The 68,065-nt window shown below is 44.5% G+C and overlaps 2 protein-coding genes and 1 non-coding gene across 8 annotated transcripts; 1 reads left to right on the plus strand and 2 right to left on the minus strand.

Annotated features, from left to right (window-relative positions):
* Positions 1-10,471: 10,471 nt before the first annotated feature.
* ZNF41 (zinc finger protein 41) lies at positions 10,472-59,949 on the minus strand. 4 transcript variants are annotated; one of them, XM_059680421.1, is made up of 5 exons: positions 59,415-59,949; positions 28,183-28,426; positions 20,867-20,993; positions 20,507-20,602; positions 10,472-12,610 (listed from the first exon to the last, which is right to left on the minus strand). In XM_059680421.1, the coding sequence occupies exons 2-5, from the start codon at positions 28,252-28,254 to the stop codon at positions 10,557-10,559; spliced, it is 2,349 nt and encodes a 782-aa protein (XP_059536404.1). In that variant the 5' UTR covers positions 28,255-28,426; positions 59,415-59,949; the 3' UTR covers positions 10,472-10,556. The 4 variants fall into 4 exon arrangements, with proteins under 4 accessions (XP_059536404.1, XP_059536403.1, XP_059536405.1 ...); XM_059680420.1 differs by lacking the exon at positions 59,415-59,949 and adding an exon at positions 33,918-34,005; XM_059680422.1 differs by lacking the exon at positions 59,415-59,949 and adding an exon at positions 33,938-33,998.
* On the plus strand, positions 23,503-25,272 carry LOC132223937 (Na(+)/citrate cotransporter-like). Of its 3 annotated transcripts, none has more exons than XM_059678966.1 (2): positions 23,503-24,945; positions 25,084-25,272. In XM_059678966.1, exons 1-2 carry the CDS (start codon positions 23,503-23,505, stop codon positions 25,216-25,218), a joined length of 1,578 nt encoding a protein of 525 aa, XP_059534949.1. In that variant the 3' UTR covers positions 25,219-25,272. The 3 variants fall into 3 exon arrangements, with proteins under 3 accessions (XP_059534949.1, XP_059534948.1, XP_059534947.1); XM_059678965.1 differs by having other exon boundaries at positions 23,503-23,870; positions 23,922-25,272; XM_059678964.1 differs by having other exon boundaries at positions 23,503-25,272.
* On the minus strand, positions 39,010-39,129 carry LOC132225394 (small nucleolar RNA SNORA28). The gene has a single exon (XR_009450907.1). It is a non-coding gene; the product is annotated as a small nucleolar RNA SNORA28 (small nucleolar RNA).
* Positions 59,950-68,065: the final 8,116 nt, after the last annotated feature.

Below are 68,065 nucleotides of genomic sequence, written 5' to 3' on the forward strand. Positions count from 1 at the left end.
GCCAGCATTCCTGTGGTTCTGGGTGATGTCCCTTCCGTCTTTTAGTTTCACTTTTGAAGTAGTTGTTCAAAGCAGCAAACTCCGGCGTTAACCTATGCCGCCATCTTGGTTCTCCCAAGATCGTTGTTTTTTAAATTTTTAAACACATCTTTCTTGACCTTCAATAGTATTTTATGGCTTTCTCCAAAAAAAAATTTCCTTCAAAAGCTAATCCTTTAATAGAAACTTTGCTCATATACATTTAGATACATATATATTTCAAAATATAATGATGTATTATGGGGTTTATATATATAATTATATGTAATATATGTGTGTATATAAACACACACACATACACATCTCCCTAGAAAACATTTTTGCTTTATACATTAATTTTGTTTAACCTCCATATTCACCACCTTGGTTGCTCTTTATTCCTTTGTGCATTCCTTCCAGGATTGTTTTCTTCTTTTTTTTAAAAAAAAATACTTTTACTGATTTCAGACAGAGAAAGGGAGAGGAAGAGAGAGATAGAAACAACAATGATGAGAGAGAATCATTGATCAGCTGCTTCCTGCACACCCCACAATGGGGATCGAGCCCACAACCTAGGCATGTGCCCTGACCAGGAATTGAACCCTGACCTCCTGGTTCATAAGTCAATACTCAAGCACTGAATCACGCCGGTCAAGCTCGTTTTATTCTTTGCCTGAAAAATATCCTTTAGAGTTGTATTTAGTGGAGGTCTGTTAGGGCAAACCTCAACTTCGAGAATGTTTTCTATTTTACCTTATTTGCTAAAGAAAAGTAATTCTTTTGCCTTTAATATTTGGTGACACTAGACCAGGGTAAATTGATGCTAAATTAAAAACCCTTTTTGCTATTCACCCCTGAACGATCCATAATGATTATGATGACCCAAGATATTTGAATTAATCATCAGATTTTCCCAAATACAGCATACACTTGAATATACAGATTACACTTTCTGCATTTTGTATACAGCATGCCCACACCCCCATCAGCTAAGTATTAAATTTATCAAGATGCCATCTTATCAGTTCTTTCAATCTCCATTCCATCCATTTAAAACATTAAATTTGATGGTGGTTTTTTTTGTAGAACTCAGAGAAACATTTTATTTAACAGTCAGATGGAAGAGATGCATAGGGCAAGGTATGGGGTAAGGATGTGGTACATCATGCCCCTGAGTGCATCGCTCTTCCCAGATCTTTGTATATTCACCGACTTTGATGTTCTCCAAAACCCATCCTTTTGGGTGTTTATGGAGGTTTCATTACATACACATGGCTGGTTAAATCAGTGGCCATTGGTGATTAAACTTAATCTCCAGCCCCACTCCCATCCCAGGATTTCCTCTTTTTAATTTATTGGGGTGATATCTACACTAATAAAAGAGAAACATGGTAATTGGCGTACGACCACTACCCTTCCCATTGGCTAATCAGTGAGATATGCAAATTAACTGACAGCCAAGATGGCGACCGGCAGCCAGGCAGCTTAAACTGAACATGAGGCTTGCTTGCTTCAGTGATGGCGGACTCCAACGTTCCCCACCTGCCGCTGCAGGCCTCTGAGCGGGCAGTTTGAAACATAGTAACATATAGAAGCTAAAAAAAACTCCAGAAACCAGCTTTCAGCGAGCCGGCATCTCAGAGCTGGAGTTGATACAGAATTTCGATTGTAGAACACAAACAAGTCTGGGCCCGAGGGTTTCCGCTTTCCCAGCAGCAGAGGCCGCAGAGCTGGAGCCACAGCTAAAGCTGGCCCAGAATAAAAAAAAGAAAAAGAAAAAAAGGAGCGGTTGGGAGCTTCAGTCACCCGACAGCCTGAAAACAGCCCTCAGCCCTCATCCAGGCTGGCCAGGCACCCCAGTGGGGACCCCCCACCCTGATCCAGGACACCCTTCAGGGCAAACCAGCTGGCACCCACCCATGCACCAGGCCTCTATGCTATATAGTAAAAGGGTAATATGCCTCCCAGCACCAGGATCAGCGGAGCCGCGAGGCCTCCCGGCACAGGGATCAGCGTGACAGGGGGCAGCACCCAAACCCCCTGATCGCCCTGTGGCTCTGTGTGTGACGGGGGGGGGGGGGGAGGGGCACAACCTCCCTATCTGCCCTGCTCTGTTTGTGACAGGGGAAGGCGCCCCAACCCCCTGATCAGCCCTGCTCTGTGCCTGATATGGGGGAGCTCCCCAACCCCCTGATCACCCTGCAGCTCTGTGTGTGACAGGGTGCGGCGCCCCAACCCTCCCCCCCCCACGGGCCCTGCCCTGTGTGTGGCGGGGTAGAGCCATAACCTCCCCATCGGCCCTGCCCTGAGTGTGAGAGTGGCGGTGCCCCAACCCCCTGATTGGCCCTGCTCTGTGGGTGATAGAGGGCGGTGCCCCAACCCGCTGATCTGCCCTGCTCTGTGTGTGACAGGGGACGGTGCCACAACTCCCCTATCGGCCCTACTCTCTGAGTGACAGGGGGGAGCTCCCCAACCCCCTGATGGACCCTGCTCTGTGTGTGACAGGGGGGAGCTCCCCAACCCCCTGATGGGCCCTGCTCTGTGCATGACAGGGTACGGAGCCCCAACCCCCCTGATGGGCCCTGCTTTGTGTGTGACAGGGGACAGCGCCAAAACCCCCTGATCGACCCTGCTCTGTGCGTGACAAGGGTGGCACCGCAACCTCCCCATCGACCCTGTCTTGAGTGTGACAGGGGGCAGTGCCCCAACCCCCCAATCGGCCCTACCCTGAGCATGACTGAGTGTGGCATCGCAACCTCCCGATCCACCCTGCTCTGTGCATGACAGGGGGCAGCGCCCCAACTCCCCAATCGGCCCTGCTCTGAGCCCGACCAGGGGCTGCACCTAGGGATTGGGCCTGCCCTCTGCCACCCGGGAGCAGGCCTAAGTCAGCATGTCGTTATCTCCCGAGGGGTCCCAGACTTCGAGAGGGTACAGGCCAGGCTGAGGGACACCCCCTCCCCCCCGAGTGCACAAATTTTTGTGCACCGGGCCTCTAGTTGGTTAATAAAATTATATAGGTTTCAAGTACATAATTCTATAATACACCATCTGTATATTTATTGTGTGTTCATCACCCCAAGTCAAGTCTCCTCCTGTCATCATTTATCTCCCCTATACCCTTCTCTACCTCCCTCTAGCCCCCTTTCCTCTGTTAATCACCATACTGTTGTCTATGAGTGTTCCCCCTGTAACTTAATTCTTTCACCTTTTTCATCTAGCCTCCTAATCACACTTCTGTTGACAGCTGTCAATCTGTTCTCTATGACTCAGTTTCTATTTTGTTTTAGTTTATTTTGTTCATTAGATTCCACATATGAGTGTGTGGGACACGGCTATAGGGTTAAGCCTTGGACTGACCTGTTGGCAAAGTCACAAACAAGTCCCAGCTTAGAGGGCACAGCCCTCTTAGCATAATTAGGCTTGACCTTATAACACTCCCTAGATCTTATCTGGGAAGCTAATGGGCTGTGGGAGGTGTAACAAGTGCTGCCAAAACAAGTGAAACTCACAAGAACAGTGTAACTATGGTAACCACCTCCTTGTTTACCTCTGACTATAAAATAAAGGCTCAGCTTGCCTCTGGATCTTTCTCTGTGGCCTCAGCCAGGCACTGGAAGATCCATGGAGACTAAAGAGAGCTATGCTGATCATCTGAACGCTGTCTCCATGTAAATCATTCTTCTCGGACTCTGTCCACACCTTTGGGAACCCCTGGCCTGCTGGGGCTGGACCCCAGCATGAGTGGAATCATATGGTATTTGTCTTTCACTTAGCAGAATAATCTCCATCTAGGCTGTTGCAAAGAGTAAGATTTCCTTCCGTTTTTATGGCCAAATTTGATGTTTTAAAATTATTGTTATGGCCGAAACCGGTTTGGCTCAGTGGATAGAGCGTCGGCCTGCGGACTGAAAGGTCCCAGGTTCGATTCCGGTCAAGGGCATGTACCTGGGTTGCGGGCATATCCCCAGTGGGAGATGTGCAGGAGGCAGCTGATCGATGTTTCTCTCTCATCGATGTTTCTAACTCTCTATCTCTCTCCCTTCCTCTCTGTAAAAAATCAATAAAATATATTTAAAAAAAAAATTATTGTTATGGAAATTGCAAGCATAAATAAAAGTAATCTGTAATGATAGAAAGCAGATTAGTGGTTGCCTCTGAGTTGGGAATTAACTCCTAAGTGGTAGGTGGGAACTTTCTGGAGTGGTGGAACTATTCTGTATCTTGATTGGAGTGTTTGTTAATGGGCATATATAATAGTCATCCAATGAGTAAACTTCAGATCTGTGCATTTTATTGTATGTAAATTATGTCTCAATTAAAATTTTAAAACAATAATAGTCCAAGTGGCTCAGTGGTTGAGCATCGACCCATGCACCAGGAGGCCTTGGTTCAATTCTCAGCCAGAGCACCTGCCCGGGTTGTGGGTTCGATCCCCAGCAGGGGGTGTTCAGGAGGCAGCCGATTGATGTTGATGTTTATATCGCTTTCTCCCTCTCCCTTCCTCTCTCTCTACAATCAATCCTATCTAATAAAAGAGAAAAATGGTAATTGGCGTACGACGATACCCTTTTCATTGGCTAATCAGGGCTATATGCAAATTAACTGCCAACTAAGATTGGCAGTTAACTGCCAACAAGATGGCGGCTAATTTGCATATGTAGGCACAATGCAGGGAGGCGAAAGGGAAAGCAGGAAGAAGCCCCCTGCCACTGACAGTGATCGGAAACCCAGGGGGGAGCTAAGAGCTGGGGGGCAGGGCAAAGGTGGCCCTGGGGCCGCCTTTGCCCTGCCCCCCAGCCATGATCGGAGAATCAGGCGCCTTTGCCGCCCTGGCCAGTGATAGCAGGAAGTAGGGGTGGAGCCAGCGATGGGAGCTGGGCACGGTCGAAGCTGGCAGTCCCGGGAGCTAGGGGTCCTTGCCTGGGCCTAAAGTGGAGCCCACGATCGCGGGGCCGCTGCAGCTGCGGGTCCCTGCTGCCCGGGCCGGATGCCTCAGCCAGAGGCCTCAGGCCTGGTCAAGGGGCCAATCCGGTGATTGGTGATCGGAGGGTGATGAGGGTCAACTCCTCTGGCCGAGGCATCAGGCCTGGGTGGGGGGGCTGAGCCGGGGATTGGGGGGATATGATGGTCCCCTTGCCCAGGCCTGAAGCCTGGGTCAGAGGCGTCAGGCTTGGGCAGGGGGTGGAGCAAGCGATCAGGGGGAGATGGGAGTCCCCTGCCCAGGCATGATTCCTGGGCCAGAGGCTTCAGGCCTGGGCGGGGGCCTGAGCCAGTGATTGGGGGGAGATGGGGGTCCCCTGTCCAAGCCTGACACCTCTGGCAGAGGCGTCAGGCCTGGGCAAGGGGCCGAGCAGGCGATCGGAGGGTGTTGGGTGTCTACGCCTCTGGCCGAGACATCAGGCCTGGGCTGGGGGCAGAACCAGTGATGGGGGGTAATGAGGGTCCCCTGCCCAGGCCTGACGCCTCTGTCAGAGGCGTCAGGCCTGGGCAAGGGGCTGATCCTGCGATTGGAGGGTGATGGGGGTCAACGCCTGAGGGCTCCCAGTATGTGAGAGGGGGCAGGCTGGGCTGAGGGACACTCCCCACACACACACACACACACACACACACACACACACACACACATACACATATACACCCAGTGCACGAATTTCGTGCACCGGGCCCCTAGTAAAAACATATTAAACAACAATAAAAAGTTTCCTCTCCCCACACCAGGAGCTGTCTGGAAGAAAACCAGGAATCTTGAACACTAGATCAGATGAAAGACATTGGCAATGGGAGACTTAGTCCTCCCTAGGCTTTAGAAGTGGTCTTACTCGCCACTTAGCCACAAGAGCAGGTACTAACCTATGTGAGATTCCAGCACAGTATATGCTGATACCACACTAGCTTCACCTTGCTAACCACCCACTGGCCATGAGTACAGTGTCTTTGACTTTTAAAAGGCCCAGTCACAATGTTGCTGACTCTGCATCAACTGTCATCACTGTGCCTGTTGATCCCCATTAGCCACTAATAGTGTCTGGATGCAATGATGCCTCAGTACAGTGCATACTGGCTGTGGAAACGACCCAAATGTCCATCAGCTGATGAGTGGATAATCAAAATGTGGTATAACCATACAATGGTATATTATTCAGTAATAGAAATAAATGATGTACTGATCCACACTGCAACATGTATGAACTTTGAAAACATTACTTCAGAGAAGCCAGTCACAAAAGACCACATATTGTATGATTCCATTTATATGAAATGTCTCGATTAGTGAATACTATGGAGACAGAAAGTAGATTAGCAGTTGTCTAGGGCTGAGGTCGGGGGAGGTGGGAGAAATGCAGAGTGACTGCTAATGGGTATGGGGTTTCTTTTGGGGATGATGAAAATATTTGAAAATACTATTGTGATGGTTGCACAGCTCTGTAATATGCTAAAATTAATTTAATTGCCACATTAAATGGATAAATTTTACTGTATGTGAATTGCAACTCAATAAAGTTTAAAAAAGAAAAAAAATTGTAACTAGGTCATAAAAAAATTTAATTAGTGCTTGCTTGTATTTAAAAAAAAATACTGCCTTTTCCTTGTCCTAGCTATGTGTCCTGGGGAAATCATATTACCTATCTATACCTCAGTTTGTACATCTATAAAATGGGGATAAAATAATGCAATTTACACAAAAGTACTCTTAATATTCATATAGAAAATGAATGTATCTGCCTGGCCGGCATAGCTCAGTGGTTGTGCATTGACCTATGAACCAGGAGGTCTCAGTTTGATTCTCGGTCAGAACTCATACCTGGGTTGCAGGCTCAGTCTCCAGTGTGGGGTGTGCAGGAGGCAGCCAATCAATGATTTTTCTCTCATCATTGATGTTTCTATCTCTCTCCCTCTCTCTTCCTCTCTTAAATCAATAAAATATATATATATATTTTAAAAAGTATATATCTTAACCAAGTTGGAAGACAAACAAAATCAAAACTTTATGTATTGAAACCCAATTTCTCACTCATTGTTTTTCAAACAAGAATCTCAAAGAAAGCAAAGGCTTCGGTGGGCGAGACTGAAAATCCAGAGTCCTGGGACTCAGAGGCAGTCACTAAAGGGATAAGAAGACTGGGGTCTTGCCCTAACAAGTTTGGCTCAGTGGATAGAGCATCAGCCTGCGGACTGAAGGGTCCCAGGATCGATTCCGGTCAAGAGCATGTACCTGGGTTGCGGGCACATCCCCAGTGGGATGTGTGCAGGAGGCGGCTGATCGATGTTTCTCTCTCATCGATGTTTCTGACTCTCTATCTCTCTCCCTTCCTTTCTGTAAAAAATCAATAAAAATATGTTTAAAAAAAAAAGACTGAGGTTTGCAGCTTGCATAAATGATAGCTTTGGGGATACAGGTTAGAAGATATGCATAGTTTCTTTGGGTGTGAATAATCACTTGCTGCCATAGCATGGAATTAATGAGGGGGAAATTGCCACCTTTAGATGTGTGTAATGTTTAATAACTATAGTCCTGTAACATCAGCTAGAGCTTTGCCTAATGCATAAAGTCAGACTTAATTTTTATAATTCTACTAGAGGCCCGGTGCACAAAAATTTGTGCACTCGGGGGGGGAAGGAGGGTCCCTCAGCCTGGCCTGTGCCCTCTCACAGTCTGGGACCCCTCGGGAGATAACGCCCTGCTGGCTTAGGCCTGCTCCCGGGTGGCAGAGGGCAGGCCCAATCCCTAGGTGCAGCACCTGGTTGGGCTCAGAGCAGGGCCGATTGGGGTGTTGGGGCGCCGCCCCCTGTCATGCACAGAGCAGGGCGGATTGGGAGGTTGTGATGCCACCCCCAGTCACGCTCAGGGTAGGGCCGATTGGGGGGTTGGGGAACCGCCCCCTCTCACACTCAAGGCAGGGTCGATGGGGAGGTTGCGGCGCCACCCCCTATCACGCACAGAGCAGGGCCAATCCGGGGGTTGGGGCGCTGCCCCCTGTCACACACAGAGCAGGGCCCAGCAGGGGGGTTGGGGCTCCTTACCCTGTCACACACGGAGCAGGGTCAATCAGGGGGTTGGGGAGCTCCCCCCTGTCACGCACAGAGCAGGGTCAATCAGGGGGTTGGGGAGCTCCCCCCTGTCATGCACAGAGCAGGGCCCATCAGGGGGTTGGGGAGCTCCCTCTGTCATGCACAGAGCAGGGCCCATCAGGGGGTTGAGGAGCTCCCCCCTGTCACTCAGAGAGTAGGGCCGATAGGGGAGTTGGGGTGCCGCCCCCTGTCACACACAGAGCAGGGTGGATCAGGGGGTTGGGACGCCACCACTGTCACACTCAGGGCAGGGCCGATGGGGAGGTTATGGCTCTACCTCATCACACACAGAGCAGGGCCCGTGGGGGGGGGAGGGGGGGTTGGGGCGCCGCAGCATGTCACACACAGAGCAGGGCCGATCAGGGGATTGGGGCGCCGCACCCTGTCACACACCGAGCCGCAGGGGGATCAGAGGTTGGGGAGCTCCCCCGTATCAGGCACAGAGCAGGGCTGATCAGGAGGTTGGGGCGCCTTCCCCTGTCACAAACAGAGCAGGGCAGATAGGGAGGTTGTGGCCCCGCCCCCTGTCACACACAGAGCCACAGGGTGATCAGGGGGTTTGGGCACTGCCCCCTGTCACGCTGATCCCTGTGCCGGGAGGCCTCTCGGCTCCGCTGATCCTGGTGCTGGGAGGCATATTACCCTTTTACTATATAGCATAGAGGCCTGGTGCATGGGTGGGTGCCAGCTGGTTTGCCCTGAAGGGTGTCCTGGATCAGGGTGGGGGTCCCCACTGGGGTGCCTGGCCAGCCTGGATGAAGGGATGATGGCTGTTTGCAGCTGGTCACACACCCTTCAGGGTGGGGGTCCCCACTGGGGTGCCTGGCCAGCCTGGGTGAGGGGATGATGGCTGTTTGCAGCTGGTCACACACCCTTCAGGGTAGGGGTCCCCACTGGGGTGCCTGGCCAGCCTGGGTGAGGGGCTGAGGACTGTTTTCAGACTGGTGGGTGACAGAAGCTCCCAACTGCTCCTTTTTTTCTTTTTATTCTGGGCCAGCTTTAGCTCTGAGGCTCCAGCTCTTAGGCCTCCGCTGCTGAAAGTAGGTATCTGGTTTGTTTTGGTTTGAAACAATGTATAACTCCAGCTCTGAGATATATTTGTTAAAATGTTCAAACTGCAGGCTCAGAGGCCGGCAAGGCAGGCGGGGAACGTTGCAGTCCTCCATCACTGAGGCAAGCAAGCCTCATGTTAGTTTCAAGCTGCCTGGCTACCGGCCGCCATCTTGGCTGACAGTTAATTTGCATATCGCCCTGATTAGCCAATGGGAAGGGTAGTGGTCGTACGCCAATTACCATGTTTCTCTTTTATTAGATAGGATTTAATTTTTAAAAAATATACCATGGTGACTTAGCAAAGGGAAGAGAAAGAAGTGTTCCTCATGGCAGTCTTTTCTGTGTCTTAAATGTCAATAATCACAAAAACTTCTGTCTTCTCACAGATCTGCATTCCCAAGTAGGTTTTTGCCTGGACTTCAGTGCCCTGCAGGTATGTAAACAATGAAAATGTTTCTCCCACCTTAGAAATTTGAAAAAATTTTGGCCAGTATTGAGTCCCTTTACATTCCAGGGTATGAAGAACTAACCAGTGCTAAATGTATAAAGCCTTTTATCCATAAAGTGAAACATTAGAAATTACAAATAATCTCCTGAGGTCTCTATTCCTACCATTTGTAGGAGTTTGAGGGTACCTGTATAAAAGCAAAAAGTCTATTGCCCAAAGACTTTATCGAAGAGTCTCCCTACACATATACTTGTGTATCAACTATGGCGATGCAGTTACTTGGATTTGGGGGATTCTTGGCTTTGTTTGCTTCCTGTTCACTTCACCTGTAGTCTGTCATATCTACTTCGCCCTGCACAATTATTTCAGCATCAGGCACTCCTCTTCCCCACTGAGACATATGATGTACACGCAGATGAAAGCTTTTTAAATCACTGCCTTTTTCGAGTTTTTCTCAACTATGAGTTTTCTGGTGTTTAATGAGATTTCATCTATTAGGACCAATCATTGTTCTCTGATCTCTGTACATTGGTTTGTTGGCTGTCCTTTTAATACCTGCAATTGTTAAACAGAGTTACCATATGATTTTAAAATATATATATATATATATATATATATATATATATATATATATATATATATATATATATATATTTTATTGATTTCAGAGAGGATGGGAGAAGGAGAGAGAGATAGAATCATCAACGATGAGAAAGAATCATTGATCGGCTGCCTCCTGCATGCCCCACACTGGGGATCGAGCCCACAACCCAGGCATGTGCCCTTGGTTGGAATCGAACTTGGGACTCTTCAGTCCACAGGCTGATGCTCTATCCACTGAGCCAATCTGGCTAGGATACCTTATGATATATATATATATTGATTTCAGAGAGGAAGGGAGAGGGGGGAGAGAGAGAGAAACACATCAATGATGAGAGAGAATAATTCCCAGATGAAGGCTTTTTCAGTCACTGCCTTTATAGACTTTTTCTCTACTATGAGTTTTCTGGTGTTTAATGAGATTTGATCTGTTAGTGAAGGCCTTCTGACATTCTGTACAAGCATAGGGTTTCTTTCCTGTATGAATTATTTGATGCATATTTAGTGTTGCTTTCTGGATGAAAGCTTTCCCACACTTGCTGCATTCGTATTGTCTCTCTCCAGTATGAGATTTCTGATGGATAGTGAGGCGAGACTTCCAGGTGAAGGTTTTTCCACAGTCACTGCATTTATAGGGTTTCTCTCTAGTATGGATTTTCTGGTGTGTTATGAGATTTGACCTATCAGTGAATGCTTTTCCACATTCAGCACATATATTGGGTTTCTCTCCTGTGTGAATTTTCTGATGCACACGGAGTTGTGACTTCTTAGTGAAGCATCTTCCACAGTCACTGCATTTATAAGGCTTCTCTCCAGTATGAATTCTGTGATGGGCAATGAAGTGTGATTTCTGGATGAAGGCCTTCCCACAGTCAGGACAAACATAGGGTTTCTCTCCTGTATGGATTCTCTGATGCACACTTAGTGTTGATTTCTGGATAAAGGCTTTCCCGCACTCATTGCATTCATAGTGTCTCTCTCCAATATGAGATTTCTGATGGATAGTGAGGCGTGACTTCCATATGAAGGCTTTTCCACAGCCATTGCATTTATAGGGTTTCTCTCCAGTATGAGTTTTCTGGTGTTTAATGAGATTTGATTGATCACTGAAAGCTTTCCCACATTCAGCACATGTATAGGGTTTCTCTCCAGTATGAGTTTTTTGATGTGTAGTGAGATTTGTCCTATGAGTAAAGACCTTTCCACATTCTGCACAGATATAGGGTTTCTCTCCTGTGTGAATTCTTCGATGCACATGGAGTTGTGACTTCTTAGTGAATGATTTTCCACAGTCACCGCATTCGTAAGGCTTCTCTCCAGTATGAATCTTCCGGTGTGTATTGAAATGTGATTTCTGGATGAAGGCCTTCCCACATTCAGTGCATACATAGGGTTTCTCTCCTGTGTGAATTCTTTGATGCATCCTGAGTGCTGATTTTCTTGTGAAGGCTTTTCCACACTCACTGCATGCATAGAGTTTCTCTCCAGTATGAGTTTTCTGATGCATATTGAGGTCTGAATTCTGGGAGAAGCCTCTTCCACATTCGCTGCATTCATAAGGTTTTTCTCCTGTATGAATTCTCATATGTCTAAAGAGATATGATCTGTGGAAAAAGGCCTTTCCACACTCACTGCATTTGTAGTGTTTCTGCCCAGTATGAATTTTCTGATGTGTAATGAGATTTGACTTGAGAGTAAAAGCCTTCCCACATTGAGTGCATATATACGGTTTTGCTCTTGTATAAACACACTGAGCTACATCAATTTGGGGTTTCTGAGTGAAGACTTTCTCACTGTTGTTGCATTCATGGGGTTTTTCTCCAGCATGAATTTTCTGATGCTCAAAGAGGTCTGACTTCTGGGTGAAGTTCTTTACATACTCAGTACATACATAAAGTTTCCCCCCAGTATGAATTTTTTGATGGTCGACGAGAACTTGTTTGTGGCCAAGATGTTTTCGACATTGATTATGTTCACAAGCATTTGCTCCTGTATTATTAGCATTCTCATTCTTAGTACAGGAAGGGTTATGGGCAAAATCATTGCCATTTCCAAAAATCTTGCTAAGATTCAATGTTGAATTGCTTTTATTATGATTATGCAAATTTAAAGTATTCTTCAAACTCTTTCCAAATATGTCACAGTTATGGAGTCTTTTAATTGAAGGAACAAGCCTGGTACTCACATGAATTATTTTTTCAATATTTTTACATTCATAGCCCCTCTCTTTAATGAACACTTTCACATGACTTACAGGGTTATTTTGGTTTTCCTGAAATCTCTCTAGCTGGTCATTATCTTGCCATAATTCTTCTAAAATGGAACACAGTGAATCATCTATGATTTGACCAAATTTCTCACAGTGGAATGAAACGTCTCCAGAAATTCTCTGTTGTTGGGTTTTCCCAATATCCTTATCTAAAAAGAAAAAGAAAAAATGAAAATAACTCAAAGAACAAGTAGCAGAGGATAGCGGGTATGTGTAGTTCAGATAGGATGAACACAAAGTTCATATGACAATATTGAAAATAGTAATAATGTAGTGATATAAAATTCTTCTAGAACACTCACTATATGCAAAACTATATCTAATATTTGTGGTGAACTGGGTACCACTGTTGCAAGTGCTTTACTCAAAATAGCTCATTTAATCCTCACTGAACTCTAAAGAGGTAGCTATCATTATCGATCATGTTTCACAGATAAGACAATAGAAGCACACAGAAGTTTATAACTTGCTGAAGATAAAATAGCTTAATAAGTGAAAGAGATGGTATTTGAAACCTGGGAATCCATATTCACTAGTAGGAGGTCTGGATAGTGAGTAGAGAAACCAGAAGAATAAACTAAAGTCTTTTAAAAGAAAGCCTGACATACAAGAAATATTTCGGATTATATGTTCTTATTACATATCAGCTTTAAAAACTTACTAATCTCTCTGATTCTTCTTGCTTTTTCTTTCTGAACCATTATGAGCATCAACATTAAACTGTTATTGCATTCATGGGATTTATAATTTATAGATATACATTCCTTTATATCTATAGGAAAAACTCTTACAATACCAGCCATCTTGACATAGACAAAAAATAAGTAGGTATCTGTGCTCCAACTCTGTAGCCAGTTGCAAGTTTTCATTGGTCCCAGGTGCCGGAAGCCGGTCCATCCTTGCTGCTTGACACAGTCGCTGCAGGATAGAAACATCTGCACAGCTCTAGAAGAAGCCCGGCGGTCTCATGCCATTCACCATCAAAATGCTTCTGCTCTCCGTCTACATTATCGCATATCTAGAGAAGCTGCTCAAGTATTGTGCGTGACTGTGGCCATTGTCCTACTCATTTTCCTAGCCCTGCTACTGGAGTTAATCCAAGAGGACTTAGACCCTGTGACTTATGGCAGATGGATATTACTCAGGTCCCATCTTTTGGCAAACTTTGCTATGTGCATGTTTGTATTGATACCTTTTCTCATGTTATCCTTGCTTCTGCACGTACAGGAGAAGCCTTTAGAGATGTAAGTCAACATCTATTCCAATGCTTTTCCTACCTAGGAATACCAAGGGCACTTAAAACAGACAATGGGCCTGCCTATACCTCTAGAGCTTTTAAAAACTTATGCTCTACATTTGGCATCACACATACTACAGGAATACCCTACAATCCTCAAGGCCAAGCAATAGTAGAAAGGGCTCACCAAACTTTAAAAACACAAATTAAAAAATTACAAGAAAATGAGTTTAAATATTCCTCTCCTCATCATGTTCTACAACATGCTCAATTTGTAATTAATATACTAAATGTAGATTCTGAGGGAAATTCCCCGATGTACAGGCATTGGAACCCTGATCTAACTAAACCTAAAGCCCTCGTCAAATGGAGAGACTTGCTTACAGGAGCCTGGAAGGGACCTGATGTACTTTTAACCTGGGGGAGAGGATATGCTTGTATATTTCCACAGGACGCAGACTCACCTGTGTGGATTCCAGACTGTCTAGTCCGACCTTATGTCTCACCGCCCGCCATCTCTGCCTCATCATAGCACACCTGACCAGTGCCCGTCTGCAGCAGATGTGCAGCCCTGAGCTGGAACAATCTGTCCATTGGGAGGATCACATGTGCCTCCTTTTTGTCTTTCCACATGTCCCAGCTTTGCCCCACATCTCCTTTCCTTTTTCCTTTTTTTTAAAATCTAACTACTTGTTTGCTGGTTCTTTGGCCTTTCTCCTTCTTTCCTGAACACAGCCTCTTCTAGAATCTCCCTACCCTACTGTTCCAGGAAGGGCACCTCCCTTTTATGCCGTGACTAGGGATGCTTGGTATATGCCCCATACATGGAGTTGTCTTGTGCCAAGAGCCTGACATCCTGGGCTGAGAAAGCCCTGTTCCGGGACTCTCCTTTGTCCTGTATTGGCCCCTCTTACCCTTGTGCCAAGAGGGACCCTCTTCTTACAATCCAATTGCCCATAGCTATTGCCTGAGCTCTCTGTTCATGCTGAGGTTGAAGCCTCATGGTGGCTGGTACCATGGATCTGTCTCTCACCCAATAGCGTGAGCTGGGCCCTCCCTGGAGAAGAAACCTGGGTTCCCCAAGATATGTGATCAGTGCCGGGGCCCCACCAGCAGGCAAGGGGATCCCAAGGCAGTTGTTGGGCATGGAGGCCAGAGGGACATAGGCTACCAAGGAGACAGAACCTCACCTCACATCACCCTACTTGGCCCAGAGATGGCTGGTAGTCAAAGATGGGTAAGACCCCACAAGGTGGGGCAACCTAAGACAGGCACAGTCGGGGACCAGTAGGAGAGAACTTGGGGTTCAACAGAGGTGGGGCACAGATCCTCACCCCCCCCAATGGTTCAGGGGCTTGAACACTCGCCCCTTCTGAGGAAGGTCTCCTGTCCCCATGGCTGCTTCCTGCTTCCCACGCCCAGCTCAGATCAGGACCCAGGTAAAGACAGAGACTGGCTGAGAGCAGCTGCCCTCTCACTGCAACAGGACTTGTTTCCCATTTCTACCTTGGACCACGGGGAAAGGGTCAGCTGGAGGAAAGGGCTGTGTCAGGATGCTGCCTTCTTCCCTTTCTTCTCCCTCTTTTTTCTAAACACTTCCATGCCTTGTAGTTCTTTTGCTTTCTCTTCTTTTTCTCTCTACTACCCCCATCTTCCATATCAGCTGACCCAGAGGTCACAGCTTACTCCTCCTCGGACACCGACACCACCATCAACCACGGCCCTGATGGACCCTTTGATGCAGCCCTTCAACTCGCTGACACTTCGGGAAGCCCGTCGCCAGTGATGCCGCCCGCTAGCCAGACCAACAAAGACAATCAAACCAACAACTTGAGGACAGCTGTAATCCCTTGACTGAAGAGGCCGGCAACCTTCTACAGGAATGGGGCTCCTTGTGCACTCCATCCACTATGTTTATAGTTATGCTCACTGTCATTGCTTGCCAGTCTTCTTCCGAGTTTTAAACGGCCCAATCTGAGAGGTGGCCACTGATTTGCATGCGCTATCATTTAAAAAATAAAAAAGGGGGAATTTGCCGGAAGCCGGTCCATCCTTGCTGCTTGACACAGTTGCTGCAGGATAGAAACATCTGCACAGCATATGTTTCAAGGGACCTGGCGTATATAGCATACTGTTCTTAATATGTTTGCTCCCCTTAGCGCTGTGTGTTTTAACCAAGGTCACCTCTCCAAGAAAGGTTGTTTCCACAGGCAGGGATTTTTCCCTGAAGTTAGGGAGGGGATGAAACTCCTTAACTAAGTGCCAGGCGGGTAGTTAATCACTTTAACTACAAACAATCATGCTTAAGCTATATAATCTTTACTCCCTGGAATGGAGATAAGAAATGCCCTAACCTTTGCAATAGAAATTGACAGGATTAAAATCAACTGGTATAAATACGGATGTAACAAGACAATAAACAGCAGAACCTCTCTGGAGATCCAGACCAGAACTTGGCTGGAGATCCTAGCTGGAGATCCTGACTAGGCTGCTGATCAACTGAACACTGTCTCCTTGTCCTTCCTTCTTCGCCGACTCCGTCTACACCTTTGGGGACCCCTGGACCCGCTGGGGTTGGACCCCAGCACCCAGGAATGAATGAATATATATATATATTGATTTCAGAGAGGAAGGGAGAGGGAGAGAGAGGTAGAAACATCAATGATGAGAATCATTGATCAGCTGCCTCCTGCACACCACACTGAGGATCGTGCCCCCACAACCTGGGCATGTGCCCTGACCAGGAATCTAACTGTGACCTCCTTCCTGATTCATAGGTCGATGCTCAACCACTGAGCCACGCCAGGCTGGGCGGAATATATGCTTTTAACAAGTATAAAATAAGAGGGAAAGCCATCTATGGCAGAAACTTCAAGCCATCCACCAAAATCTATTTACCACTCCTTTTATAGGAACAGAATATAGGTTAGCATTATATTGGCCAGCTTCACTTTGTTCTCACCAGTGGAGTATGAGCAGAAGTGATAAGGTCTGAGCAGGTCAGATCTTAAGATAGTGGGTAAATCTTCTCTATTTCTCCTTTCCCTTCCCACTGGACACTGTGGCTCACGAGCTGCGGTTTGCTGACCACTGCATGGCAGAACAATGATTTGGAACATGGTACCTGAGTGATGCGCCAGGGTTAGAGTTGTCTTGTTAAATGAACCCATTCACCTCAGAATTCTTATATGAGAGGATATACATTTATATTAAACTTATTTTATTCCTCTGTGTGTATTCAAAATGGATTGTCCTTGATACTAGTTCTCATTTCAGCACACCTCTAGGGAGGTTGTTTCTGCTATGAATATATAAAGAAATATGGTACCATACACATTGATACTCAAAGTGGCACAGTTTTGTGTTATAGCAGAAAGAATTAATACACAAAGACTGAAATTATTAACAGTGCATGCAGTTGTCTTCCCTTTCCAAATATATTCTATGGTCTTAGCAGACACTTGAAAAATCCTTCTGAAAGACAGCAAAATATCCTCCTCTATCTCCCCAAATTCAATAAATGTAAGTTAAAATTTACCAAATAAGCTCCATGTTTCATTTCGGAAAGTGGAAGACTAAGTGTGCCAGTTATCAATTTTTAAAAAAATACATTTCTTTATTGATTTCAGAGAGGAAGGGAGAAGGAGAGAGAGAAACATCAATGATGAGAGAGAATCATTGATCGGCTGCCTCCTGCACACCCAGTACTGGGGATTGAGCCCGCAACCCAGGCATGTGCCCTTGGCTGGAATCGAACCTGGGACCCTTCAGTCCACAGGCTGACGCTCTATCCACTGAGCCAAGCTGGCTAGGGCGCCAGTTATCAATTTATTGCTTCTCAACTTCAAATTTATGCTTTCTTGTCCACTCTACAAAAATGGATCTGGGTCTCTTTAAGTGTGTTTTTCCTTTGCCAGCTGGTACAATGATGAGCTTGGTCATTAGAGGGTAATGGAGATACATTTCAGGAGGAAGGGGGTTTGCTTCCTGGTTCTAGTGGGCTCACTCAGCACACTTTCAACAAGGGCAGCTTGTCCAGCACCAGGCTCCTGCGGCGTGGGTGACTTTGCTAACATCTGGCTTCTGATGCACATGCAGCTTCCCCAGCAACCAGGTCTTGCAGTGTGGGACACTTCTCTAGAGCTCAGCTCCTGGCTGTAATGGGTGACTTCAGCACCCAGCTCCTGCAGCACCGAGTGATTTACCTTTGCCCCCCTCTCAGATGATTGGGAGTGAAATACCTCCAGAAAGGCACTTCCCCATGGTCAGTTTTCTCTGGAACCACAGAAGGCAGATTTTTAGCAAGTTCTGTCAACATGGCACCACAGCAACTCTTCTGCCATGCCATGAACCATGCAGTGCCTCCCAACGAAGTCTGGATTGCATCCCTTGGAAGCAGGGGAGGCATTTGCTTGGGTGCTCCGTCACAATAGTAGAGGTACTGGCTGTACCTTATTCCCACTATTCTTTTATTCTTTAGAGTTCTCTTTACTTTTACTAACCATCCCTTGTTACTCCAGCCCCACTATAGCTAATAATTCTTTTTCTCTGAGGATATTTTTCCATTGACTTTTAGAGAGAGTAGGAGGGAGGAAGGAGGGGCGGGGGAGAGAAATATAGATGTGAGAGAGACATATCCATTGGTTGCCTCCTGCATGCACTTTATGAACAGGAATGAACCTGGAACTGAGGTTTGTGCCCTTGACTGAGAATCCAACCTAGGACCCTTTGATCAGTGGGTCAACACTATAACCACTTAGCAACACCGGCCAGGGCACTAATAATTCTTTATGTTCAACTCCCCCAGTTTCTCTCTCCCAATAACACCTTGAATTATACAACAGAAACAGGGTCTTAATTCTGGGAACATTCTAAAAACAGAGGTTAAAGCCTCAGTTACCACAAAGTCTAAAATCCTGTGTTTTTCTCTAAGTTCCTGTGAGATGGAGGAGGAGAAAAAGGAAAGAGCTGTGTATGCTGAAGTAATTAAGAGCTATTTCATGGAACAGGGAAATCTGATCACAGGGTGAAAATGCATCATCTGAACAAACAGAGCACAGAATAGAGTCAGATTCAGGGAAGACAATGCACTAGACATGAAGAAAATGCACAGCAAAAGAAGCAATCTACAAAATGTAGGGCAACCTATGAAACGAGAGAAAATATTTGCAAGTCATACATATGATAAAAGGTTAATATCCAAAATATACAAAGAACTCACATAATGCAATAGAAAAACAAACCAACAAACACTAACCCCCAAACCCAACTTGATTTGAAAATGGCCAAGGAACTGAATAGAAAGTTTTCCAAGAAGACATACCGATGAACAACAGGTCCACGAAAAGGTTCTTAACACCACTAATCATCAGGGAAATAAAAACCGCCATGATATCACCTCACACTGTTAGAATGGTTATCATCAAAAAGACAAGATAAAACAAGTGAAAAAAATAAAAAGAATACAATTAAGATACATAGCACAGTGTAAAACTACATACTCACAAACCCATACTTTAGACTGTAAGAGAATACCATGCAAACACAAAGATCAAATACATTAGACCAGTTGCCCATGGGAGGAGACATACGTAATGGATATGTGGAATTGAAATAAAAGGGAAGAAATTTAAAAATACCTGAATGGGCGCTCCTCCTCCAGGGAGCACACCTGTGCCTTTCTCTTTCCCTTCCCTCTCCCGCTCCCTGCACTAGGCACATTACCATTAGTTTCTTGTTTTTTTAAAAAATTTAATTTTTTTCCTTTATTCATTAAGGTATTACAAATGTGTCCTTATCCCCCCATTACCCCCCCATACCCTCACGCATGCCCTCACCCCGCCCCCTGTATCTGTATCCATTGGTTATGCTTATATGCATGCATACAAGTCCTTTGGTTGATCTCTCCCCCTTAGCCCCACCCTCCCCTGCCTTCCCTCTGAGGTTTGAGCATCTGATCGATGCTTCTCTGTCTCTAGATCCATTTTTATTCATCGGTTTATGTTGTTAATTTTTTAATTAAAGTATTAAGGTATTACATATGTGTCCTTATCCCCCTATTGCCCTCCCACTCCCCCATTCATGCCCTCACTCCCCTGGTGTCTGTGTTCATTAGCTTCTTCACTCCCAAGCCCCAAATGGCCCTTTCTTTACCTCAATAACTCATTTCCTAAGCCCATTTCTTCTAGGAATTACTTCTTCTACTTCTGGAATTTACCAAATGTTCTCTTACCAAAAAATACCTAAATGTACAAGGACAGAATCTAAGATAAGGGGGGTGGAGGTGGAGTAGGAAGTATAAAAAGGTTCTAGATAAAATAACATGGTATGTATATGATCCAGGGTACAAAATTAGAGACAGCTTTCTTGTCGAAAAGCCAAGAGAAACCCTAGCTAGTTTGGCTCAGTGTATACAGCATTGGCCTGTGGACTGAAGAGTCCCAGGTTTGATTCCAGTCAAGTGCACATGCCCGGGCTTGTGGGCTCGATCCCCAGTAGGGGATGTGTAGGAGGCAGCTGATCCATGATTCTCTCTCATCATTGATGTTTCTATCTCTCTCTCCCTCTCTCTTCCTTTCTGAAATCAATAAAAATATATTTAAAGAAAAAAGCCAAGAGAAAAAGGGTCATAGATGGAGATGGCATTTAGGTATCAGAGAAGCTTCTGTCAACTATCCCTCAAGCAAGTCCAAAAGTTTAGAATTTCCAAGACAGGTTATCTTCACAGCCTTTGAAAGGTACCAACCTCTCCTACAAAAGTGAGATTTACTTCCATGTTCCCCCATCTGTATGGATCACACTTACTCACCTGAACAGCTCTGATGTGGGGTTTCCCCTTCCAACGTCCATGGTCCTTCGCCTTGCTCCAACTTGAAGATGACCTCTGGTTTGGGAACTTGGTATCCTGTTAATAGATATAATAAAGATTGGGTCCAGCTAAATGGGTTTCAGGGACCTTTCAATGGTACTTCCATTTGTTCTTCAGAAAAGTAATCACATTTCCCTGGGAATAGAGTAATAATAATAATGCTCAAAACAGACTGAAGAATCTAGACAAATAAAAAAATGACATCATTGCACACTTGAGATGCCCCAGAGCACTCAGCAGCTGAGAATGGAAATAGCCTCACTGAGGCCCCTGGCAGACACATAGGTTGGCTGTACTTACCCACTGAGAGCAGGTGGCTGTAGTTCTCCAGTGTCACATCCCAGTACAGGCATCTCTGAGCAGGGTCCAAGTGCTGCCATTCGTCTCTGCTGAAGTCCACGGTCACATCCTCGAATGACAATGAGATCTGTAACAACACAATCCTGTTCAAAACATGGTCAGCATGGGGGTGTGGGGGGGGATAGAGGGAAGATAGATAGGAAGTTGTTTTTCATGACTTTTACCATAATTATCATGTAGGATTTTCACTCAGTACCTAGTTTTGCATTTTATTTTGTGAGAGAAAAAGCTTATTGAAGTAGCTTGACATTCATTGTGTGCTACATTCATTCATTTATTCGAATATTAATTCATTTTTTTCAAAAATGATGGTCAAGACAGATTCTCTTTAAGTCCTCTAATTAATGTAGAAACTAGAAACAATACATTTACTGATCAATTCTGTGCTAGGCAATGTCAATAGAGTTGAATAAAATAGAACAAATTAAAGACTTAGACACCAACATAGGACACAAAGGGTGCTACAAGGCATTTGGAAGAAATGCATGGCCCTAGCTGGTTTGGCTCAGTGGACAGAGTATTGGTCTGTGGACTGAAGGGCCCTGGGTTCAATTCTGGCCAAGGGCATATGCCTGGGTTGTGGGCTAAATCCCCAGTGTGGGGGCATGCAGGAGGCAGCAGATCAATGATTCTCTCTCATCATTGATGTTTCTATCTCTCTCTTCCTCTCTGAAATCAATGAAAAATATTTTTTAAAAAGAAATGTATGGAGCAAAGGCAAACAATAAAGCCTTTAAAAGATTATATAGACAAATATCTTCATGATCCTGGATTAAGAAAATAATTCACAAAAAATGCAAAAAACCCCATTAACTATAAAGAAAAAATTGATAAGCTTATGTACAATGAAGTTTAAAACTTCTATTCATTTAAAAGACATTATAAGACAGAAAAGGAAAGCTGCAGAATAGAAGAAGATATCTGCAACACATATTACTGACAAAGGCTCATATTTAGAGGATGTAAACAACTCTCACAAACCAATAGGAAGAAAAGACCCCGCCCAGTAGAATAGTGGGCAAAGGATTTCAACAGGCATTTTACAAAAGAGGAAATCCAAAGCATCAACAGGCACATAAAAGGGCTTAACCTCCCTAGATAACCAGGGAGTGCAAATCCAAACCACTACACAACCCCTAGACCAGTGGCTCTCAACCTTCTGGCCCTTTAAATACAGTTCTTCATGTTGTGGTGACCCCCAACCATAAAATTATTTTCGTTGCTACTTCATAACTGTAATGTTGCTACTGTTAGGAATCGTCATGTAAATATGTGAGATGCAGGATGGTCTTAGGCGACCCCTGTGAAAGGGTCGTTCGACCGCCAAAGGGGTTGCGACCCACAGGTTAAGAACCGCTTCCCTAGAATGTCTTCAGTGAAAAGGACTGAATATGAAGTGATGAAGACAAGATGGTGCTATGAGAACTCTCACATAACTAACGGATGGCAGTAAATTGGTACAACCATACTGGAAGCATTTTGGCTTCATCTGGTAATGTTGAAGATATGCATAGACTAGGACACAGTGATTCCACTCATGGAAATATGCCCAATTGGAATATGTGCACATATGCAGTGGGAGGCATGTTCAAAAATATTTACAGCAGCACTATTCATGATAAAAAAAGTACAAATTAATAGTAAATTTTAAAAAAATCAGTGTTTAATATACCAATAACAGTATCAACCATCTTTATGGAAAAATGTTAAGGAAATTTTCTTTGTTGTTTTTCTTTGCATCATCTCTAAGCATATACCCCACTAGACTCACACACAAACTAATCGGGAATGGTTTTCTGTGCTAGGGAGACCTGGGGTGTTGAGAAGAGAACCAAATTAATGTATTAACTGTTCAAAAAAATTAACTTAAAAATTACCAATGGGCCCTAGCTGGTTTGGCTCAGTGGATAGAGCATTGGTCTGCAGACTGAAAGGTTCTGGGTTCGATTCTGGTCAAGGGCACATGCCCAGGTTATGGGCTCAGATCCCCTGTGGGGTGCCGGAAGCCGGTCCATCCTTGCTGCTTGACACAGTCGCTGCAGGAAAGAAACATCTGCACAGCATATGTTTCAAGGGACCTGGCGTATATAGCATACTGTTCTTAATATGTTTGCTCCCCTTAGCGCTGTGTGTTTTAACCAAGGTCACCTCTCCGAGAAAGGTTGTTTCCCCAGGTAGGGATTTTTCCCTGAAGTCAGGGAAGGGATAAAACTCCTTAACTAAGTGCCAGGCGGGTAGTTAATCACTTTAACTACAAACAATCACGCTTAAACTACATAATATTTACTCCCTGGAATGGAGATAAGAAACGCCCTAACCTTTGCAATAGAAATTGACAGGATTAAAATCAACTGGTATAAATACGGATGTAACAAGACAATAAACAGCAGAACCTCTCTGGAGATCCAGACCAGAACTTGGCTGGAGATCCTGGCTAGGCTGCTGATCAACTGAACACTGTCTCCCTGTCCTTCCTTCTTCGCCGACTCTGTCTATGCCTTTGGGAACCCTGGACCTGCTGGGGTTGGACCCCAACACTAAGGAGCACGCTGTGGTTAAACCTCAAGCAGAGCATGATGGCTTCGGCACTGAGGTATGTCTCCAAGTTCAAGTCCTTTGTGATCTTGTGCTTCACCCCGATACTGCTGCTGCCACTCATCATTCTGGTGCCCACCAAGTTTGCCAGGTGTGCCTACGTCGTCATCCTCATGGCCACTTACTGGTGCACGGAAGTCATCCCTCTGGCCGTCACCGCCCTCTTGCCTGCCTTGCTTTTCCCACTCCTCAAGGTTCTGGACTCCAATCAGGTGTGTGTCCAGTACATGAAGGACACTAACATGCTGTTCCTGGGAGGCCTCCTCGTGGCAGTGGCCGTGGACCGCTGGAACCTGCACAAGAGAATCGCCCTGCGCACACTCCTCTGGGTGGGGACCAACCCTGCACAGCTGATGCTGGGCTTCATGGGCGCCACCGCCTTCCTCTCCATGTGGATCAGCAACGCAGCCGCCACAGCCATGATGGTGCCCATAGTGGAGGCCGTGCTGCAGCAGATGCAGGCCACGACCACAGCCAGCGAGGCCGGCCTAGGTGAACTGGAGCTGGTGGACATTGGCAAGACTGGTGAGCTGCCAGGGAGCCAAGTGATTTTTGCAGGCCCTGCTATGAGACCACAGAAGAATTGTGACAGGAAGAACATTTGCAAGGCCATGACACTGTGCGTGTGCTATGCGGCCAGCATGGGAGGGACTGCCACCCTGACCGGGACAGGACCCAATGTGGTGCTCTTGGGCCAGATGCACGAGCTGTTTCCTGAGAGCAAAGACACCGTCAACTTCGTCTCCTGGTTTGGATTTGCCTTCCCCAACATGCTGATCATGCTGCTGCTCTCCTGGTTTTGGCTCCAGTGTATTTTTATGGGATTCAATTTTAAAAAGGTTTGGGGCTGCGGTCTGGAGGAAAAGAGTAGCGAGAACGCTGCCTATGAGCTGTTGCAGGAGGAATACAGGAAGCTGGGACCCTTCTCCTTCGCCGAGGGCAACGTCCTGCTCTGTTTCCTCCTGCTGGTCACCCTTTGGTTCTCCCGGGACCCAGGCTTCATGCCTGGCTGGATGTCAGTCGCCTGGATGGAGGGCGAGACAAAATATGTCACCGACGCCACCGTGGCCATCTTCGTGGCCATATTACTATTCATTGTGCCTTCGCAGAAGCCCAAGTTCAACTTCTGCAGCCAGGCTGAGGAAGAAAGAAAGACTTCGTTTTATCCGCCTGCACTGCTGGATTGGAAGGTGGCCCAGGAGAAAGTCCCCTGGGGCATTGTGCTGCTGCTGGGGGGCGGGCTCGCTCTGGCGAAAGGATGCGAGGCCTCGGGGCTGTCTGAATGGATGGGGAAGCAGATGGAGCTCTTGCACGTTCTGCCCCCAGCAGCCATCTCCTTGGTCGTGTCCTTGCTCATTGCTGTATTCACCGAGTGTACAAGCAACGTGGCCATCACCACCCTGTTCCTGCCCATCTTTGCCTCCATGTCAAGTTCCATTGGCCTCAACCCGTTGCACGTCATGCTCCCCTGCACCCTGAGTGCGTCCTTTGCCTTCATGTTGCCTGTGGCCACGCCCCCTAACGCCATCGCGTTTGCCAACGGACACCTCAAGGTTTCTGACATGGTGAAAACAGGAATAATGGTGAAGATAATTGGAGTCTTATGTGTGTTTCTGGCGATCAACACCTGGGGACGGGTCATGTTTGACCTGGACAATTTTCCTGACTGGGCTAATGTGACTCATATTGAGACTTAGGAAGAGCCTCAAGAGCATAACACAGCCCTGCCTTCCTGAGGACTCCCGAAGCTTCCGGCAGTGGGGGGCAGGCAGGAGGCAGCCGATTCATGATTCTCTCTCATCATTGATGTTTCTGTCTCTCCCTCTCCCTTCCTCTCTGAAATCAATAAAAACATATTTTTAAAAATTTTACCAATGGGACCAAAATGGAATAGGCATGTTTTTTCCTTGCTTCAACTTGGTAAGTACAGCTAAAATCCCTGGGCATTATATGTAAAACAAAGATAAGAACACTCTGTCAGTTGGAGAGACAAGGAAAACTGGCTAGGAACCTCAGAGCCTGAGGACTGCAGTGATTTTCCTGAATTTTCTTTTAGCCCCATATATACTGGACTAAGTGCTGTGGTAACTGGCAGCCCAGAATGCCAATCGTCACAAAAACTGCCCCAAGAAAGACTGCTCTCTCTAGTCAGAGTCCCAGGAAATGGGGCAATGTAGCAAGAGAGAAATTTTTCGATAATAATTGCCCTACTCCAGCCAAGCATCACAGGAAAAACTGTGGCCCCACCACCATTCCCATCAGCAAAGGCTGAGTGGGGAGCTTCGCCTTTCATCCTTTCCATAGTGTCAAGTTAGGCTAAGTGGGGAGCTTGGATTTCCACCCCCACCCAGTAAGGAGGTGCCTTCTGCCTCTCCACCTGGTGGAAAGCCTGATAGTCCATCCTTGCCCAGCAGCAGCAAGCTGCTCATTCCCTTCTGGGATGTCAGAGGAGGCCTAGTGGGAAATCTGAACTTCTGCCTCCCTCAGGCATTAAGGAGGAGATTCTCCTTTTGTAGCAGAAGAGAGTCAGAAGGGGGCTGCTAAACACAAGATTTAAGTAATATCTAGAGTTTCATACTTCCCAAAGTATCTAGGACATAATTGAAAATCAGGCATCAATGTGAAGAAGCAGAAAAATCTCAACTTGAATAAGAGAAGTCAATCAACAGACACAAACACTGAGATGACACAGATGTTAGAATTAGCTGACAAGATTTTTAAAGTAGCCATCATAAAAATGCTTCCATATACTTAAATGCCAAAATAGAATGTCTCGGCAAAAAAAAATATAAGATATAAAAGAGAACTGAACGGCCCTAGCTGGTTTGGCTCAGTGGATAGAGCATCAGCCTGCGGACGGAAGGGGCCCGGGTTTGATTCTGGTCAAGGGCATGTACCTTGTTGCAGGCTCCTCCCAGGCCCGGGCCCTGGTCGAGGCCTGTGCAGGAGGCAACCAATCAATGTGTTTCTCTCACATTGATATTTCTGCCTGCCTTTTCCCTCTCTCTTCCACTCTCCCTAAAAATCAATGGAAAAATATCCTTGGGTGAGGATTAAAAAAATAAAAACAAAGATAAAAGAGAACTGAATGGAAATTTTAGAACTGAAAAAATACAATAACCAAAATTTAAAGACTCAGTGGATGAGCCCAATAGCAGAATAGAGAGGGCAAAGTAAAGAATCAGGGAACCTGACAATAGGACAATAAAAATAATCCAATCTGAGCAATAGAAGGAAAATTGACTGGAAAAAAAATGAGCAGGGTCTCAGGGACCTGTGAGACTATAAGCAAAGATCTGGCATTCATGTCATCAGAATTCCAGAAGTAGAGGAGAAAGAGTGTGTGGCTGAAAAAGTATGAATCAAAATGTAATTTTAGTGACTTGAGCAAAAAGATTTAAGTGTAGAAATTTCACCACAGCAGTTTTAATCATAACAGAAACCCTGAAACACTTTAAATGCATATATAGTAGACTGGTTAAGTTAACTATAGTTTATCCAAAAGACATGATGCTATGCATCATGTGTATATGAAGAAAAAGACTGACTGCCTAGAAAATTATGTTAAACTGCCAAGTTAATATGGAGGCAACTTAAATGCTATATAAACTGGAGGTATATAATGTATATGTGTATGGTATGTATGCACACTCACAGCCCCACACATATGCCCCCACATATGCACTCATGCGCATACAAAGGGGAAAAGAGCTGAAAGGGAATAGAGCTATATGTTAACACTGGCCAATTAGGGGTAGTGCTGAATTTACAAGTAATGTTTTATTCTCTTGTAGTTGCTTACCTGAATTTTCTAACATTTTATTGTCAAATTATGAAATAATAAAAATAAATTTTAAAAATTTAATATTATCCTAATTACCACATGACCTTGAGCCTCTGTGACATGAGCCTATCCCATAGGTGACAGCGTCCACAGGACAGTCTGAAGGAGGGGGCTGTCTGGTAGGGTCTGGCTCTGTCATCGTCTTCCTGTTTATTGAATCTCCAGGGGAACTTTTAGTGGGATACGTGGTCCAGGCTGCAGTGTGGCGAGGGTGGAGGACACGCTCTGGAGACTGGGTTCCAGTCCAGTATTTGTCATTTACAATCTCAGCCACCAGGGCAAGTCACGTCCCTTTTCAGGCCATTTTGTTCATCTTTGAAAGGAGGAAGAACTAGAAAGGCCCTGGAGACTGTGGTCACCCTACGACGGAAAGAAAAGGGATTTTTCTGTCTTAGATCAGGATAGAGGAGAAATCAGCAAATCCTAAGAGACCAGAGGAAAATGAGGCTCTAGTGGGGATCGGCTGAGCATCTGCAAAGAGCCAGTGGAGAGTGAAGGGTCTGTGCTGGGAGCCAGGATGTAAGGTCTCCCTGGCTAGGGCCTGCAGACACCCTGCAGGGAACGGCCTGTCTCCTCCAGGTATGGCGCTGTCCCTCCTGTCCCACCTTTCCTCCATCAGACATCACATTCTCCTCTGGGTGAGGGACGTGAGCCACGTGGTGCTTACACAGCAGGAGGATGATCTGTCTTAGAGGCAGCCAGTCCGGAATCTGATGCCCCTCTAACCCACCTGCCCCTGCCCTGAGGTCCTGGTGACAGGTCGGGAGTATTTCTTTACTGAATGAATTCCTGCCCCTGGAGTCTGCTCCCTTCTCACCTCACACAACCTGCCATGTTCCTCTGCAGCCTGGGACCAATTCCCCTGGGGAGAGCTCTGGTTGGCTGGCATGTTCACTTGGGCCTCAGCCCTCAGGCTCTCTTGCTTGACAACTCGCTCTTCCCAGGAGTCTAGGGCCAGACAGCATCTGTGGACTCAACCAGAGCTTCTGGGACCAGAAGGAAGATCTTGCAGCCTTCACTGTGGGGTCTGGTCCAGGAGCTCCAAGGAGACCCCAAGAAACCTGGAAAGACAGTGTCCATATGGTTAGTCAAACCAGCATTCACCCCAGAAATGCTTCCTGGGGGCACCAAGGGATAGCTCGCTGTGCTGGACATTGTGGAAGAGAAAAGTTCAATAAAACCAACACCCACTATTAGTATAGAATATGGGAAAAACTCGTGAGATTTGTTGTAAAATAAATGAGGGTTTGAATTCCAACTCTGGGGAAGTCACTTTTGCTTGAGTTTCATCTTAAGACAGGATAAAAATACCTGTCTCGTATGGTTGTTACAGTTAAATGAAGTGAGGCTTTGAAAGTACTCTTTCACTTAGCACCTAGAACACACACCATTAATTAAATATCTACACTAATAAAAGAGAAAAATGGTAATTGGCGTACGACGATACCCTTTTCATTGGCTAATCAGGGCTATATGCAAATTAACTGCCAACAAGATGGCGGTTAATTTGCATATGTAGGCACAATGCAGGGAGGCGAAAGGGAAAGCAGGAAGAAGCCCCCTGCCACTGACAGTGATCAGAAACCCAGGGGGGAGCTAAGAGCTGGGGGGCAGGGCAAAGGCGGCCCTGGGGCCGCCTTTGCCTTGCCCCCCAGCCATGATTGGAGAATCAGGCGCCTTTGCCGCCCTGGCCAGTAATAGCAGGAAGTAGGGGTGGAGCCAGCGATGGGAGCTGGACACGGTCGAAGCTGGCAGTCCCGGGAGCTAGGGGTCCCTTGCCTGGGTCTAAAGCGGAGCCCACGATCGTGGGGCCGCTGCAGCTGCGGGTCCCCGCTGCCCGAGCTGGACGCCTCAGCCAGAGGCGTTAGGCCTGGGCAGGGGCGGAGCCTGCAACCGCGGGGAGCTGGGGGTCCCCTGCCCAGGCCTGACACCTCTGCCGGAGGCCTCAGGCCTGGTCAAGGGGCCGATCCGGTGATTGGTGATCGGAGGGTGATGAGGGTCAACTCCTCTGGCCGAGGCATCAGGCCTGGGCGGGGGGGCTGAGCCGGGGATTGGGGGGATATGATGGTCCCCTTGCCCAGGCCTGAAGCCTGGGTCAGAGGCGTCAGGCTTGGGCGGGGGGTGGAGCAAGCGATCAGAGGGAGATGGGGGTCCCCTGCCCAGGCATGATTCCTGGGCCAGAGGCCTCAGGCCTGGGCGGGGGCCAGAGCCAGTGATCGGGGGGAGATGGGGGTCCCCTGTCCAAGCCTGACACCTCTGGCGGAGGCATCAGGCCTGGGCAAGGGGCCGATCAGGTGATCAGAGGGTGATGGGGGTCTACGCCTCTGGCAGAGGCATCAGGCCTGGGCAAGGGGCAGAGCCAGCAATCGGAGGGGTCTGGGGGTCCCCTGCCCAGGCCTGATGCCTGAGCCAGAGGCATCAGGCCTGGGCTGGGGGCAGAACCAGTGATGGGGGGAAATGAGGGTCCCCTGCCCAGGCCTGACACCTCTGTCAGAGGTGTCAGGCCTGGGCAAGGGGCCGATCCTGCGATTGGAGGGTGATGGGGGTCAACGCCTGAGGGCTCCCAGTATGTGAGAGGGGGCAGGCTGGGCTGAGGGACACACCCCCTACACACACCCAGTGCACGAATTTCGTGCACCGGGCCCCTAGTTGCTATTATAACATGCCAGGCATATTTTACTAGATAACTCATTTAATTTTCACACTCATCCTGTGGACTATTATTATTATTATTACTAGAGGCCTGGTGCATGAAAGTCATGCACTGGGGGAGGGAGAGGGAGAGGGGGAGTCCCTCAGCCTGGCCTGTGCCCTCTCGCAGTCCAGGACCCCTCACTCCTTACTGCCTGCCTGCTCACTGCTCCTTACTGCTCAGCCCACTGTTCCTTAGCGCTGCTGCGGAGGCAGGCTTCTGGCTGAGCGGTGCTTCCCATGTGGGAGCACACTGACCGCCAGGGGCAGCTACTGCGTTGAGCATCTGCCCCCTGGTGGTCAGTGCACATCATAGCAACTGGTCTTTCTGGTCGTTCCAACTGATCGTTTAGGCCAGGGGTCCTCAAACTTTTTAAACAGGGGGCCAGTTCACTGTCCCTCAGACTGTTGGAGGGCCGGACTATAGTTTTAAAAAAACTATGAGCAAATTCCTATGCACACTGCACATATCTTATTTTGAAGTAAAAAAACAAAACGGGGACAAATACAGTATTTGTATTTGCATGTGGCCCGCGGTCCGTAGTTTGAGGACCCCTGGTTTAGGCTTTTATTATATAGATTACCATTTACCATGAGATAGAGCCAGTCAGAGATACTAAGAAATTTGCTCCAAGATCACTCAGATTAGGGGGAAGGACATAAACTCAGGTATACCTGGCTCCGAAGTGCATTTTCTTAACTATTGTGCCGTAAGGTATTTTATACAAGGCACAGTCACAGTAAACATTAGTTCTGTTTCCTGCTGCCTTCACAGTGCTTCAGCTGAGAGGTGACCATGTCACATGTGCATAAACCAATCTTCTGTATAATTCAATGTACATTATGAGCAACTTGTAGAGCCCACCCTCTTATGCTAAAGATGAAAATGTAAACTCATTGCCTGCCCCCCTCCCTCCAATTCCCATCTGGGCTTTGAAAACCAGCATGTCTGCACAGGCTCCTACATCATCAACTGACACTGACAAAAGTGTGTCCCAAAGGTGCCATCAACTGGTTTCCATAGAAAAGCAACCATGGATCTGCTTAAGGCTCCTTGGGGGCCAAACCTGACTGCTTAGAGGACCCTGTAACTCACAGCCCATATATAGAATCAGTGACTCCCATAAAATCCTCAACAATAGACCTTCCGGTCCATCACTTCTCAATTCACACAGTCCTGCAATTACTGATGTCCACAGGTGCAAGTCAATGACTCCTCTAGGCCCCCGAAATCTGACTCCCAAAGACTGGTAATCACAGGTGAATCAATCATTCAGCATCTCAATGTCCCAACCAATAAGTCTCATGGCCCAATGAACATTTAATTGAGTTAGAAAGGGGTATTCATGAATGATGGGTGCTGGCAAATTTTCCAACCAAATGGAAAACACAAACATTGATCCCATCTCACACCCCACATCAGAATAACTTCCAGTTGCATTAAAATTTAACTTTAAAAATTAAAACCACAGCCCTCGCTGGTTTGGCTCGGTGGATAGAGTGTCTTCCTGCAGACTGAAGGGTCCCGGGTTCCATTCCAGTCAAGGGCACATGCCCAGGTTTCAGGCTCGATCCCCAGTAGGGGGCGTGCAGGAGGCAGCTGATCCATGATTCCCTCTCATCATTGATGTTTCTATCTCTCTCTCCCTCTCCCTTTCTGTCTGAAATCAATAAAAATATTTAAAATAAAAAATTAAAACCATAGCCCAGCCGGTGTGGCTCAGCGTTTGAGCATTGACCCATGAACCATCAGGTTATGGTTCAATTCAGGGCAGATGCCCAGGTTGTGGGCTCTATCCCCAGTAGGGAGCGTGCAGGAGGCAGCCAATAGATGTTTCTCCCTCATGGATGTTTCTATCTCTCTATCCCTCTCCCTTGCTCTCTCTAAAACATATTTAAAATGTAATGACTCATTTAAATAAAAATTTCACTAGGATTTTAGCAAGCCTAGAATTATGATAAAACATAAGAAATATTATTTAAAATTTTAAAACAAAAAAATGTTAAATTTAAGGCATATATTTGTTTAAGCATGAAATGGGGAGAACTCACTAAGCAAGAAAAGACACTAAGAACCTGTAAAGAATAAAATCTTATATTTAATCAGATTATTATTCCTTCTAATTATATATAAACACACCTTATAAAAATAAACATATAAAGAGACAAAAGAAATATAATGACAAGAAATGACACAAGGTTAATATCCACAAATTAGTAAGAAAGACAAGCCACCCAAATGATAAAAGAGCAAAGGATAGAAAAATTTTTAAAAAATATGTACATTTCAATGGCTAATAAAGAGGAAAAGACATTCAACCACTAGTTGGCAGGAAAATACACAACAAAATAAGCTAGATATCATTGTGTTTGGCTCTGAGAATGGGGAAAATTTAAAAAGCACTAACATTCAGTGTGGGAGAGGATCTTGGAATGAGCTGTTTTATAGGTTGCTGGTGGGAGTTCCAATTTTACAAGTGTTAGAAAGTAACCTGGTGGTATGTATTGAACTTAAAAACATCCATTCCTGCACCTAATAATCACTCAGATGGCAGTCTCTCTCTGTAGTTATGAAATCAATAACAAAAATGTCAACTTTTTTTTTGCCCTAACTGGTTTGGCTCAGTGGGTAGAGCGTGGGCCTGTGGACTGAAGGGTCCCAGGTTCGATTTCGGTCAAGGGCACATCCCCAGTAGGAGGTGTGCAAGAGGCAGCTGATCGATGTTTCTAACTGTCTATCCCTCTCCCTTCCTCTCTGTAAAACATCAATACAGTATATTATTTTTAAAATTCAACTTTTTGAGATATCAAATATCGAAGTAACCAAGGTATCAGAGAGAAAACCACAGCAGAAATTAGAAAACATTAGAAGTGAACCATAGTGAACATGTTACATATCAAAACTTGGGACATGGAGCTAAAGTGTTCCCAGGGGGAAATCATGAACTTAATGCTTATATTACATCATAAAATTGTAATGATTGAACATTAATGAGATAAACATTCAGTTAGGAGTTTCAAAATAAGAATTTTTTAAAAAAGAAAATAATGAAATCAAGGGCAGAAATTCATGACACAGAAAACAGATACAGGAGGACCAACCAATTCAAAGGCAGGTCCTCCCACTTCCTCTGCCTCCTAAGTGACCTCATGGAAGCCCCTTCACTCACCCTACAGGGCACCATCACTGAGGACCAAATCCACGTGATAAAACCCACAGAATTCCGTGGCTGCTTTCCTGGCCCTTCGTCGCCACCCCTGTTAAACTCAGGCCAGGAGCCCTAAGTGTTGAAAGTGCACTGGAGGGCCTCTTCCATCCTGCACATGCTCGGTGTCGCCTGGGGAGTGATCTGCAATGCCACCCGGCGCACTCGCGACCTCTCCGTGCGTGTGCGTGTCTGGGGGAGTAGAGGGGCCTCTCCAATTTGTTTTAGTGACTTTTGTCCGGCAGCTAACATGGCTGTCCCGGAATCTCTCTCCGGGAGTTGCCATCTTGGAAGGGTGGTCATTTCTGCCTTGGAGCCTGTGGTCCCCAGCCCGATCTCCCCCCCCCACCCACCCCCTCCCCCCCTGACTCCCCCTCCCCCCCGTGGTACTTCCCGGGAGCCAACGGGGCCAGATCTCGGGCTGTGCCAACCGGACTTCTCCCCTGTATGGTCCCCAGCCCGGCGCTGTGCCCTCCCAGCACGCAGGTGCGGGCACTCAGCTGTATCCCCGGGCCCCGGCCTCCATCCCAGCTGCAAACAGTCCTCCCAGCAGCCGGGAGATCGGTCCGGGTCCGGCCCCGGCCGCCGCCCCTGCTCAGGGGACTGAAAGAGCCCCATTTGGCGCACAGAGCCCAGGGCGCCGCTGCTTGCCCACCTGAAGGCGCCCCAGTCCACCCGCCGGCTGAGGGCATCGCCCGATCCTCGGCTGTCACCGACCCTGGGTCGTTGCCCCCGGAGGGGGTGGGGGGGAGGAGGACGTGTCAGATTTAGGCCAGGAAGCGGAAGTCATCCGCAGCGGGTGAACCACGCTGGGCGGGGAGCTGAAGTGATGGAGTGCCAGACACCTGGTATCTGTGCCAGGAGTACCTGGGGGGCCGGTGACGCCTGTCCTGGAGCATGTCATCCCATGTTTAAAAAACGGTTAATCGACCTTTCTGGTTTTTCCTTATATAAACATTAAGGCTAAAGTTCTACTACTAAAGATCCAAGTTTTGATTCCTTTTCGTTAGTGTTCAATTTCAAGTGCTCATGTATAACTTTCTTCTCCTTTTCACCCATGCATTATGTAGAAGTCCACTGTCGGACCTGCAAAAAATGCTTTGAGCCCTGGCCGGTTAGCTCAATGGTTAGAGCGTTGCCACCACGGAAGGGTCGCGGGTTGGATTCTTGTTGCAGGTTCCATCCCTGGGCCCCGTCAGGGCGCCAGCGTGAGGCAACCCATCGATGTGTCTCTCTCACATCCACCTCTCTCTCTCTCTCTCTCTCTCTCTCTCTCTCTCTCTCGCCCTTCCACTCTCTCTAAAAATCAGTGAAAAGAATATATCCTTCGGTGAGGATTAACAACAACAACAAAATGCTTTGAGACCCAAAGGCAAGGGAATGGGTACTTTATTCAGCGGGTGCGGCAGAGAGAAGAGCCCAGAGCAGTGCCCCCTGGAGCGTGGGGACTTTTCTCTGCCAGAGGAGTTTTGTAGGGGAAGGAAACCAAAGCATCAAGTGCAAGTTCAGTGGGCTTTGACCCGCAGGTGTGCAAATGCAGCCGGAAGGAGCAGTTTACAATTTGGGCCACGCCAGTCCGCAGCATCCTGTTTTCAGAATTAATGACTCAAAGAAAGAATTCAGAGGGAGTGCAGAATATTTTACAGTTCCTCACACCATCTTCCGTTTCCCCAAACACAAAGTGAATTAATTGGCTGTTCGTGACTGCTGTCCTCATTGCGCTGTAGTTTGAAGATGTTGTCTGAATGATGTTATCTTTGAAATTTCTTGAAACTTGCCTTAAGGCTTAAGTACAGAGACATGGATACATGGGACAGACTGTCAATTGTCAGAGGGCTGTAGGGAGGGAGGGCCTGGATGAAAGAAGGTGAATGAGTTAGTCAAAGAACATATATGCATAAACCATAAGCATAGACAACAGTGTGGTGATGGCAAAAGGGAAGGGGGGACCGGGGCTGGGTGGAGGTGGGCAAAGAGAGTGAAATGGGGACATCCGTAATAGTATCAACAATAAAAATGAGGTAAAAAAAAAAAAAAAGCATGGGCCCAATTTTCAAAAATGTGTCATCTCTGGATTGAAAAGACTGTGTACCCATGGACACAGATAATAATGTGGTGACGCCCTAGGGGGGTTGGGGCAGGGTGGAGGGAGGCAAATGGGGGATGATGGGGGACAATAGAGTCAACAATAAAAATATTTTAAAAAGAAAAGACTGAATTTTCCAGTTGTGTTGAGCATCTGTGTTTATTGGTTCACAAGGTTGTTTAGAGCCCTTTAAAATGTGTATCTCCTTCCTGATTATTTTCTTCTGCTTTCCCCAGGAGCTACTGAGTGAAGAGAGAGATTCTCCTACTGCAGTGGTCAGCAAACCACAGCTCGCGAGCCACAGGTGGCTCTTTGGCCCCTTGAGCGTGGCTCTTCCACAAAATACCACATGCGGGGGTGCACGTACAGTGCGATTGAAACTTCGTGGCCCATGCGCAGAAGTCGGTTTTCGGAAAGGAGATAGACGAAACAAGTATACAAGACGAGTGTGGATGGGAGAGTTGGAAGGGGTCGGCCTCAGCGAACGTACCTCAATCAGACTGAGGACATTTTTAGCAAAGGCCAGCTTAGGAGGACCCTAATTAAGTTAATCACAATGTACCTACCTATATAGTTTAAGTTTAAAAAATTTGGCTCTCAAAAGAAATTTCAATCGTTGTACTGTTGAGATTTGGCTCTGTTGACTAATGAGTTTGCCGACCACTGTCCTACTGTATTGTTGATAAGTCAGGTTTTCACAGCACCAACCAATTTGTACTTCCTATATTTTGGAACTTTTACTATTAAATGCAGGTAAAGCTATTTTGTTGTTGAATTGATACAGCCAAATCACTTCCCCAAAAGACTGTAACATTTCCTGCTCTCACCAGCAAAATATGAATTCATGGAGGCAAATCTCCAGCAGTGGCTGTCCATGCTCTCTTTAACCTTTGCCAGTCTAAGGGCTAGCCCAGGGGTGGGCAAACTTTTTGACTCGAGGGCCACAATGGGTTCTTAAACTGGACCGGAGGGCCGGAAGAAAAGCATGGATGGAGTGTTTGTGTGAACTAATATAAATTCAAAGTAAACATCATGACATAAAAGGGTACGGTCTTTTTTTTTTTTTTTAGTTTTATTCATTTCAAACGGGCTGGATCCGGCCCACGGCTGGCTAGTAGCATCAAACTGCTTTAATTTGCATTTCCCTAACTACTTGTGCAACTGAGGATGTTTTCCTGTTGGTTGACCATTTCGATTTTGACTTCTGCCATTCTTCAAATCCTTTGTCCAATTTTCTTTGGAGTGATTTGTCTTTTTCTTATCAATTTGTAGACTCTCTTTGTACATCAGGGTTATTAACCCTTTCCTGCTTTGCAATAGTTCCCCCCCTAACTGTTTTTGTTCTTTGCGTTTTATGTGTCCTTTGATCTGTAATTAGAAAAGTCTAAGCTTTCTTTTCTGGCTTCTGTATCTCCTGTCTTGCATGGTGTTCCTTCCTCATTCCAGGTCGTCCTAAAAAGGTAATCTTTTTTTAAGGATGAATGCAATAAAAGTTCATTTTAATAAATATCACGTAGTTTACCTGTGGCCCATTAAGTGCATTTTATTTTATTTGTGTATGTGTGCATCTCACTTTACTGTTTTTTAAAAATTAATTTTTTTCAATTACAGCTTCCATTCAGTATTATTTTATATTAGTTTCAGGTGTATGGCATAGTGATTAGGCAATCGTATACTTTACAAAGTGGTCCCCTGATATTTCCAGTACCCACCAGGCCCCATCCATAGTTATTAAAATATTATTGACTACATTCCCTCTGCTGTACTTTACATCTCTATAACTATTTTGTAACTACCAATCTGTACTTCTCAACCCCTTCACCCTAAAAACAGTCTTAACATTTATTTCTATTTTATTGTCTTCATTTTTTTGCTGGAACTTTTAATTTACTTGGAATTTACTCTGGTATGTGGCGTGAGGTCAAGGTTAAGCTCTGTTTTTGTTGTGTCAAATAAAAACAAATCCGGATGTAGATATGAAGAGACTAATTAGAAAGGAAGACTGTTGCAATAGGGAGAAAGCTCCCATCTCAGAAATCTGCAAGCATCTCATAACCAAACAGGAAAAGGCCCTTTCTTTGATTGCCAAGATAAGGAGAAGGCAAGCTGAGATAAGCAGAATGTGTGGAAAGGCTGCACAAGCAGGGGAATGACCAGTGGGTTCTGACAGGTCAGCTCACTCTTAGGAAAAGCTGAGAAGGGGGGCCCCTTTTACATTTTTTTGTGCTCGCTCAGGCTTGGGGGAAAGCAGAGCTGAGGAGCCTGTAGGAAAGAGACAAACCTGACTGAAGTTAAGCAAACAAGCATTTTGTACCAATTAATCAGTGTTTGTGAGGCAAATAATTGGAATTTGGAGGGTCTGTATCCAAACTTGTTGTAGGTAAGCAAGAGGGACATCTGTGGGTCCTATCTAAGTCATATACAGAAGTGAGCTTCTTTGCAGTAAGCCATTTTCTGGAACACAAAGAGCAAGGAGATTTTGTAATGGTTGCAGGAGTTAGGTCAAATTCATTATCAGCCAAGACCCTTTATGGAACACATTGCCTTGCATTCACTGAATTAAATACCATTTCTGTAATATAAGGTCACAAATATGTTTCATTTCATCTGAACTCTATTGTGTCTCTGTAATCTGAATTTTTGTTCTTGCAAATGTATCTTTCCAGGAACTCTGAAGTTTAAAATTATTTTATCAAGTTTCAAAATGAATGGCCCTCCACCCCCCAACAAAAGTATTGCAATTTTGACTTGAATTGTATTGTCTATATATATAAAAGCCTAAGTGACCAAATGACTGAACGACCGGTCACTATGACGCACACTGACCACCACGCAGGAGCTGCTCCCTGGTGGTCAGTGAGCTCCCACAGGGGGAGTGCCGCTCAATCAGAAGCCCTGAGCCAGGCTCATGGCCAGAGAGCCCAGTGGCAGTGGCAGGAGCCTCTCCCGCTTTTGTGGCAACACTAAGGATGTCTGGTTGCTGGCTTAGACCGGCTCCCCATCCCCCAAGTGCTCCTGGACTGCAAGAGGGGCCAAGCCTGGCTGAGGGACCGCCCCCCCCCCGCCAAGTGCACAAATTTTGTGCACTGGGCCTCTAGTATTTTATAGTCTTCTTATAAAATGTATCCTTAGATATATATAAATTTTTGTTGTCATTGTTAAAACTTATATTTGCTAATCCTATCTGCTTACTTAAAATGAAAGTACCCATTTTTATAAATATACTAGAGGCCCAGTGCACGAAATTCGTGCATGGGTAGGATCCCTAGGCCTGGCCAACAATTAGGGCCGATCGGGGCCTTCCAGCTGCTGGCCGGGGCCTTTCTTCATTCCACGCTGCCCCCTGGTGGTCAGCACACATCACAGCAAGTGATTGAACTCTGGGTCTTCCGGTCGAACTCCCAAGGGGACACTTTGCACATTAGCCTTTTATATATATAGATAGATAGATTTTGTATATAGCTCCTTATCAAAACTACCTACCAATTCTGGTAGCTTCTTAGTATAGTCTCTCAGGTTTTCTAATTGTACAATCATATCATTTATAGATAATATTGTCTCTTTTATCCAATATTTGATGTGATTATTTCTCCTTCTATTTTCGTTGTCCTTCTATTAACTATCCCTTACAGTAGTTACTAAGTTTACATGGCTTTTTTACACTAAGTCTACATAACAGCTTGTCTGATAGAGGAGAGAGCACTGGAATAGGTTAGACTTTCTTGCTATAGCAAGTTTAAGTTATGTCTGACAGTTTTGATAAAAAGAAAAGAGATTTATTCCTTATTAGTACTGCTTGCAGTTATGTGGTTATTTAAATTTAAAATTATTTAAACTAAAAAAGTTTTAAATTAAGTTTCTTAGTCACCTAGCCACATTTCAAGTGTCCAATAGCTGTGTATGGCTAGTGGTGTAATAATTGTGAATTGTTACCCATCGCACTATTCTTTTTGACATGGTTTCTGTAAATGCTGACTCTGACTAATATGTAGCTTGTAGATAAACAACGTATTTGTATAAGAATCCTAGGAACTTATTTCAGAAACTGCAGACTCTGACCTTTAGCCTAGGAGATTTGCTGACTTTCAACCATAAAACCAGGATGACAAACACCAGACCATCCCTTGACCAGTTTTGAGACCCTTATCAGAATGGATTGTGCTGGCCTGCACATAGAGAACTTTTAAGTCCCCTCCCCTTAATTTCTTTGTTCTGCTTTCCCTCCCCCTCCTTATAAAATCCTCTGCCTGCACTAAGGTGGGGAGATGGACTTTGGACAAGAATCCCCCATCTTCTCAAGATTCCAGCACTAGAATAAATCTCTTTCCTTTTTACCAGCATCTGTCCCACGAGTTAGGCTTTCATGAGGTCAGGCAGCCAAACCTTGGTTTCAGTTATGGTGGGTACTGTATTGGACAGCATTAAATAGAAAACATTTTCATCATTATGGAAAGTTGTATTGGACAATGCTGAGATAGAACCTTTAAAATAATGTTGGCTAATCGCCGAAGCCGGTTTGGCTCAGTGGATGGAGCATCGGCCTGCGGACTGAAGGGTCCCAGGTTCAATTCTGGTCAAGGGCATGTACCTGGGTTGCGGGCACATCCCCAGTGGGAGATGTGCAGGAGGCAGCTGATCAATGTTTCTCTCTCATCGATGTTTCTAGCTCTCTATCTCTCTCCCTTCCTCTCTGTAAAAAATCAATAAAATATATTTTAAAAAAATAAAATAAAATAATGTTGGCTAATAGATATTATAGAGAGCATCCCTATCTTTTTGCCAATTTTAATGGAAATGATTTAAACATTTTACCAATTAGTGTAAAGCTTTCTGAAAATTTTTGGAACATGGTTTTCTAAATTTTAAGTAGTTTCCTTTGATTGTTAATTTGAGTTTTTACTATTAATATAAATGGCTACTGAATTGTATTATATAGTTTTTAATATTAATTAATAGCATTATGTGGCTTTTCTCTTTTTTAAATGTTTTCATTGATTTTAGAGAGAGAGGAAGAGGGAGAGAGAGAAACATCAATCAGTTGCCTACCGTATACATCCTGACTGGGGATTGAACTACAACCTGGGCATGTGCCCTGACAGGGAATTGAACCGTGACCTTTCAGTGCATGGGACTACACTCAGTCAGCTGAGCCACTCGGGCCAGGGTTATATGGCTTTTCTCAAGTGTTGGTGTAATTAATTATGTTTCTTAATTTCCAGCTGGTTAAGATATTCTAGTAATATTTCCATTTATTTCTGTTTTTATTGATTCTTATCAGAGAATGTGATCCTACAGTTTATCACACACACACACACACACACACACACACACACACACACACACAAAAGGATAGATATTTATATCAGCAATGGAAAAGAGCACATAAGGCAGAGTCCAGGAGCAAGTTTCCAATTCTCTTCTCCCAGAGCAGTCATCTAGTCAGTGCTTAATTCCACCAGTAAGATGTGGGTCACACATGAAGTATTGCCGACCAGGGAAGCTCACCTGGTCCTTGATGTCTAGAATTTGTATTTGAGATCAGTCACATAGGCATGGCTGATCTTAGTTACTCAGTCCCCCTAAAGTTCAAGCTGATACTGCATGGCTCAGGCACCCCCCCACCCGCGCCATAAATCGCAGTGATAGAATAAACTATCTGGTGTGGCTCATGGACTCAGATAAACAAAGATAATTTTAACAGGCAGGATATTTCCAAGGGCTTTAAGGTTATCTTCCAAGAGCTGGCAAGGCCCAAACTTTTCTTTGAAATGTGCAAGGTTTGGACACTCAGTCCTGCTGAGTTAATCCTTCACTATCCACTAATCCACCAGGCTCTCTTCTGGGACAGGGATCTGTACTTAGGAGAAACCACTAGGGTTGAAATAAAAATTGAGCTGGTTGAGACAGTAGAAACTAAGTGTATTTATTTCCTATGGCTGCTGTAACGAATTACTTCAAGCATGGTGGCTTTTAACAACAGCAATTTATTCTTTCATAGTTCTGGAGGCGAGATGTCTTAAATCAGTACCACTGAGCCAAAATCAAGGTGTCAGCAGAGCTGTCATCTATGTCACTTCCACTCCACCTCTGTGGTCACACTGTCTTCTCTTCTGTCTGTGTCATCTCTCTGCCTCTTTCATAGAAGAACACTTGCGATTGTATTTAGGGCCCACCTGGAAGATCCAAGATAATCTTCCTATCTCAGGATCCTTAACTTAATCACATCTACAAAGCCCCCCACTTTTTTTGTCAAATAAGATAGCTTTCACAGGTTCCAGAAGTTAACACATGAATATCTTTTGGGGAGCCACTATACAACCTACCATAGCCCACCTTCCGGTCCCCAAACATTGACATCCATCCCACATATTAAATACATTCGCCCTTCCCAGCCGGCGTAGCTCAGTGATTGAGTGTCAACCTAGGAACCAGAAGGTCATGGTTTAATTCCCAGTCAGGGCACATGCCTGAGTTGCAGGCTCGATCTCCAGTGTAGAGCATGTAGGAAGCAGCTGATTAATGATTCTCTCTCATCATCGATGTTCCAATCTCTCTCCCTCTCTCATACTTAATGAAATAAATAAAAACAAATTAAATAAAATACATTCACCTTATTCCAACACCCTCAAAAGTGTCAAAACATTATAGCATCCTCTCAAGTCCAAAATTTCATCTAAATATCGTCGGTTTGGAAGTCCCAAATCTCATTATGTAAATCAGTTATGGGTGAGACTCTAAGTATGCCATCCTAGGGCAGAATTTCTCTCCATCTGTGGACTTTGGAAAACAAGAAAACAGAAAACAAGTTATCTGTTCCCAAAATACAATGGTGGGACATGTATAGGATAAGAGTTGCTGGCATTCCTATTCTGAAAGAGTGGAAATGGGAGGAAAAGGGAAGTCATTGTTACTGAGCCATTTTGAAATACAGCTACAAATGATCCACCCTATGGACCCAAACCCCAATCTAGGAATTATTCTTGCCTTTTTTTTTTTTTTTTTTTTTTTACGGTTAACACATGTTTGAAGCTGAGTAGTTCTGTAACCCTGTTTTCTACCTGCAGAATTTTAGGAATCTGACGGCCTTCTTTCATTTTATCCCACATCTGTCCCTTTTCGTCCAAGTTGGCAGTACTTCTACTGGTATAACATTCTCAAAAACCTTGCAACCTCCAGCATATGTCACAGAAACTTCAACCATTAGACAAGAAGATCCTCCATAGATCTTTTCTCATTAATCCCATCTGTATTCCTGGCTTCTGCTCTGAAGATTGAGGGATCCATAAATCACATGGCCAATCTCTTCAGTACTAGCAAAAGGTTGTCTGGTCACACCGTTGGCCTTCTCTGCAGAGCATACTTTCCTAGCATTGACTATCCTAATTTTAGCACCTTTTGCAATCTGTACAAGCTGAGAATTTCCCCAATCATCAAATCCTGGTTCCTCTTTGTGTAATAATTCTTCCTTCCGTTTATCTCTTTCCTTTCATATTTTACTATAAGCAGCAAGTAGAAACCAGACTGCTTCTTCAACAATTTGCTTGGAAATCAACTCAACTATTCAAATTCATTGCTTATAAATTCTGTTTTCCACATAACTGTAGGGCACAATTAAGCTAAATTTTCTGTCACTGTATGACAAAGATGACCTTTCCTCCAGTTTCTAATAATATATTCCACATTTCTTTTTGAGCCCTCATAAACAGGCCCTTCAACGTTTATATTTGTACCAACATTCTGTTTATGATGATAAACGCATCCTCTGAGACAATATAGGGTTTTCTATGTTGTTCCTCGCCTCTTTTGAGCCTTCACCAACAGTTCCTTCAGCATGTGCATTTCCAAGAACAGTCTGTTTTAGGCAATCTAGGCTTTTCCTGTAGTGCTCCTCAACATTCTTCAAGTCTCCACCTATTTTCCAATTACCTTAGTCCAAAGTGATTCCTATATTTTTAGGTATTTGTTATAGCAGACCCCACTTTTGGTATAAACTCTGTATGAGTTTCCTATTGCTGCTGTCATAAATGACCATAAACTTGGTGGCTGAAAACAATGGAAATTTATCCTCTCACAGATCTGGAGGCCAGAAATTCAAAATCAGAATCACTGGGCCAAAAATCAAGTGTTGGCAAGGCCATGCTTCCTCTGGAAGCTTTAAGGGAGAATCCATGCCTTGCCTCTTCTGACTTTTGGTGGCTGTTGTTATTCCTTGGCTTATGGCCACATCACTCCAATATCTTTCCCTGTAGTCATATCTCTTTCTCCTCTTCTATTTGTGTGATCTTTCTTTGCTTCCTTATTATAAAGATACTTGTTACTGTATGTAGTTAGGGCCTGCATGGAAAATCCAGGATAATCTCTTCATCTCAAAATCCTTAATCAAATCTGCAAAGTCTTTTATTTATTTATTTTTTGCCCTTAGGTAACCTTCACAGGTTTCCAGGGTTAGGACATGGATCTCCCCTAGGAAGCCATTATTTAATCTACTTCAATAAGGAAAGAGAATGCCCACATCGAAGTGGAGAAATAGAGCCAAGAAATCTCAGAACCAAGTTGCCATAATTTTTAGCAAAAACAACAGAAGAGGGAGCTCTGACATTTGAGAAACTACCCCGAACCCCACCTCCTTCCAAAAGTTAAGGAAAGCTAATTTCATATAAAGAAGAGCAACAAAAATGTACTGAGGGCAACCCCATACAATATTGCTGTAAGAATACAAGCTTAAGGGGTAGAATACCACCCTAAGAGGCAATGAAAGCATGCCAGAAACATATCCTCACCAAAGAGATAAAAACTCTAATTAGCTAATCAAATAAGCTAAAAAAATTAAGAAAATGATGCAAGACAACGAAAAAACAACATAAGAACAAGAAAATTTCAGGAATTATTTGACACATCTCAGAAAATATTTGGAAATAAAAGAAAAATCTTTCAGAATAAATGACAAGGAACACAAAGCAAGTAAGTACAATACATGATGGCTTAAGAGAAATAGAAGGCAAAAAGAGGAAACTTTAAAAAAAGGAAATAAAGAAAAATATTTGAAAGCAAATGACAAATATCAAAGTTTTTTTTTTTTAAAAAGTATCCAGGGAGAACCAAGATGGCGGCATAGGTTAACGCCGGAGTTTGCTGCTTTGAACAACTACTTCAAAAGTGAAACCAAAAAACGGAAGGGACATCACCCAGAACCACAGGAACGCTGGCTGAGTGGAAGTCCTACAACTAGGAGGAAAGAGAAACACACACGGACACTCAGAGGAGGTGCAGTGCTGAAGTCAAATTCTGAGGTGCGGAGTGCACAGAGCGGGCTGGCGGCGGAGGGCGCGGTTGTTGTTTTCAATCGGGAGGGAGTCGCAGACTCTGAGCACCAGATCCGGGCGAGTCTTTAGGGACCCAGACTCAAACGGGAGAAGCGGGACTGTCTGGCTTCGGTCAGAGCGAGTGCAGCTTTCTCTCTGAGCTTTGCAGTGGGTGCTGGGACTCAGAGAGGCAGAGCCCCTGGGGACAGGACTGAGAGCTGCCATAACTGCTCTCTCCGGCCCACCCTGTTGATCCTGTGCGACCCGCCCCGCCCAAGCCCTGCACAGAGGCATTTGCCGGATAGCCTCAGGCAAAGGCTAGATTAGCACCTCCCTAGAGGACAGAAGTTCTCTCACTGCTGACACAGCTGATTCTCATAGCCACTTGGCCTGGAGGTCAAACCCTCCCTGGAATTAGCTACAACAATCAAGATTTAACTATAAGACTGCAAACAAAGACCACTAGGGGGTGCACCAAGGAAGCATAACAAAATGCGAAGACAAAGAAACAGGACAAAATTGTCAATGGAAGATATAGAGTTCAGAACCACACTTTTAAAGTCTCTCAAGAACTGTTTAGAAGCTGCCGATAAACTTAATGAGATCTACACGAAAACTAATAAGACCCTCGATCTTATATTGGGGAACCAACTAGAAATTAAGCATACACGGACTGAAATAACGAATATTATACAGACGCCCGACAGCAGACCAGAGGAGCGCAAGAATCAAGTCAATGATTTGAAATGCGAGGAAGCAAAAAACATCCAACCGGAAAAGCAAAATGAAAAAAGAATCCAAAAATGCGAGGATAGTGTAAGGAGCCTCTGGGACAGCTTCAAGCGTACCAACATCAGAATTATAGGGGTGCCAGAAGATGAGAGAGACCAAGATATTGAAAACCTATTTGAAGAAATAATGACAGAAAACTTCCCCCACCTGGTGAAAGAAATGGACTTACAGGTCCAAGAAGCGCGGAGAACCCCAAACAAAAGGAATCCAAAGAGGACCACACCAAGACACATCATAATTAAAATGCCAAGAGCAAAAGATAAAGAGAGAATCTTAAAAACAGCAAGAGAAAGAAACTCAGTTACCTACAAGGGAATACCCATACGACTGTCAGCTGATTTCTCAACAGAAACTTTGCAGGCCAGAAGGGAGTGGCAAGAAATATTCAAAGTGATGAATACCAAGAACCTACAACCAAGATTACTTTATCCAGCAAAGCTATCATTCAGAATTGAAGGTCAGATAAAGAGCTTCACAGATAAGGAAAAGCTAAAGGAGTTCATCACCACCAAACCAGGATTATATGAAATGCTGAAAGGTATCCTTTGAGAAGAGGAAGAGGAAGAAAAAGGTAAAGATACAAATTATGAACAACAAATATGCATCTATCAACAAGTGAATCTAAGAATCAAGTGAATAAATAATCTGATGAACAGAATGAACTGTTGATTATAATAGAATCAGGGACATAGAAAGGGAATGGACTGACTATTCTTGGGGGGGAAAGGGGTGTGGGAGATGTGGGAAGAGACTGGACAAAAATCGTGCACCTATGGATGAGGACAGTGGGTGGGGAGTGAGGGCGGAGGGTGGGGCGGGAACTGGGAGGAGGGGAGTTATGGGGGGGGGGAAAAGAGGAACAAATGTAATAATCTGAACAATAAAGATTTAATTTTTTTTAAAAAAAGTATCCAATTGATACATCATAGGAGTTCCTCGATGAAGAAAAGCAGACCAAAGGAAAAAACAAATACTAAAAACTATAATTCAAGAAAACTTCCTGCAATAATAAACAATTTGAAACTATATACTGAGAGAGCACACCAGACTTCGTCTGCTCCTGGCCAAGATGCAGTCACAGGGACCAGATTTACCCTTCCACCTGAAACAACTAAAATAATGATAAAATATATGAAACAATGGTCTTCAAAATGTTGGACATCAGGCAAGGAAGAACAGTGATCCTTGAGAAAGGGGAAACAAAATATAAAAGAAAGGGGAAATAAATGAAGTGAGTCCTGCTAATGCCTCAGCTTGGATGGTTTCCAGTCACAGTGCTGAGAGAGGGAATCCAAGCAGAGCCCAGCGCTCTTCCTGGGTTCAGGAGGTGGATCTGAGAATCCAAGGAGCCCAAGGACTCCATTGGAATGGAAAGAGCTCCAGAGACCTGCAGAGGGTCCCTCTTGAGTCTTCAACTGAGCATTCCTCAGCTCATGCATGTAAGGAAACTATTCAAGGCTAAGCAAAGAACCACCAGAAAGGATTAGAGGGAGTTCACACAGGGCTGATAATAGTTTCTGATCTTACCAGGTATGGTGGAAAACCTCATAATTCACAGGGAATTGAGTAGAGTACTTAGAAGGCCAGTAATAGGGGTAAATTAGCCCTAGACTAAATGATGCTCTGGTCCTGCCTAATAAAGCTAAAAAGCAAGACCTGAAAGAATCAAATTGTTCCCAGCTAAATTCACTGTGTCCCAGAATAAAGCTTCTGTTCTCATTTATAGGAATGCAAAAATATCCACCCCCAAGCAAGATAAAATTCACAATGTCTGTCATCCAGTAAAAAATAACCAGGCATGCAATGAACCAGGAAAATATGACATATCATTTGGAGAAAAAAATTCAAATAGACTCAGAAATGGTACAGATTATGAATAGTGAAGAACACTGAAGCAATCATTAAAACTGTATTTTAAATGTAAAAAAACCTAACTTAAGCATATTGACTAGAGACATGGAAGATGTTTAAAAGCCCAAATAGACCTTTTAGAGATGAAAACTATAATATGAAATTAAAAAATGCATGAATGGGATTAATATCAGATTAGACATGGCAGAAGAAAAGATTAGTGAATTTGAAGGCATAGTAATAGACACTATCCAAACTAAAATGTAGAAGAAAAAAATACTTTAATATACTTGGGATAAATTCAAGACGTAGTTGGTATCTCTGGGGGGCGAGGATGGGTGGTGTTGGGGCAGGAGGGGTAGAAGAGATCTTTGAAAGAGCACACTGTGTACCTGACAATATTTACCCAGAATGATCACCACCAAGTCATATTCTTATAAATGACTGGACTTTAAAGATGAAGAAAAAATATTTTGAGCATGTAGAAAATAAGAGCAAGTGATCTATAAGGATAAGAAAATTAGATCATCATCAGACTATTTTTAGAGAAAGAGGGAGAGAGAGAGAGAGAGAGAGAGAGAGAGAGAGAGAGAGAGAAGCATTGATGTGAAAGAAGCACATCAATCAGCTGCCTCCCATACATGCCCTAACTGGGGATCAAACTTGTGATCTTCTTGTACATGGGACACAGAACAATACTCCAACCAACTGAATCACACTAACCAGGGCTGATAACAACCATTTATGCCAGAATAAAGTAAAGGAACATTTAAGATACACAAGGAAAGAGAGAGTGAGCTAAGAAATTTACACCAAAAAAAATTGTCTTTCAACTATAAAAGACATGGACAAAATGTTATCAACATGGAAGAACTGAAGAAATATTGTCCTCATAAGTCTTTCCAAAGGAACCTATCAAAGAACAAGCTTCAGCAAGGCTGGTGTGGCTCAGTGAATTGACTTCATCCCATGCACCACAAGGCTGCTGATTGGCCTGGTCAGTGTGGCTCAGTGTTTGAGCATCGACCTATGAACTAGAGGTCTCAGTTCATTCCCAGTCAGGGCACATGCCCAGGTTGTGGGCTTGGTCTCCAGTGGGGAGCATGCAGGAGGCAGCTGATCCATGATTCTCTTTCATCATTGATGTTTCTATCTCTCTCTCCCTCTCCCTTCCTCTCTGAAAGCAATTAAAATATATTTTTTAAAAATCAAGAGGTTGCTGGTTGATTCCCAGCTTGGGCACATGCCCAGGTTGTGGGCTCGATCCCCAGTAGGGGGTGTGCAAGAGGCAGCTGATTGATGTTTCTCTATCGTTGATGTTTGTCTTTCTCCCTCTCCCTTCCCCTCGCTCTAAAAAAAAATCAATAAAACGTATTTTTTAAAAAGAACAAGCTTCAGAAGAACAAAATGACCAGAGTTTTTGACCTAAGGGCTGGTGGTGAGCACTGAACTAAGAAGACTAATGACAGTTCAAAGTGAGGGTTTAGTATGCAAGGATTCAGGTAACAGATATAGACCAATCATGAAAAAACTGGGAGAGAATGCGGCGAATATGTCTACATTCTACATTTTAATACTATTCTTAGTCATTATACCAGCAGTGGTGGTAGTATTAGTATTGCTATTCTGAGACTGAATGATGTGAGCTCCCAGAAAGCGGTTAACACAGCAGGCCTGAGACTGCTATCCTTCTAAAGGCCTGCTCACAAAGTTTGCCCTTGGCTAGAGTCTGGGAACTTGATTTCAGGAGGGTTCCCACCATTCCCTACCTGATAAGGTGGTTCACTGTGCAAACAGCGTGTTTTATGACAAACATCTGCTTCCTTCTGGGGATCTGGAATATTGGTATGTGCTCAGCAGAGGGTGCCTAATGACTAAATCCCAATAAAAACCGAGGGCACTGAGTAATAGACTTCTCGGTAAGAAATAACACACATGGGTTGCTGCATTTCCGTTGCTGGGGCAACAGCATGCTCTGTGTGACCCCTGGTGGGAGGAAGAGACAGCATAAGGAAGCCTGTGCATGGCATCTTCCTGAGTCTTTTTCCCTTGCTGATTCTATGGCATATCCGTTCTCTGTTATAACCTTTGCTATAAATACAACTATATCCTGAGTCCTCTGAGTCCTTATAGTGAATCACTGGATATGGTGGCAGTGGTGGGACTCAATAAAACAACCCTGACTCACTGAAATGTGGCTACAGCGTTACTCAAGAAAAGGAAAGAAGCAATGATGGAAGGTGACAAAATCCTGGGGTCTGAGTGGCTATGAAGTTACCTATAGTGTTAAACAGCAACTGAGCTGTCATCTCTTGTGAAAGGTAACAGTTAAATCCAACCATAGGCAGGTGGCCTCGCTGCATCTCCTGGCTGCTCTTAGCTGTGCTGGCTACAGGGAGGAAAGGGTAGCTCAGCTCATGGCTTTAGTTTTTGTTTTCTCCTCTAAGTGGGAGGAGAAAGGGCCCAAATAGTCCCCCCATGGCTGGAGCAAGTCTTTAGGTAAACCGGAGGGGGGAGGGTTAAAAAAAGAAAACGAAAAAACAGCCTGACTGGCTGGCTGGTGTGATTCAGTGCAGGAGGCAGCAGATAGATGATTCTCTCTCATCATTATTGTTTCTCTCTCTCTCCCTCTCCCTTCCTCTCTGAAATCAATAAACATTAAAACAAATTAAAAAAACATTCTAGCCTTTTCTTCAGCTTAGCAGCGACCTCAGCTCAGGGATAGCCCCTCCTGACTTTGCAGCTTGATCTGCTGTCCGCTGTAACGTTAACCCTGTATGTGCTGCTTTTAAGACTAGGGGATTTGAGGGGGGAAAGAGGTGTGTTTTGTAACAGGCTTTGTATTTTATGACTATCACACCTGAGTGTATCATCAACATTGATGTAAAATTTTATACTCGCCATTTCATCCGTGCGAGACATAGATCATCCTGACAGGGAAAGCTGCAAAGGGGGGAAAAGTGTACATGCATCAAAGCTCCCTTGCTTTTTGCTGCCCGTGGGCAGATTGCAATTTCAACTCTGGGAAAAGAACCAGACCCCATCACGAATTTTTATTATTTTATTTTTGCCTGTTGGAGCCTCTGGAAAAAGGGGAACATGATGAAAAGAGAGTCAATCTGCAGGTAAAAAAATGGCACTTTGGGAGGTCTGAACCCAGTGTGCTAATGTGCAATTGTTGAAATGAGGTGGTTGGCAGTAGAAGCTGCTGGTTTTCCAGCCACATACACATATTTTTGAGTGCGTCTGTTTGGATGCTAAAATTGACAAGAAGGGCTTTTAGGAAAGCCTTTCTTATCACCTGGGCTGGGAATACAGCTGTCTGGCCCTTCCTTGTCTCAACTTTGCTGGTACTGGGGGGAAAAAGCCACTGGATTTTTAAAAAATTGTATTTTTTCAATTATATTTTACATTCAATAGTATTTTATATCAGCTTCAGGTGTAGTGGTTAGACAATCGCATACTTTACAAACTGGTCCCCCTGATATTTCAAGTACCCACCTGGCATTGTACACAGTTATTACAATATTATTAGCTTTTTAAAAGATCCCAGATTCACAGGTTCTAATTGCCAGGGCCTGACCAGAAGCTGAAACCTGACACTCTTCTGCAGCTGTTTGCCGCCTCACTGTGAGCTGTGCTCAGCTGAAATGAAGGAGCATCTATCTCAAAGAACAGGACTCAGATTCAGGAAAGGGCTTGGATAATTGAGCTGCTGATTGGCTTCGTATTTCTGACAGAGACTAATTGTGGTTACTGAATTGAAATCCGCAAGTTAACCAGAGGCTAACTTGTGGTTACTGTTGAACGCTGCAAGCTAGGGAAAGACATCACAGGGAGTGGCCACTTCACCTACTCCCCACTGGTCAGACTCCCCACCCTTTCTTTCTTTCTTTTTTTTTTTAATATATTTTATTGATTTTTTACAGAGAGGAAGGGAGAGAGATAGAGAGTTAGAAACGTTGATGAGAGAGAAACATCGATCAGCCGCCTCCTGCACATCTCCTACTGGGGATGTGCCCGCAACCCAGGTACATGCCCTTGACCGGAATCGAACCTGGGACCTTTCAGTCTGCAGGCCGACGCTCTATCCACTGAGCCAAACCGGTTTTGGTCCCACCCTTTCTTGGAGATGGCACTGCTGTTGACTTTCTATGGTCAACTTTTCAGGTTACTTGCAGTTTGTACCAATGACCTGATAGCCTGACTCTACTTCCTTCACCTCCCTCTTGCTAGACACCCTTGTGCAAGACATTTGATTATTAAATGCAGCCGTCCCCAGCAAGGGATTCATTTTTTCCTAGGCTGCTCACTGGGGAAATGATTAGGACCAAAGGAATGGGAGGTTATGTAAACCCATTTTGAAAAAAAAAAAGGAAAGTTCAGGATTCTTCCTCATCAATTCTTGATTATGATGTGTCTTTCTGGTTACATTGTATAAAAATGTTTTGCTGGGAAAATGTTTCTTTTCTTCTTGCATACAACCCTTCCAGACCAAAAGTTTGGAGGATAATAAAATGGTTGGGAAATGTGAGGTTGTGATCACTGAGTGAGACACACCAATGTTGTAACCATGGAGAAATAATCCTATATAATAAAATCCTAATATGCTAAGTGTCTGGTCGACTGGTCAGCTGTTCAACCAATCAAAGTGTAATATGCTAGCCGAAACCGGTTTGGCTCAGTGGATAGAGCATCGGCCTGCGGACTGAAAGGTTCCAGGTTCGATTCCGGTCAAGGGCATGTACCTGGGTTGCGGGCACATCCCCAATAGGAGATGTGCAGGAGGCGGTTGATCGATGTTTCTCTCTCATCAATGTTTCTAACTCTCTCTATCTCTCTCCCTTCCTCTCTGTAAAAAAATCAATAAAATATATATTTTAAAAAAAAGTGTAATATGCTAATGATATGCTAAGACCACTCAACCGCTGGTTATGACGTGCACTGACCAACAGGGGGCAGACGCTCTGACCAGTAGGTTAGCTTGCTGGTGGGGTCTGGCCAATAGGGACTGAGTGAGAGGGGCCGGACACCCCCTAGAGCCCTCCCGCAGTCCCTCCCCAGCTGGCCCATCTCCCATGTCTCTCCCCAGCTCCAATCGTGCACCAGTGGGGTCCCTCAGCCTGGCTTGCACCCTCTTGCAATCTGGGACCCCTCAGGGGATGTGGGAGAGCCGTTTTGGCTCGATCCTGCAGGCCAGGCCGAGGGACCCCACTGGTGCATAAATTCATGCACCGGGCCTCTAGTAATAATAATAATAATAATAATAATAATAATAATAATAATAATAATAAAGCCTGGGGAGGTGCCAGGGAGTAGAGAAGGCATTAATGATCTTTGTTTTTCTGAACTGCTCCTGGAAGCTTTCCCCTTTTCCTGAAGGAAAAAAAAATGCCTCATGGTATTTCATTTCCAAGCTGCTGTGAGTACCTTGAATTCAAATTGACTGTAGATCACACCTGACAGGCAGCAGGGGTGGCACCATCCCCTGCACTTTCCATGCAGAGCACCTCCAGGTGTCCACACACATGATAGGAATGATGGAAGCAAAACTGAAGGAAACTGGATGCTTTCAGGCAGTCCCTCTGAAACCAAGGACTAAACAATTATTTGGTTGGACTGGGCAGGAGGCTGCATAGTGAGAGGCGACACTGGGGGCCCTGTTAACCCCTACTGCCTGGCTAATGTCTGTTTTGCTCTGGGTACCCTAACAAGTATTAGACATCCTCTGTTTCCAGGGGTGCATGTGTGTGTGCCCTGACTATCCCAACACTGCCTCAGCCTAATGGCTTTCCAGTCAGCTTCCACTTACTGACCAGAGTACACTGTGCCTGAATGGATGCCATGAGCCAGGTAAAAGGGGGCTAATATAGAAATTTAAGGAGGAAGGTACCTGACTTTCTAAGATAAATCTTTGTGGTTAATGGGGTTTGTTTGAACTGGTGAAATCTTGGACCCCTATAGGGTATAACTGAGAATAATACTGCAGGTAGCTCTCACCTGATGCAAGGGATCCAACTGATCATTGTGTTGTAAAAGTTGCCTTATCCAAGGTCCAAGGGGTCAACTATCCAGAAATGGGTTAACAAAGCCTGCTATCCTTTTAAAGGTTGGCCCTTGGCTGGAAACTTGCATTTGGGAAGTGTTTCTACTATTCCTTAACTGGAAAGGATGGCTCATTGTGCTCAGACTTTGTGCAAACAGTGTGGTTTATGCTTATCATCTGCTTTCATTCTAAGAGTCTGCAATTTTGGTACATGCTAGGCAGAGTGTCTAATGACCAGCCCCCAACAAAAACCTTGGGCACTGAGTCTCTAATGGCTTCCTTGGGCGAAAACATCACACGTGCGTTGCTGCATTTTTGTTGCTAGGAAACAGCCAGTTCTGCCTGACTCATTGTGGAAGGGAGACAACATAAGGAAGCTTGAGCATGGCATCCTTCACTTAGCTGTGAATACAAATGTCAGTGGCACTGGGAACCAGCAAGACCGGGTTCATGTCTCCCAGAGGAAAGAGTTCAACACACGGGGAAATTGCAGCAAGCAGCAAAGCTTTATTCAAGCGAAAGTACATCAAGCAAAGCTTGAGTGCCCCATTGGGTCTAAGTCCTGGCTTTTGACTTATTCTTGCCCCTCCCATGCTTTGTACTAATCTCCTGCACCATTCAGCCTTTGATGGCTGTTTTAGTTTTCTATTCATCCTTTCCCTTGTTTACCTAAGCACGGTTTTTTGGTCCGTTTGTCCTTTCTCTGCCCTGCTCATATCTATCTAACTACCTACTCTAACATTTCCCCCCTCAAGAGTTATGAGACCCAATTCATTGGGAGATCATGGACGTAGACAATCATCTGGCTACTTCCTGCTGACAAATGGGCGAAGTTGGGGATTGGGTCTCATTCTCTTGCTATCTGTCAGGGCAGAGGGTAGGTTTCTCAGAATCAGAATCTTTGGCCAGCTTGATCAAGGGGTTGAGTTGTCTCTGCGTATGTGTATGCGGGGGCAGGCTGAAAACCCTGGCGAAGCATCATTTACAGGTGCACTAGTTGTAACCTGGAAGAGACAAATTTTACAAGTAGGTTAAACAAACAAGGACCAAACAGTGTTATCACTAATATGATGAGGAAAGAGATTAAAAGACTTTCAAAGAGAGACCATAACCAATATTTCCAGTTCCAAGTAAGCGCGGTCACCATACTGGGCAAAAGTTGGGTTTCTCTGAGGCCTTTTAACCAGGTTGCATGATTTGGAATTTCACATACTCTTGTTTCTACTTTAGCAGAATTATTGATGTTGGTATAGCATGCAGTATTTTGAATAGCACAAACTCCTCATTCTGCAGCTAAGAGATAGTCTAGGGCAGTGGTCGGCAAACTCATTAGTCAACAGAGCCAAATATCAACAGTACGACGATTGAAATTTCTTTTGAGAGCCAAATTTTTTGAACTTAAACTACATAGGTAGGTACATTGTTATTAACTTAATTAGGGTACTCCTAAGACTTAGGAAGAGCCACACTCAAGGGGCCAAAGAGCCGCATGTGGCTCGCGAGCCGCAGTTTGCTGACCACGGGTCTAGGGTAATACGATTGTCTAAGATTTTATTGGCTAATGAGTTGAGGGACTGTTGTAATTCATGGAAGGCTTTTATGATTTTCCATTGTAAAACTGAGGGTACATAAAGGAGTCCCTCTAATTGGAACCATCCTGTTGGCCCCTTGGTGTACTGTGTTGGGATGTCCATTGTATTTCTTCTTGGGTATATTTAGGGGTTGGTAGTTCTGTAGTAAGAATGGAATTAGTGCTCCCAAGAATATATCTTCAGAGGTGGCGGCTACTTTTGCAACTTTATCAGGTATTTGTTTCCTTGTGTTATTTTGATGTCCCTTGCAGTGTATAAGTCTTAATAGCGTGCTGTATTCCTTTTTCCTCTGAGGGGGAGTAAATGAGTAAATCATCTATATATTGTAGGAGCTTTCTGCCCCATTTCAAGAATTAGGTCCCTGCGATCTTTGGCTAGTGCCTACCCAAATAAATGAGGGCTATCCCTAAAGCGCTGGGGCAGTACAGTCCAGTTTAGTAGTTGGCTTGTATTGTCCTCCTTGGTCCATTCAAAGGCAAGTAAGCATTGAGAGCAGGGGCTCAAAGGAATGCAAAAGAAAGCATCCTTGAGACTGAAAACCATTGGATCTGAGAAGGTATTTCTCCTAGGATAGTATAAGGGTTGGGAACTATAGGGTGGATTGGGACAGCAGCCTCCTTTATAATTTGTAGATCATGCACTAATCTATAGTCTCCATTTTATTTTATTTTTAACAGGGAGGATAAGAGTATTTATTGCAGGGCAAATTAATAGAAATTAATAGCCCATATTTCAGGAATTTAATAATTATTATTTGAAGTCCTTTTCTGGCCTCTGGCTTTATAGGATATTGCTTCCTATGGAGAAAGTTTGTGGGATTTTTTAGTTTTATTTTTATACGTATTGTTGTCTTAGCCCTTCCAGGTATTTCATCAGTCCAAATTTATGGAATGATCTATAATTTCCTCAGTTTCAAGGACCCGTTCAGAGAAAAAGATATTGGCTTGGTGTTGAATTTTTGTGCCCCTAGTTTACTGAGGGTGTTCTTCCCTAAAAGGAGGATAGGACATTCTGACATCACCAGGAATGGATAGGGAAAGGCTGTTTGATCCCAAAGGTAACACAGGGGAGGAGTAAATCTGATAGAGGGTTTTCCACTAACCCCAATTACTTGGCAGGAGTCGGAAGGTAGAGGTCCAGAGAGTAGGCAGCTCCCATTTCTACTTTCCACATCTGGGGTGACCCTTGGCTCCGTCCCATTCAAGTGGATGTTCTTGTTGGGAACTGGCTCGAGTAGAGGGCCTTCTCAGTCAAGGGTCATGAGTGGTTCTGGCCCACGTCCCCTTCGGGACCCAGGACAGCCACAGACCCAATGATCAGGCTCCTTACACTTGGGACAAGGTGCTTTTGGCTTCACCTCCAATGGCCAGGTTTCCCACAGCGATGGTGGTTTCCAACAGGAGCCTTTGGGTGTCCCCCGTTCTGAGAAGGCTGGGCCTGAGGGCAGAGAGTAGCTGAGCCTGCCTTTTGTCTTTGGCTTTTGTTTCTCTTTGTTCTTTTCTTCCTCTATTTCTTTATTATAGTGAACTGAGGATGCTGCCTTTGGGATCTCAGCCATCAGTGTCCCTGGACCTAAGGCTAGTTTTTGTAATTTGTACCAGATGTCTGGGATCGCCTAAGTTAGGAAGTGATATTTTAAAATCAATTGTCCCTCAGGTGAGTTGGGATCTATGTTGGTATGTTTACGAAGGGTCTCTTTAAATCTTTCTTTTAAAAAGGCAGAAGGGTTTTCTTGGGGCCCTTGGTCAGTGGTTGAAAGTTTATTATCATTTTAGTTTTGCTTTCAATTTTTTCATTCCTTCTATTAAGCAATGTAAAAAGTGATCTCTAAGAGCCCTGTCTTGTTGGTTGTTATAGCTCCAGTGGGGGTCTGGCTTTGGGACTGCAACAGCTCCTACAGGGTATATTTGAAGCTGAGTTAGGTGGGTGTCATCCCCAAATATTTGAGCTGCTTCAGTTACTTCAGCTCGCTGCTCTGGTACGACAGTTTGCCCCATGATCCCTGCAATAGTTTTCCACGCAAAGTCAAAGGTTGGGGTTAGTTTAAGGAAATTGTCATGTATTTTTTGGAATCATCTGAAATCGTTCCAAGGTCTGATCTTACCTGCCCGTGATCCTGAATGGAGAATGGGCCCTGGACCCATGCAGGACCAGAGGGTCTGGTAACCTCTTGTAATGGATACAGACTAGGGGTTGTGGGTCTTATGTGAAGGGCACAGGATCATTAGTAGGGCATTCAGGGACTGTAGCCAAGGTCCCTGGTGCCAGTTGGAGTTTTGGGGACTAGGGTACCTATAGTTTTAGGCTGGGGCATCTGGCTAATAACTGCTATAGCATCTGGATCTAATTTGCAAGAGCTGCAGTGCTGAGGATTGTCTCTGAGGGCCATAAAGGCTTGTATGTATAGGGCCTCAGTCCATTTCCGTTGCCGGTGACAAAACAGGTCTCACTGAATAATAGTATTATAATTTATGCTTCCATATGGGGCCAGACCTCTTGGTCATCTAATTTATATTGTGGCCAGGCTGTATTACAGAAGAAGATTAATCTTTTCTTTCTGAGGGTTTGGGGGTCATGTGTATCCTAATTCTTGGTAATACATCCCAGTGATGAGTCCTGTGGTATGGAGGTGGTATTGCCCATCTGGAAAATAGAAAAGAGAGGTCTGGGCTGGAGAGGAGAGTGTGAACAGGCCAGCGTGTCCTGTGACCTTGTTCAAATGAATAGAAAGTATGGACAGGCTTGGGCGTCCCCTTTGCCAAGTTCTCTCTGTAGAGTATTTCTAGACCTCTTTAGAAATTCTCTTAAATGCTTGGCCAAAGCTTCCCTAGTGACTCAAACATTTCCAGGTTGTGGATTTTTTGAGCCATATATTTTCATCTATCTTTTCGATCCCTTCCTCTCCCCTGAGTGCCTCGGTTGGAACCCATACTCTGGAAAGCTGGATAGTGTTCTTAGGAGTTGAAGTCCTGCTATCTCTTGAAGCATGAGTACCTTGTAGCGTCTTATGATTAGTCTGTGAAAAATATACTTGTAATATGTGATCCACTCTAATAAGTCATTTGAGTTTAGGTGTTTTCCTGATGAGGCTATCTCCGTGTCAATAGGGCGTAATATTGGACAAACCAAATGTTTAAGCAGACAGGGGAGTCCATTCTTGATAAAAAAGGCCCGTGGGATGCGCTCATCTTTCCAGTGGCTGCCCCGACAGAGACAGCAAAAGTGCTGGCGGCAGTTAAGGTCTGAAATGTCTAGATATTTAATAAGGAGTATTCTTGAGTCCCAAGAGGAGCACAGTAGAGCTACAAGTTGACTGAAAAGGGAACCCTGCTGCCAATGAACCGCAGCTTGAACGTGGGAGATGTCAGGCCTGACAGGATATAAGTAGCTGAATCGAAGTAAGCGAGAAAAATCTCGCAGGGGCTGATAATAAATGGAGCTCTGGAGACTCTTCAAGGAGCGGTGAAACAGAAAATAAATAAGAAAAGCGTTCATCACAGAATCAGGCCAGTGTTCTCTCCTGATGTGGTGCAGCAAGCAAGGAAAATGAGGAACTCTATCCTTCGTCTGAGCCACTAGACGCCTTAAGGAATAGTTGTGACCCGCCCTTCCGCATATACAGCAGGCACCTCGCCTGCACTTCAAACACAGTTGCGAGGACAGGGAGGCAAAAGAAAGAATACCGGACGGGTAAATCAGATTCAGGAGGTAAAACGTGGAAGTTTCTGAAAGAAGATGTGTAGGGGCAGACGGCGGGGTTGATAATCTGAACCCGGGCATCATGGACTAATAGATCTGTTGAGCCTGAGCGAAGTTCTCCCGGAGTGTGCTGCGTATGGGAAAGGCTGCCAGGAGCAGTGACCCCGCGGCCGGCTGGCTGCCCCTGCTCCTTCTAGTGTCTAAGGCAGCGGGAGGGGACTCCAAATGCCAGCTGGCCAACCCTTACATGCGCTTCCCGGATGAGTCCAATGTTAATTACAGGTGATCTTTACTTCCCCGAAGAAATGTTTGCTCAAGCTTAGAGACTGGGCCTCACCAATTATTAGGAGCCGGTTAAAGTGCCAAAGCAAACGCAAGCCTTAGTGGGTTTGGCTCACTGGATTGAGCGTAGATAGGCCTGCGGACTGAAGGGTCCTCCTTTCCACTCTTTCTAAAAATCAAAGAAAAAATATCCTGGGGTGAGGATTAACAAGAACAACAAAAAAAAGCGAAAGTCAGAATGTCTTTCCAAATTAATTGCCTGGGGCTTGGGTCAGTATTGAGATGCTATCAGCCTTTTTCTAGCGGGTGGGTGGTGGGTTTTGTGCCCCGGGCTGAGCACTACCTCACCTTCCACGGGAGCCTCCAAGTGGCACCCGCCCTTGCGGCATTTAACTGGGTGACCGGTGTCCAGGAGAGTGCGGCTTAGAGAGAGAGGGTGGGAGAGGGGGAGAGAGGGAACGCAAAGCCTCTAGCCCAAGGGAGGGCGAGGCTAGATGCTTACCATTTGGGGGCTTTCTTGAACCGGCTCCGGGCTGGCGGTTAGAACTGTCAGCGGCGCTGGGGATCAGCAAGACCAGGTTCTCGTCTCCAGGAGGAAGGATTTCAACGCGAGAGACGACGGGGAAATTGCAGAGAGCATCAAAGCTGTATTCAAGTACATCCGGGGGTCTAAATCCTGGCCTTTGTTTTATTCTTGCCCCTCCCACGCTTTATGCTAATCTCCCTGCACCATTCGTCCTTTAGCTGGTAGGCTCCCTAGAATTTCGTGGGTCTGCTTAACTGGTGGGCTTCTTAGAATGTCGTGTGTCTGCAGATGTCCTTTTGGTGCTAGGAGTCATTTTTACTGCATTTCTTTTCCCTGTCTTCATCTAATTTTGATGGCTGTTTTAGCTTTCTATTCTCCCTTTCCCTTGTTTACTTGAGCATGGGTTTTGTTTTGTTTTTTGGTCAGTTTGTCCTTTATCTCCTCTGCTCATATCTATCTACCTACTCTAACACAAATATATGCTCAATCACTCCTAGTGAGTCACCGGATGTGAGGTAGTCTTGGGCACCCCTAACACAGTGGTATAAACTAAATGAATAATTATGAGATATTCTAATTTTATCATCCCCTATTATCTTCAAGGACCTGTATTTTTGGTGTGGAAGAAAGGAAATACAGATATAATCTAAAATAAGTTGACTAAAAAACAACCTATATTCCTGAATTTGAATTGCAAGTAGTATGATCTCATAAGGTGGTTTATTTTTTTTTTATAAAAAGAATGTGTACTATGCCACTATGAAAAATAAGGAACTTTTACCATTTGCAACAGCATGGATGCACCTGGAGAGCATTATGCTAAGTGAAATAAGCCAGGCAGAGAAAGATAAATATCATATGATCTCACTCATTTGTGGGATATAATGATCAACATAATTTGATGAACAAGAATAGATTCAGAGACGAATGGCAGGGGAGGGTGGGGCAGGAGTTAGAGATCAACCAAAGGACTTGTACGCATGCATATTAGCATAACCAATGGACACAGACACTGGGGCAGTGGGGGCTTGGCCAGGGTGGGAATGGCTTGGCAGGGTGTGGGGGGGTCAATTGGGGAAAAAGGAGACATATGTAAAACTTTAGACAATAAAAAAATAAATTATTAAAAAAAGAATGTGTGTGTGTGTGTGTGTGTGTGTGTGTGTTTCCTAGCTCTGTCTTCTGAAGAGACCTAGAAAGAACGAGCAACCCTGGCAACCAAGTTGTGAAAAACAAACCAGCATTTTAATTTAATTTAATTTAATTTAATTTTTTCAGAAATGGCTGATTCCAGGTCTGGGACTGAAAATGTAAAGATAACCCTTGAATCTGGTTATCATAACAGATGGTAAGAAAGCTGTCAAGGCCTAATAGGGTCATGGCTAACGGACCTGGCTTCAGCAGTTTCCCACTGGCCACAGATGAGACAATCTAAGCTCCAAGAAGATAATTGACTTTTGGAGGATGATAGGAAACCAAGTAATTTTCTTCAAAATTGGTATATAAAGGGAAAAGAATAAAACCTTTATTCTGCCTTTCCTATATGAACTATAACATTGCTAACCAAATGATAGGTGAGTGAAAGCATCTCTATAAAAGTATTGCAGTTAACAAACAAAAAAGAATTGTGAGAACTTGAATATCACCACTTTACAACCACTAATGAATGGATCTAGGCACTGAGCATCTCAGCTGCTAGTATCACACACACACAAAAAAAAATGACACAAGACATTATGTGCCCCTTAATGAGAAGACATGCCACTACTCGTAAAGAGATAAAAATTGAACCAGCCCCTAGCCGGTTTGGCTCAGTGGATAGAGCGTCGGCCTGCAGACCAAAGAGTCCGAGTTCGATTCTAGTCAAGGGCACATACCTTGGTTGCAGGATCCTCCCCAGCCCGGGCCCTGGTCAGGGCATGTGCAGGAGGCAACCAATCGATGTGTTTCTCTCACATCAATGTTTCTCTCTGTCTTTCCCTCTCTCTTCCACTCTCCCTGAAAATCAATGAAAAAATATCCTTGAATGCGGATTAAAAACAAACAAAAAACTGGAACCAGATCTGGCCACTGCATCCAGCTGCCAATTTGCAGAAAAAAAGAGTACAGAGAAATATGTTAAACTGCTTGTGAAATATATATATATATATATATCTCCTAACAATTTTTTTAAATAGGCAAGGCTAAACTACAAAGTTTTGGGATGTACACTTGGGTAATATAATGATAAAGAAATGCAACGTGCTCTAGCTGGTTTGCCTCAGTGGATAGAGCATCGGCCTTCAGACTGAAGGGTCCCAGGTTCAATTCCAGTCAAGGGCACATGCCTGGGTTGTGGGCTTGATCCCCAGCCGATCTATGATTCTCTCTCATCATTAATGTTTCTATCTCTCTCTCTCTCTCCCTCTCCTCTCCTCTCTGAAATTATATATATATATATATATATATATATATATATATATATATATATATATATGAAATGCAATGTAATTGTTATAAAGTCAGGGTAATGGTTGATGGGTTAAAATTGAATGGGGGCTTTAGGGGTGAGTGGCAAAGTTCTTTTTTTTAATTTGGTAGTAGTTACAAGGGGGGTTGTTTGGTTCTGGCCAAGGGCACATGCCCAGGTTGCAGGCTCAATCCCCAGCAGGGGCTGTGCAGGAGGTAGCCAATCCATGATTCTCTCTCATCATTGATGTTTCTGTCTCTCTCTCCCTCTCCCTTCTCTCTGAAATCATTTATATATATATACATATATACATATATATATGAAATAGTTTTTTAAAAAGAAGAGAAAAAAGAGTAAATAAATAAAAAATATATTTGCATTGACCTATAGGAATTTTTATACTTATCTTTAAAATAAAGTAAGTGAAACGGAAATAACTTCTTTTTATTCTCACACCTAAAAAAAGGAAGAACTGGGATTGAAACTCATTGATTTTACTCAGAATTTCATGGTATTTCCAGTATTTCTTCATGATTAAAATCTAGAGTTAATTTTTACTGAACTTTGTATGCTGTATCTAGCACTATGGCCTATATCAAGTGCCTCCATGATATATTTGACTAGTAAATTTAAAAAAATGTAAACATTGTCATAAAATACACATTAAAAAAAGTTATCATCTTAACCATTTTACATGCTTTATTGTTGTGTTTTTGTGAGAGAGAGAGAGAGAGAGAGAGAGAGAGAGAGAGAGAGAGAGAAACACATCAATTCCAGGGGATTGAATCTGTGCCCTGACCAGGAATCAAACTAGTGACCTTTCAGTGCATAGGAGGACACTCAACCAGTTGAATCACACTGGCCAGGACACCGTCTTAACCATTTCTGAGTGTACAGTTCAGTAGTTTTAAATATTTTCACATTGTTGTACAATCAATCTCCATAACTTTTTCATTTTGCAAATCTTAAACTCTGTTTCCATTAAGCACTAAACTCCCCATTTTTCCTCTTCCCCCGGCCCCTGGAAACCACCATTCTACTTTCTGTCTCTATGAATTTGACAGCTCTAGGTAATTCATAAAACTGGAACCATACAATATTTGTCTCTTTGTGACTGCCTTATTTCACCTAGCACAGTGTCCCCAATTTGCATCCCAGTAAAAAATTTTAAAATCTTTGTAATTTGAAAATTTTCAAACATGCACAAAATAAAGGAATGATGTAACGAGCTCCGAGGAACTGCTATCCAGCTCTAAATTTGCTCTTTGAGTTTTATATATTTCATGAATTATTAGCATTTTTTCACATTTTCTTATGAAAATATTCAAACATCCAGAAAAGTTCAAAAAATTGTGCGGTGAATACCCATACGCCTATCATCTAGATTATAAAATTAAGATTTTGTTATATTTACTTATCAATAATTTGCTTTAGCTCTATAACATATTGCTATATTTGATACAGCTCTCCATCTCTCCATCCCTCTATCAACCAATCCATCTTAGTGGATGACAATACTTGTAAACATGTTAAATTCTAAATGTAAGTTGTAAATGACCTGATGCCATTGGGACTGGGAAGAGAGCCTCAGGTCAGATGTCTCAGTTAGACAGAAGTGGCAAACACACGCGGAATGGCACACCCGGGAATGCCAGGTGCTATGGGAAGTGGTCCATATACATGGTCTCATTTCAGCCTCAGCGAAGTCTAAGAGGTAGGTGTCTTATGTGGTCTTACACCTGGGGAAACAGACCCAGAGAGATCAGCACAGCGAGGAGCTCATACACTGGTTGAGTAGTAGAGCCAGGATTCAAACCCAAGTCCTGCTGTTGTGCAGCAATCTCCTGGGTCCAGCTCTGTGCTGCTCAAAAGGGCCTGTGAAGATGAGGCATGGATACAGGAAAAAGATTTACAAAGGTCAGAGAGGAGGAGGTTTTGGGGTTGGGTGGAAAAGGTGAAGAGATTAAACTTTGTACTGTCTTGAGCCACAAATTTTGTGGTAATTTATTACAGTAGCAACAAGAATATCCTACCTCATCATTTTAACTGCTATACTGTTGATACTCCCTGATCTCTGTACCTATAGCAGTGGTTCTCAACCTTCTGGCCCTTTAAATACAGTTCCTCATGTTGTGACCCAACCATAAAATTATTTTCGTGGCTACTTCATCACTGTAATGTTGCTACTGTGATGAATCGTCATGTAAATATCTGATATGCAGGATGGTCTTAGGCGACCCCTGTGAAAGGGTCATTCGACCACCAAAGGGGTCGCGACCCACGGGTTGAGAACCGCTGACCTATAGTTTTTTGTTTTTCTTTTTACCAGAAAATCATATAAATGGAATCATCAGGAAAATTTGCTCTGAGCCTGACTTGTTTCGCTCAGCGTAATACTTTGAGATTCATCTATATTGATGCACAAATCAATGGTTCATTCCTTTTTATTGCTGAGTAGCAATACTCAGCATTGTTTGTATATTCTGTTGTATGGATGTGTCACAATGTCTTTGTATATTCACTCTTTGAAGAACATTTGAGTTGTTTCCAGTTTGAAGCAATTATGAATAGAGCTGCTATGAACATTCATGTACAGGTTTCTCTATGACAGAGGCCAGCAAACTACAGCCCAGGAGCCAAAACCGACCTCCTGCCTGTGTTTGTAAATAAAGTTTTATTGGAATCAGCCACACTCAGTTGTTCTTGTATGGGTTGCATTCCTGCTATAGCAGCAGAGTTGAGTAGTTGTGACAGACTGGATGGTGCACAAAGTCTAAAATACTTACTGCTTGGCCATTTCCAGGAAAACTTTACTGACCTCTGGAGTTCATAAACAGTTTTATGGGGTGGCTTTACCAATTCTTCCCTCTGGGGAGAAACGTAGGTTCCACCTACTGGGAGCACAGCTCCACCTATTGGAGAGGAAAGTTGCTCTTCCTCAGGGTTTTGGCTCCTATGAGGTCCCCTCTGGCCACTGCATGCCACCCTGAGATTGCTTTAGGGGACTGGGCACAGGGGATTAGAGAAAATAAAATAGTGGGGGATTTCCACATTCTCTGAGCATTAGGCATTCCTTTTTTTCTTTCTTTTTTGTTTTTGTTTTTGTTTTTAAGCAGACATTCTAAATACTACAGTTGGTTTGTTAATTCAGTGGAATTGTTTCTCAAGAGCACATAGACAGGCTCATTAACTGAAGCTATTTTTAAAGCCCCAATCAAGCTTCGAGATTCACAGGAGTCACTCACTTTTTAAAGTTCTTAATTAGTTGCTCTTATCATGTTGTTTTCCTTTGTGTGGATCCCTAGGCACTGAGCCTCCTTTTAGCATCCCTTTGGAGCTGGAAGAATTTATTCCTCTGGGATTTTGTTTTTCTGATTAAAATTTGAGACGTAATCCAAAATGTCAATGCAAAAGTCCATTGACAGTAGTTCTTCCAATCATTACTTGCCTTGGTGTCACAGAGGGCGGCCAGTCAGACGTCTGACGTCCCCATGAAGGCAGGTTCTCACTCAGGTGAAGGCACCTGAGAACTCCATACACAGGCTGTCCATCTGCCACGAATTTCCTCTCTTCAGGAGGGCCAAGGAAGCCCTACCTGCAAGTCATCCATGAGGGAGATTACAGTCTGATGAGGCAGGTGGCCATCACGCAGAGTAAAATCAGGTTTGGTCACAGGAAAGCTTTAAGGAAGGTAATTGCACCTTTCTGGTGCTAAGTTTACCCTGATTCTCCCTCCCTGATAAAAAAAAAAAAAAGGAGGCGTCCTCCCCGCTTCCTCCCATTCCTCAGACCAGAAATAAAGGCCTGGACCTCAGTCTGCACCACAGTGCTCATGTGCAGTTTTTTAAAAAATATACTTTATTGATTTTTTTTACAGAGAGGAAGGGAGAGGGATAGAGAGTTAGAAACATCGATGAGAGAGAAACATCGATCAGCTGCCTCCTGCACACCCCCTACTGGGGATGTGCCTGCAACCAAGGTACATGCCCTTGACCGGAATCGAACCTGGGACCCTTCAGTCAGCAGGCCGACACTCTATCCACTGAGCCAAACCGGTTAGGGCCTCATGTGCAGTTTTAACCTGTATTTATTTCAGGCTGGAGCATACTATACAAACAACAATAAAAAAGGCAAATTCACCGCCAATTAAGTGGAACTTCATATTCTGATCTTCTTCCCCAGTTCTTCTGTCGCTATTTACTTTTCTGAGCCCTCAGATAGCTGGGTCGTGCATGTTGTCCAGGCTTTAGAGCTCAGCTAAATCTGTCAGGTACAGATTTTAATGTGCACTTAAGTTTCCTCTGCAATGTGCAGCCAATGGCATCTCTGCTCAGATCTTGTTTTGTTTTGTTTTGTTTTGTTTTGTTTTGTTTTGTTTTGTGTTTTGTGCTTAAGGCAGTGATGGCGAACCTATGACACGCGTGTCAGAGGTGACACGCGAACTCATTTTTTTGGTTGATTTTTCTTTGTTAAATGGCATTTAAATATATAAAATAAATATCAAAAATATGTCTTTGTTTTACTATGGTGGCAAAGATCAAAAAATTTCTATATGTGACACGGCACCAGAGTTAAGTTAGGGTTTTTCAAAATGCTGACGCGCTGAGCTCAAAAGGCTCACCATCATTGGCTTAAGGCTTACTTTTGAGGGGTCGCCTCCCTTGTCTGTACAACTTAGTGTTCAGGCAAAGATTGATCAGAGGTTATGCAAACACATGTCAAGTCACGTTTAACTTGCCTTGTTGCTGGAGAGTACATTCGCATCTCAGGACTTTGACAAGTGTGCCCTGGCTTTTATTTTTTCACTGGGCTTGCTCGTGTGCCATCTGCATACACAGGCTCCATAAGCCAGAGATACGTGAGTGGTTGGGGTCTCTTCTGAACTCTGCTACACATGCACATAGGCCCCGGTCTGCCTAAGACATAGGGAGAGTCTATCAGGTTCCCAGTGGATGTCTCACCTCCCAGATTTCGGCTTATTAGTCCATTGCTTGCCCCCCAAGAGGCTGCAAGGTGTGGCTAATGCTGCTGCTGGCCCCCTTCGTTTGTTTGCTGCTAAGATAGTCACTTAAACTGGCTATGCTCCAAGTTATGTGAGCCATCTCCAGCAGCTGCAGCAAAGCGTGCTGTTTTCCTGGCCTGCCCTGCCCTGGTTGAACTACTGCCCTGACAGCACTGATGGAAGGATGGGCGCCACACTGGAAAAACCTCCACAAATGGAACTGCTCTGAGCCAAACTTGAACAGTTTTGATGAATAAAACACTTCTCAGTGTGGAGTATGCATTTGGTCTAATGCCAGAGCACTGAAATGGTTATTTTGGACAGTTTTTTCCAGCTCTTAAAGCTGATTTGGGGGGAGAGGATTTATCAGCCTCCTTACTCCATCATGGCAGAGTCAGAAGCCTGGCTCAAGTTGTATAAAAAGCAAAAATAATAGAAGAAAGCAGCATACCTGCCACCAGCCCCAGATCTCACTTTAAAATCAAGACAGTTCACAGGGACAAGGATGTTTGTCTCTTCATAGGCATCCTCAAACCCAAACATCTGCTGCCTGCTGACAGCGTGATTCAGATGCCACACGTTCCTACCAAGCACAACCTCTTCCTGATTACAAGGACACCTCACTGTTATCTTTCTCTGAATTTCAGAACTGAATTCCCATGACTTTTAACCTCTAGAAATCCTAGGAATCCAGTCATATCCCCCAAATGGAATGTACATGGTGGCAGGAAACTGTACAACCAGACCCAATGTGCTTACAAAAAAGTCTCCCATGTTATTATTTTCAACCTTTCTATTTCTTTCAAGTGTTTCCATTTTAAACTGAATATAGCTGTATTTCACTTATATGTCCAATCCAAAATTTTCTATCATTATGTGAGTTTAATCATTTACATTCAGTGTAATTCTTGGATCTTATTTCTAGTACAGTGGTTCTCAATAGGGGGCAATTTTGCTCCCCGCAAGGGACATTTGGCAATGTCTGGAGACACTTCCTGATTTTCACAATTCGGGAGTGATGGTACTACTGGCATCTAATGGGTAGAGGGTCAGGGATGCTGCTAAACAGCCTACAATGCGCAGTATGGTCCCCCAAAGAAGTTGTTCTAGATCAGCGGTTCTCAACCTGTGGGTTGAGACCCCTTTGGGGGTCGAACGACCCTTTCACAGGGGTCA

Source organism: Myotis daubentonii, chromosome X (genome assembly GCF_963259705.1).
Source record: "Myotis daubentonii chromosome X, mMyoDau2.1, whole genome shotgun sequence".
Taxonomy (NCBI): domain Eukaryota; kingdom Metazoa; phylum Chordata; class Mammalia; order Chiroptera; family Vespertilionidae; genus Myotis; species Myotis daubentonii.

Bases quoted from the DNA above. Each gene is read 5' to 3' on its own strand.
- LOC132223937 (XM_059678964.1), top strand. From the start codon at position 23,503: ATGGCTTCGGCACTGAGGTATGTCTCCAAGTTCAAGTCCTTTGTGATC.
- ZNF41 (XM_059680421.1), bottom strand. From the start codon at position 28,254: ATGCCAGCCAACCAGAGCTCTCCCCAGGGGAATTGGTCCCAGGCTGCA. The intron at 20,603-20,866 runs GTAAGTACAGCC...ATCTATTAACAG, and splicing joins CAGCCACCTGCTCTCAGTGG to GATACCAAGTTCCCAAACCA. The intron at 12,611-20,506 runs GTGAGTAAGTGT...TTTTCTTTTTAG, and splicing joins CCCACATCAGAGCTGTTCAG to ATAAGGATATTGGGAAAACC.